Source organism: Micromys minutus (genome assembly GCF_963924665.1).
Source record: "Micromys minutus genome assembly, chromosome: 6".
Lineage (NCBI taxonomy): Eukaryota > Metazoa > Chordata > Mammalia > Rodentia > Muridae > Micromys > Micromys minutus.
The window spans coordinates 56,807,284-56,879,372 of NC_137975.1; positions in this window are offsets into that span (position 1 = coordinate 56,807,284).

Below are 72,089 nucleotides of genomic sequence, written 5' to 3' on the forward strand. Positions count from 1 at the left end.
TGACTTATCAACTGCATCAGAAACCAAGACAGAGACAGAATCAGGGACAGACACAAAGACAGACAGAAAGATAAAGACTAAGCAGGGGAGGGAGGAGGCATAAAGTGTGGGCCAGAAAGAGGAAGGGACCCATGGCAGGAGAAGGCTAAGCTGTCACAGTTTCTAGAAGGCAGACGCTAGAAGAGGGAGGGACACAGAAACTGTTTGCTTGGCTTTTGCAATGAAGCCGGAAGCAAATGACCAACAATGCAGGTTGGCTGGTGGCTTCTGAGTTTGGAGTTTCTGTTCATGGCATATGTTAAGTATTTTACTGAGTGCCATACATGTATTGGCTCATTTTCAGAGTCCCTGTCTCTGCGCTCTTAGAACTCATCCTGAGCTTCCTTTGCCCTACAATGGGTTAGAGTCAGATCTTTTGTTTCTTAATTATTTTTTTTTTTTTTGAGAGCTGCTTGACTGTTTGTTGTTAAGATTGATAGAATGTTAAGTTTTTTTCTTTACAACTACTAGAGCATATTTTAATTATATTCTAGTATTTTTAGTCTTGGTCATTAAAAAATTGCTTTCATCTAAAGGTATTTTACTATAAGACTCTAAAATGAAAATTCCACCTTAAAAAATTCCACCTTAATCAATTTAATTTCCTTCTCCTCTTTCATCTTTTGTTTTATGAGGTCAAATTTTCTCATATTTGAGCACAAATATAAGCCTCCTGAAATATGTTTTCCTTTTTAATAACATATGCACATGCACACTTATGTACTTACATGTGAAAACACATAATTTAAAGGATTTAGAAACAGAGCATTAATTTGGAAGTCGAGGTCCAGTTGTGGAAAGTAATGAGCAAGGAATTTCATGTATTAATCACCACATTTTGTTTGTCCGTTGAATCTTGGAGAAGGCATGTCTAATCTACACATCCACTAAATGATGACAAAGAACATTTTGAATGAAGTAGAGGATTTCTTCTCCCTCCCCCAGCTTCAGCTGTCATCATGGCCTTAGACTGTAAACCGAGTGTGACAGTATAAGCCTGTAATTCCAACTCTCCAGTAGTAGGGGCCAGAGAATCACAAGTTCAAGATCAACCCAGGCTACAGAGAGAGTGAGAGAGACCAACACTCAAGGAAAATAACATGTCAGGCTTTAGAAGACTGTTCATATGTCAACCATAATCTTTGCCATCCCTGGATTAAATGAATTATGTGATTGTGGCCACATTTTTTATTTTTTGGCTGAAATTAGTATTGGCTTTTTTTAAATTTTACATTTCAAATGTTATCCCCTTTCCCCCCATTCCCATCCCCACTTCTTTAGTGATACACCATTGTGGTTCACAAGCCCTGAATCTCACCTGCTCTTTTGTTTGGTTACAGCACCTCTTCTATTCTGTTCCTTCCAAAGAAAAGGAACGTGTGGATTACACTCTGGAGCCTGTGAGTGCAGTAGATACTGTTCATTCTATAGATATTTATTCAAAAGAAAGCCTGATATCAGGAATCGCTGAGCCACGGTTTGTCTGCATGTGAAAATCTCTGTGCATGTTGCCCTATTATGTCCTGAAGCTCGCTGTCACCAGTGGGAAGTATCACCAATCTTGTTTTTAACTAGTTTCATTTTTTAAATGCAAGATGATCTTCTTTCTTTAGTCTTCATTCTAAACCTTTCTAGAGAATCATTCTAGGAATAGAATAGCATGTATGTACTTACTCAGCATCTTTATGGAAGATGGGTCTTTTGCCAGCCACAAACCCAGGTTTTGTTTTGTTTTGTTTTTAATATACTTTATTTTCTTTTAATTTTTGTAATACTAGAAATGGAATCCAGTCCCTCATGTATGGTAGGCAGACACTATATCACTGAAGAACTATATCACTGGTTCTTAAACCATATGTTGATTTAGTTTCACATTTTTATCCATTGATTTTGAATGTAGGGAGGCAGAGCAACATGACATTCATGTGGAGGTCGGAGAACAACTTGGGGGAAGCTAGTTATCTCTTTTCACTACATGGGTCCAAGAAAAGAACTCAGCTCCTTGGACTTGGCACCTATAGCTTTCCCCCACTGAGCATCTTACCAGACCCTTCTTTGTTTCTGTTGGTTTTCCCCCATTACATTGGTTGGTTTCTCCATCAGTAGTAATTAGTATTACTGGGGCTCAGAATATGATTCCCAAGTGGGGTTCAGTGGCATCATGAGTACTTTGAACAGAAAAACAGTGGAAGCATCTCGGAAGAACTGTCTTCTTCTGTCCTGCATCTCACCCACTTTTGCTCCAAATGTGGTTCCTAGAAGCCATAGAGAAGTCTACAGAGATGCCATTATGGGGAAGAGCACTTCCTGCTCATGAAGAAGGCCAGGGTTCAGCTGTCAACTCCCACATCTGCCAACTCTCAACTGCCTGCAACTCCAGTTACAGGGAATTCCATCCCCTCTGTTGGCCTCCCTGAGACCCCTCAGGGGTATGGCGTATGTACCGACAAACAGGCACGCACACATACTTTGCCAACAACAACAACAATAACAATAATAATCAACCACATAAATTCTTTTTTTCCATGACAAAGCATAACCAGTTCCACCTCTGACAGAAGGCTCTGGACAGTGTGTAAGTACTGACTGATAGAATCTCTAGAAAAACAATGAGGGAGGGTAGAGGGTGGCTATCCTACGAGCAGTAGTAGCCAGGAAGGATAAAGGACACTTTAGAAACTGGACGAAAAAGAAAGAAGGCCCCAGCTTGGTCGGTAGGGCTCAGCGATCTGCTCTCGATGTGGAGTGATTGAGACTTCAGAGGGTCAGGACCATTGAAGGAACATCTGAGAATTTACACCTGACTCTCAGTGATAGAGAAAAAGAGTACCAAGCTAGCAGATGTGCAGCTAGAGAAACTGAAAGAAAAATAAAACAAGCATAAAATCAAAAACCAAACACTTAAACTAGAAACTTAAAAGTTGTAGCACCAGATCTCTCACTGGGTGCCAGGCAAAACCTCTCCTCTGAGCATCATACTAGGGCGCAGGAAGAAGCCATACTATAAAGACCACCGCTGAGTCACTGGTGAACAGTTCTAGAGACCCACTCTGGGCCCAGGTAATGTGTCACGGGACCGTTCTTTTTGAGCCTTGGCACACAGAGGACCTGTAGCTGCAGGTCCAGTCTGAGAAACATGTTCGTGTGAAACTCATTGGCTTTTAGGAGGGATGGGCAGAGACCTGTTATATAGCTACTGGGAGGTTGAGGAGGGAAGTCCAGGAGTAATAAAATGCAATTAGTAGTAAAATTTTGCTGCCTGCATATACCTCGATGTGTGGGTCAGACTATCAAACCTCAAGCTTGACTGCTGCCCCCAGTGGTCCATCGCATCCAGCTAGGCGCTACCTCCTAAAGCTTACACCCGTCCCAAACTATACCACTAGCTAAGGACCAAGGATTCATCCACATGAGCCTATGGGCTCATATGATGGCCATCCACTAGGGTCTAAGGCATGTCGGCAAAATCTCAACAACAAGCTTTTCCACACAGAGAGACTGACACGCACCTCTAGTTATACACCACGTTGCCAGTTTCAGATCCACTGGAGGTGACTGTGTAGAGACAGTGTGCACCTGTCCTTGGGTAAGTAGCTGTATTAGATGTAGACTGTTTGTAATATATAACTTAATTTTGTGGACCACTTTGCCTAGGACTATTCTCCTATCACCCCCTTTTTAGAAAGACTGTCCCAAATGATATGGCCCAAAGCTAGAAGTGCCTCTACATCACCTTCCTGGAGTGCCACAGTTGTTTAAAATAGTGTGACTACATCTCTGTGCTCCTTTCTCTTTTCACTTGGTCTACAGCAAGAGTCGACTTATCCACTTTCTAATACTTCATTATTCTTTCCTTCCTTTGTATTTAAGTTTGTACTCCCCCCCCTCCCCCGGTTGCTTTAAACCTAATTGTCTAAGTTAGGGTTTCTATTCCTGCACAAAAGATCATGACCAAGAAGCAAGTTGGGGAGGAAAGGGTTTATTCAGCTTACACTTCTACACTGCTGTTTATCAGCAAAGGAAGTCAGGACTGGAACTCCAGCAGATCGGGAAGCAGGAGCTGATGCAGAGACCATGGAGGGATGCTACTTACTGGCTTGCTTTGGTATCTCTATCTCTTCTCCCCCTTTATCTCCCCTTCTCCCTCCCCCCCTCCTCCCCTTTCTTCTCCCTTTCTTCATTCCTCCCTCCCTCTCTCTCCTTTTCTCTCTCCCTGCCCCCCCTCAGAAGTAATACACATCATCCTATTTTTGGGCATTTGATAATTCACAGGTTGTTGTTTTAAAGTAGTAGCTTTTTAAAAAATAATTTTTCTACCCTGTCGTATGTATTTTATAGAAGAATCATGAAGAAAGGCTAAATAAAAAATTTAACCCCAACCCCCAAAATAATGTAGACTTTGGTGGCTCTTTTTTTTTCTTTTTCTTTTTTTAATAGAAGTCTTAGTAAAAGAATTAAAATTTCCAGAACTCCAAGATTTTGTTTTTCTATGTTTTTCTATCTTAACATGGTTTTGACTAAACAGACCAGAATGCAATGTGATATACTGGCACAGTTGTTGTAAATTTTGGCCCACATTTTAACAAGATTTCTCACTCTAAGCCATCTCCTCACTGGAAAAAAATGACATAAATGGCTTTTCCGTATGCTCAAAACTTTCTTATCACTGTATCTCTTTACATACAGGAAATATCAACTGGCTGATTGTGGGGTCATATGGAGCCCTGAGATCTTAGAAAGGCTCTAAAGCTGTTAATTACCAGCCTACACTGAGCTCAACACCATCAGAATCTAGTTTTTTATTTGAACATGGGAGAAAAACAGAAAGCACAATGACAAATATTATATTTTTGACAAATTAATACTTGACAAACATCAACCAGTGGTTTTGGAATTCATACCCTTGAATGTGTAGAAAGTAAAATTCCAAAGGACTGCAGAGTTGGCAGTGACATAAAGTGTTTTGGGGACAAGTATGAGCACCCTAGTTTCCTCCATGAAGCTACGTTTCAAAAGCCAGGTATGGTAGTACATTTTGACATCTTATGCTGGTGAGGTAGAGGGGCAGAGGGGCAGAGGATGCCTAGGACTCTGTAAACAGTATAGCTGAATAAGTAAGCTCTCGGTTGAACGAGAGACCTGTCTCAAAAAAACAAGGTGAAAAGTAATTGAGGAAGACAGCTGATGTTGACCTTTGGGCATGCATACGCGGGCTCATAAACCATACATATACATCCCCCTAAACATAAGCATACTCCAAACCTACACACACACACACACACACACACACACACACACACACACACACACACACACACAAACAATAAAAGACCATAAAGTATAGAGGAGAACAAGGACTTAGAAAGTCTGTTGAGTGTTTTAGACCCTGAGCTTCTCTGTATGATAGGGAAAGTTCACAGATTTTCTGAATTCTTCCTGCCTGGCATCAGTTTTGACAGATACCACATGTGCTTCCATAACTGTTTTCATCCCTCTGATGAGCTTACCCACAAGTAAGGTAATAGTCCTTTCAAAAAACTAGCAAATTATTCCTTTCTAAATTTTCTGCCGGTATCCTCACATGCAGAGGTCATGTTTCTATCATATGTCTTGTAGTTATATCTAGGTTGATGAACCAATTTCTCCTAAAATTATATTTTATGAGTTTTCTTTTCCAAGTACTGAATAAATCTCATATACTTAAAAAATATCACTGAGCCATATGTAAGTTTTTGGGTGTAATACAGTAGGGCAGTTAGCCAGAAGAAAAGACAGGAAGATTTACCCAGCATATTAGGTAAATAAAGGGCACTGACTATGGTTTATTCTCCTAACTGCTGTGTGGGGTAAGAGCACATTGATTCTGGAACTTTTGCACTTCCAGTCTGAGTATATCCAGATTATATTCTTGAAGGGGTATTTTATATACATTAATTTAAAGCCTAAAACTTAGTTTAAATTCTACAGTTTGTGGAGTTCTGGTAAGTATATCTTTATTCATGAACAGAAGATTATTTCCATGGGTCCAACATCTCCCTCTTCCCATCTGATGTAACACCCAACCTAAGCCTTGGCTGCTGATCGCCTTTGAAATGATGTTAGCATTTGTGTCCTCTACAGCTTTTCCCTTTAGGAATGTCTTACTAACAGAGCCCTGTGGTGGGTAGGTTTTTAATCTGACTTCCTTCCGACAGCTGTTCATCACAATGGGTTTGAGATTTGTCCGATGTGAAAGTAATAAAGTTTACTCCTTCCCCTGGCTAATTGTGTTTTACTGTGTAGACGGGACTGTAATTGGTTTGTCTGTTACACGGGTGAATAATTATCCTGGCGTCATTTGGTAAGAGGGCTGTCTTGTCTCCACTGAATGGTACCACTTTACCAAAACCAATTGGTCATTTATGTGTAGCTCTGTTTGGGGACTATTTATTCATCTGCTGATGATCATTTGGGTCATTTTCTGTTTCAGGCTGTCATCAAAGCTGACACAAATACCTTCACATGGGTCTTTGTATGGGCACGGATTTCATTCATTTTGGATAAATACCTAGGGATAAGGTTGCTGGGTAACAGGATTAATTTCAGAAGAAACTGCCAAAACCTTTTCCAACATGGCTATAAAATGTGGGCTCTCAACAGCACAAGGGAATTTCTATTGTGTTACATCTTCCTCAGCATTTGAGCTATGGGGCTTTTTAGCATGAGCTATTCTAATAAGTACATGTCTATACGTCATTGTCATTTAAATCTCTATTATCTTGACAACCTGCTGATGAGCTCTCTCGCCATTCATATATCTTCTTTGGTGGAATGTTTATGTAAATTCTGTGCTCAGTTTTAAACCTAGATCATTACCTTTACTATTGCATTGACAACTTCTCTGTAGTAATACTCTAGATGCAAGCTTCTATTATATATTTTGCAAAAAACAAAAAATATTCTCCTAGGTTGCAGCTTATGTCCTTTGTAATAATAATAAAAAATCTCAAAGGGCAAGAGTTTATTTTATGAAATCCAATAGATCTATTATTTCTCTTCCAGATTTTTTTTCTACTTCCCAAGACAAGTTTATCAATGATTCAATATTTACTTCTCGGAGCTTTATAGTCCTGTGTTTTACACGAGTCAACTCATCTCAAGTTCATATTTATACATGTATGAGGTACATTTTAATATCTTTTCCCCTCTTTTTTCATTTCTCATGTGGGCAAGCAATCATTCTGACATCATTCCTTGAGAGGGCTAACATTTCTTCAGTGAGCACCAAAGTCCAAAGTCAACTGGCTATATGTACTGGCTGGTTTTGAGTCAACTTGACACAAGCTAAGTTATCACAGAGAAAGGAGCCTCCCTTGAGGAAATGACTCCATGAGATCCATCTGTAAGGTATTTTCTCAATTAGTAATCAAGGATGGGAGATTCCACCGTAGGTGGTGCCATCCCTGGGTTGATAGACCTGTGTTCTATAAGAAAGCAAGCTGAGCAAGCCAGGGGAAGAGAGCCAATAAGGAATATCCCTCCATGGCCTCACATTAGCTCCTGCTTTTTGACCTACTTGAGTTCTAGTCCTGACTTTCTTTGGTGATGAACAGCAATGTAGAAGTGTAAGATGAATAAACCATTTCTTTCCCGGCTCTCTTCTTGGTCATGATGTTTTGTGTAGGAATAGAAACCCTGACTAAGACATTATATGAGTGTTGCGCTGTTTTCTGACTCTGGATCTGTTGATCTGGTTTTTATTTCATCCACATGGCATTGCTTTAATGCTGTTATGCACTTTTTGTAGCCCTTGAAATTAAGAATTATGTAGGAGCTGGAGAGATGACTGCATTTAAGAATATTGCTGCTCTTACAGAGGACCTAAATTCAGGTCTCAACACCCAAACTGGATGGTTCACCACCTCCTCTAACTCAAACTTCAGGAAATTCCATCCTCTCTTTTTGCCTCTGTAGCTATTTCTTCTGTCATACACATGTTAAGACACACATAGGCATATACATAAATAATTTTTTTAAATATTTACAAAAAATTTTAAGAACAATTTTATTAATCAACTGGTGATATTGTGTCTATACTTAGATTCTCTTAGTTTAATACTGATAAACCTATTGTTCTACCATCATTAATTTACAAGTCATGTGTGTATGTGTGAATGCATGTGTATATTGTGCATGTGCTGTGTATGTACGGTGGGGTATGTATGTGTATGCATGTGTATGTGTTGTGTGAGGGGTATGTGTGTGTGTGTGTGTGTGTGTGTGTGTGTGTGTGTGTGTTAGTGTACGTATGTGAGCACGTAAAAGGTACATTAAGGGTGGTTTAACAATTCTTTAGGAGCATAGATGCACCTTAATTAACCAGCTGGAAGCTTCACCTGACTCTGGAGGAGTTGCTAATGACAATGGGCTCATGGAGGTTAATTTATTTTGCAGAGTTTCAAATCTTCTCTTTTGCAGTATCAGCAAAGTGTTTAATGAATATTCACTTCATGTAAAATAAAGAAAATTACTACCAACTTTACTTAAGGGTAAAATCCAATGTTATGCCACCAAAGCTTGTGAGATTTATTTATTCCTTTACAACCGTGTAACGAGTGAAAAAGTTTATAGTCAAAGGTTCTTTATACATAAGTGGTTGAAATAAAGCAACAATGTCCTAAAAATACATAAATTCGTCTATCATAAAATTAGCATATGAAAACACAGAAATATGTCAGGAATATGGAATGTGTTTAATTTTAGCCAAACTTTTTAAGATGGTGTGCGAGTGCGTGAGTATGTGTGAGTGTGTACGAGTGTGTGTGTGTAAGTACAGGCGTGTGTTTGTGTGAGTGTGTGCAGCTATACATACACAGTTATCCACATTCATTTGAAACCTAGAGGTTAATATCTCATATGATTCACCTACTTTGTGAAGACAAGGACTTTTACTGGGGTTTGGACCGTATCAAGTACCTTAGCCTGGGTGTCTAGCAAGCCCCATGGACCCTCCTGCCTTTCCAGAACTTACATTATAAGTGTTCATCAGGACACCCAGCTTGTTATGTGGATGGTGGGAACTGAACTTGGGTCCTTGCCCTTGTACATCAAGCACTTTGTTGCCTCAGCTATTTCCCATGGCCCCTAGGTTTAAAAGCAAATATACAAAAAAGCCAGTATAGACATTCCTATCTAAAGACCCTTTTGTACAACCAGCCAATAACTTTCTCAGATCTTTAAAAAAAATTTTTTTTCTCATAAAAACATGTATTTTGTCAAACTTGGAGGAAGATGCCTTTAGTCCCAGAAAGTGGTAGGCAGAGCCAGGAGGATCTCTGTGAGTTCAAGGCCAGGGCTCTGCTAAACATAAAAGCTCTATTTAAAAATCAACCTTTCCTCCCACCAAAAAACTAAAAAACACCTCGACTCTTTATCAAAATTATCAAGAACAAAATAAAATAATATGTATGTTTGAAAATCCCCTCACAAGCCATTATTTTGTATACTTTATTTAAGAAACAGACATGCTAATAAGTAATAGCAGTAAAACAACTAATGATATTTTCTTAAGAGTTAGCTCTGGATAGAATCTGAAATTTTGCCTATCGCTGAATTTCCCATTCTCTGTTTCAAATTGTGGTTATTGATCTCAAATATAGCCTGGTATTTTCTATAGCATGTGTTGTCTCCATTTTTTCTTTTTGAAAAGCAAGTGTGGTAATTGCTCCGCCTGGACAAGAACTTGAGGGCAATCTTTCACATAAAACATTCTTCTGTGGAAGGGGTGGAGCTAGTTCAGCTGGCAACTCAAATAGTCAAACAAATAGTTCTATTTGGGAAGATTATTACTATTTGATACTCAGTAGAATTTGTTGACTTTTCATCCGGTCAGACCTATATAGTCAAAAGTCAAGACATCATAATATCAACCATTTCTCTGCCTCCTTACGTCAGTCTTAAATTATGTCACCCACTTACTTTTAGTATGCATTTGAATACCTTCTAATGGTTCCATTATCTGTGTGATAAAGATGCTAAGTAATAGCTTAATATTTCAGAGAAAACTTTCAATCCTCTGCATGTAATAACTTGTCCATGACACTGCAAAAAAAAAAAAAATCTTTACCTTTAAAAACAAAACATTGTGAGATCCTGTTTCAAAAGAGAAGGCAGAGGGCAATAAAGAAAGATACTTTACATTAAACTCCAGCCTCCCCTGGCACACGCACCTCCCCACGTCATGTGTGTGTTCAAGACACATACACACATGTGTGTTCACCCTTGTTCATGCTCACTTTGCTCACTGACATGCACACACATATGTTGCCTACAGAGATTTTTTTAAATTTTAAAACCTTTCAATATCTCTATTCTTTCAAGAATTGAATTTTACCTTATTGCGGTCTCAATATTCTGAGACATTAGACTGCCAATAAAACAAGCCATGAGTTTATCAGCAGAATGAGCCTTCTAGCATGCCAGGAGTTGAAATTCCTTGCTACTTCTCCATCTTATTTATTTCTCTGTCAGGTCTGTGTTGCTAGCTCTGCTTTCTGAGCAAGCATCATCCATAACCTCAGTTCTAAAGCTATTCCAATTCTGTTTCCCTCTCCATTTATCCTCCAGCAAGTTCCCTGTACATTATTTGTGACTTCAGGCTGGTGAATTCCTCCTGTAGTGTATATCTTCCTGATAGATAGTTGTTCTTCTCTACCTTTTAGAGAAGTGTGTTTTCTTTTTATAAAGGATACATTTTAGGTTGTGTTATCCTATTAGTCTGTTTGTGAGTCCAACTTCTCAGTTAAAGGGATATGACCTTACCTAGCTACTAAAGGTAATTTACCAATTTCCCTTATTTCTATCTAGAATCGATGCATCTAAAGACTTAGACGTTCCCTCTGAGCCTTTCCTTTTCTTCTAGAGACTGCCTATATCACCTTCCCTAGGATCCGATGCTACCTGGGTACGTATACAATGAAGGTAATAGAGAACTTGATACTATGAAGCTCATGATGCCATCCTAGCTGACAATGGCTCAAAGGCATGAATCTTGTTATCTGGGCTCTGTTTTCTTGTGAAACACATAGATCAAGCAAAGCGATCTGTGTCCTGCTTTTTGCTTCAATAACTTCTGATTTTCTTGAGTTAGATTCTCCGTCCTTCTCTACTGAGCAAAACATGGAGGCGCGGCCAACAGTGGATGACTTAAATGGTTTTATACAGTTTTCCAGTGTGTTTGTTCATAATCTCTGCTTACCAGGCAGTGTCTCCTGGAACAAGCTGATGTGAAGCTTGCATCTAATTGGCATAGGAATTTGTCTTTTAAATAATATGAGTCTGAATGAATTTATCACTTTTGCCCTTATATAATAACATTTGGGTGGAAGATTATAGCCTTGTTCTTATTAAGGCTTTTGCACTGAATTTCCAGGATGTGAAAAAATATGTATCAGTGTGTGACTTATCCAGGCATGGTATTGCCTGCCTGTAGTCCAAACAACAGAGGTAGAGGCAGAAAAATTGTGAGTTCGTGGGTAGCTTGGTGAGGTAGCAAGTCCCTGTCTCAATAATTAAATTGTATAAGAAGTTAACAAATTATGGCACAAGATTTATAGAAAAAAAAACCTCTATTTGACATGCAACCAAATAGCTCCTCTACAAATGGGATGGCTTTACTTTTCTTGGAATACACATGAACTCCAGATCCCTGCTGGCTTCCTCTCCCTTGCCTCTTATTTTTCTCATTTTTTTGCATAAATTTTCCTTGATGCTCTTCCAAGTCTTCAACCTTCTGTCAGGTAAAGATTAAATCTGAGTATCCAAGTATACCCACACTTGTCCCCCTTGTATTTCTGCTTTTTATTTGTTGGGCTTTGTGCAATGCAGTTCATATGAGAGTGGGTTGAATGTGTGAGTAGCCCAAAAAAAGATGTTAGATGTCCAATACTGCTGTCGGCCTTATTCTTTTAATACAGTATCTATCACCGAACCCAAAGGCCACCAGTTTATTTAAACTGATTGGCCAATGAACGTTTATGATCCATCTATGTTCCACAGTGCTGGGGTTACAGGCACACAGATATGCTCAGCTTCTTTACATATGAGTGCACTATTGCTATCTTCAGACACACCAGAAGATAGCACCAGATCCCATTACAGATGGTTGTGAGCCACCATGTGGTTGCTGGGAATTGAACTCAGGACCTCTGGAAGAGCAGCCAGTGCTCTTAACCGCTAAGCCACCTCTCCAGCCCTGTGCTCAGCTTCTTATGTGGCTCCTGGGGACTTGAGTTCAGCTCCTCATGTTTTTCTACCAAGGGCTGTTCCATACTAACCCATTTCCCCAGCCTCTACCTGGCATTTTTAGGATTATCCTACTGTACAGTTGTTGACTATTATTTGAAGAAACAGTTCTCTAATGTGTGTGGTTGTAAGTTTGCAAAGTGGCCTTGGCCTTGCCTCTCCATAGGTTATACATGTTCCCTAGAACCATCAGTTTGAATGAATACTTACCCATAGAAATACTTACCCAAGAATACTTACAGTATCCTTGCCTGTAACTGTTGTTGCTTTAAATGGTACTAAGTTTATGACTGTAAAGAAATAATTCATGAAAAGTGGAATGATAAGTGTATTACCTTATTAAAAATCAATATTTATAACATGACATAAAACACCTGATTTATTATCAAATTGGCCTGACATAATAACCAGTTCCACTACTGATTAGATTAGTGATGTGAAATCTTGCTTTACTCTTTCTGACCTTAGGTGTAATTATCTGTAAGACATACATATTAATAGTTTGCAGGGTCAAGGATGATAAGTTATGAGAATAGTCATGTTTTTAATACTGAAAATCCCAGTTAGTGGTAACTTATGTTACCTTTAACATTAATTAAAGTTCTAATTTCAGAAGTTTGGGAATTATATGGTAACAACCAAGCAACAATGAAACTTATATATGTGCTATTCTCTAGAAAACATGAAAGACAAAGTGTTGTATAAATTAATTTTATTAGTTGTAGTAGAAACAAGGAAAATTCTATGACTTAGTTGGAGTGTTCTCATTCCTTGTGGCTTCTTCACCCATGTGACGGTGAAAGGAGAGATTTGATCTAGTTGAAACATGTAAGTACTTCATAGGAAATATTCCTTCTCAGTCTGGTTCTTAGAACCTGGCCCGTGGCTGGCATAGAACTGACATTGTGACCACAAGTAAAAAGCTACATGCATCAAGTCTCTCCTAGGTTTATACAAGTGATTCATTTCATTTTACAGTGAAAAAAAACGTATTTGTAATTCACCAACTGAATGCAGATCAGATTATCCCCATTTTGATGGTAGCATCCAGAGCTTCATAACAGGGGCCAGCCGGACATACATCTTCTCCTCTCCAGCAGGCCTTATCAGAGTAGTGACTTTGCCATGTGGGTGCTATAGATATCATAAAGTTCCTCCACAGCCTCTTTGATCTGAGCCTTGTTGGCCTTGACAACCCACAGTAAACACAGATGTGTTGTCTTCTGTCTTCTCGCTGGCTGACCCAGTGGCCAGGGGAAATTTGATGATGTTTAGGGTGGCTTCTCTTGGGTGTTCTTGAGAGGATATTTGGCTGCCTCCTGAGCCACAGGATCTTGGGCTGCCAGAGACGAGTTCCCTTCTTTGTACAGCACAACTTTTTTGGCTTTTAAGGCCTTTACTTGGAAGGGGCAGTGCACTAGATGGTTGAGCCATCTCTCCATCCCTTCAAATATTTGATGAGGCTGTTTCCACATTACTGCATAGGTCTCTGTGAGCTCTACTGTTTCCGGATGATACACGGTAAATGAGAAATGACTGGAATGTCTAATCAGGAAACAAGTAGAGACAAGATTTGAGCCTAGGTCCTCTAATAACTATCATTTTTCATCATCTTCCTTCTTGAATCATTTTTCTTACATTTATTTGCTTTGTTTGGATGAGTGTGCCTGATGTGGGGGGAGGGGCTATTGGGCCAAGGTGTGCAGGTGGAGATCAGAGGACAGCTTGTGGGAGTCTGATCTCTCCTTCTCCTGTGTTCTGGGGATAAAATCCAAACCATCTGGCTTGACAGTAAGCATCTTTACCCAATGAGCCATCAATGTTATTTTTTAATATACTCTGTAACAAATAGCATAGATTAATAATTCAGAGGGATTTATGAATGGAGACCTCCTTTAAATCCACTCGTTCCATGTTAATCGTAGAAACTTGTTTAAATCATTAGTGAGTTCATTATTAAACTCTTAATTGGAATCAATCCAATATCACAAATAAGAACAACATGAAGAAAGTGATTTGCAAACCGGCAGCCAGCCAGATGCCTGCGGGGTAGTTAGTACAGGCAGTCTGACTGGAAGTCATCATTGTCCAGAGCTAGGAAGGCTCCAATTCATGATCAAAGTGATATGGGCTCTTAAAAAAATTACATTTGAAGTTGAATTAAGTAGAACATTAACATATTAGGGCCAGCAGAGACTACACTTGAGAAATGTGTCTCTACGTCATGAGAAGCCAGGATCAAAGTAACAATTTGAAGATTAGAGTGCTGCTTTGGTTAAAAAAGAAAAAAATAGGATTTTATTGGAGTTATCGGGACAAGTGTCCACAGTGTGCATGTGGAAGGCAAGATGTATGAATATAAAAGAACTGAGGAAGAATCTGAGGGTGAGGCTGGTTACTAAAAATTGGACAGAGGATGGCAGCAGTTTCTGGTATCCTGGCACTAGAGACTGGGTGATGTACTCAAGGTAAGAGAGAGACCAAGGGGAAGGGGTGGAGGTGGGGGCAGGGGGGGTCAAGAGCACAGCTCTGCAAGCATGACTTAATCAGACTTATATAAAGAGGTATTTAACACTTTCTTTTTGATGTATGGGTTCAGTAAATACTGACATACAACTTATGTGCCCAAAAGTTAAAGAGAGAGAGACAGAGAGAAACTTAGCTTAAGAAGTACAGCTACAAGTCACTAAAATCTTAGATGCTTCACACCTGGGTCATGGATGAAAGAAATAAAAGCCTTCCATAAGCCTAGAAAGAAGCTGAAGAGAAGCAAGATGTGTGCAGACCGTCACCTGAGAACCCCTGAGATGATGGTTCAAAATTATGTATGGCTCTAGTGCCTCCATGAAGCTCCTGTGTTTGAACTCTTGCCTCCAGGTGTCGGAACTGTTTTGGGAAGTTTCGGTAACTTTGGGATGTAAAACCGAGCTGGGGAATGTAAGTCACTGGGGGCGGGTCTTAAAGGAGACACTTGATTCTGGTGCAGGTCTAAGCTCTCCTCTTCTTGGTCTTCCGTGGTTGGATCAGCCTCTAAAGGTACAGACCAAGCCTCTGCATCGACCATGCCCTCCCCTCTATGACGAACTCTATTCCCTGAAACAATGAGTCCAAATGAACATTTCTTCCTAAGTTGCTTCTATCCGAGATATTTAGTCGGAGTGATGAGATAATGAATATCCATCAGTATGAGCGAGGGGAGGGAAAAACCCAGCGGTAGCCATGAAGCCAAGTGAAGAGACCCAGAGTACATATTTGGCTTGATAGCCTGCTTTCTTAGCTTGCTTGGGGTTGTAAACCAATATGATAAACATTAGAAATGGTTGTAAAGCCAACACAGACCAACACAAAATTAAATAGAAAAAGAGGGAGACCCCGGCATGTTCCAAACTGAGGTCTGTAGGCCTTAGGAAATGGAAAACAACTTCATCAGGGTTACTGAACACAAGTTCCAGTCTATGAATATTCTCATGCTGTTGAAATTCTGAATTCATTCTACATGGAGCCATAGACAGGAAAGGAATAACACCATCCTTTTTTTTTTCTTTCATCTAAAGTAGGAAGAAAAGCTACAAAGGAAACAGGAGAACACTATGTCTGAGGACACTGCAGTCATATTAAAAAACAGAATGCCTTCACAAAAAGGGAAGCTCAACACTGTAGAGAAAATCATAGCTACTCCAAACCAATCTACCCATCATAAGGCGCAGCTCTCATCAAACCCAGCAGATTTCTTTTGAAAAGTTGAATAGCAAAAGGAAAGATGCAATAGAAAGAAAGAAAACACCACTGAGATATCAAAATATGACAACGCTAAAATATCAGGAAAATAAGTCAGATCCAGGACTCCATCCTTAGAAAAGAAGCTGCAAATTTTAAAGGTGGTGTTTTAGATCAAAAATGAAAGAAGGGTCCTCGGTGTTTTACATCAATAAAGAAATAAGGGCCCTGCTGATTTGTTTAGATGAAGAAAAATGAAATACAAATCAATCCTACTGGTTCCTATATTTCCCCAAAATGAATTCTAGCTGAAACACGGGTAACTTGAAAAAAAGAAACAAAACCATATGTTTATTATAAAGAACAGAGAATGCATTCTTACACTATTAAAAATTAGACAAAAAATGAGGCTAGGGCTGTAACTGTATAGGAAAGCAGGTACCAGACATTTTCAAAGCCCTGCGTTTGATCACAAAGAAAGAAGGGAAAAAAGGAAGGGACAAAAAATATATTAAAAATAAAAAAGAAACAAAACAAAAGTTAAAATATACAAATGTTAATATATTTGATTCTTTCAAATGAACACAGAGTAAAGCGATGTTTAGAAACCATAGAGCAATGTTGGTGACCCTGGGAACATTACCTTTATTCAGGTGTCTCAGATGTGACACTCCCACAAGGCTCTTCCCTAGAGAGTGGCAGGTGTATATCTGGGTCTTTAACGATAAGTGGCTGAATGAGCATTTTTTAAATGTGCTTTTTCCCATAGATGAGTCTTCCATGAGACCCTCCCTGCTGTAGTGGCGGGAACCATGAAGAAATTTCATCGGACAATTATCTGTAACTTATGAAATGTACGGCCTGACCTCGGGTAACTCTCCTCCTAGCCAACATGCAACCTGGGGACAGGAATAACACTTTACTTGGATTTTGTTTGTACTAGTTTTGTTTGTGTGCATTTGTGTGCACAATGTGTATGTGTGCACGTGGAGGGTACAGAGGTCATGCACACTAATCAGGCAAGATTCACTGGCCAGTAAGTTCCAAAGATTGTTTTGTCTCTGCCTCAACTTCTCTACTGTCCTAACATCACCAAAACATGGATATGTGTTATCAAACCCAGCTTTTATACAGGAGCTGGGAATCAAACTCAGGTCTTAGAAAGGAAGTGTGTCACACCATTGAACTGTTTCCTTAGACCTGTCTATACATATGTATTTCTACACCTCCACATGGTAGGTGCTTAGTTAGCGTCAGTAGAACAAGTGAACAAATGAACCAGTGAATGCCAGTGTATGGCAAGCTTATGCATGAGCAAGAAGTGGATACTGAAGCCAAAGCATGAGATACAAACCAAGGATAGTCACAATAATCACCCTTCCAAAATTGTCTCTAATTCACTATCCACAAACCTGCTTGGTTTTGTTTGAACTTTCTGTTGGTTTGAATAGGAACGTTCCTCATAGATTCAAGTTTGGATGCTTGACCCATAGTACTTTCACTATTAGGGGGTGTAGTCTTATTGGAGTGGCTGTGGTCTCATTGGAGGAAGTGTGTCACTCTCAAAGCCGGCTTTTAGGTCTTCTATGATCAAATGCATAGAAGCGTGGCACAGTCTCCTTCTGCTGCCTTCAGATCAAGATGTACAACTCATAGCTTCCTCTCCAGCACTATGTCTGCCTGCGTGCTACCATGCTCCTTGCCGTGATAACAATGGACTAAGTCTCTGAAACTGTAAGCCAGCTTCAATTAAATGTTTTCCTTTTTAAGAGCTGCCTTGGTCATGATTTCTTGTCACAGCTATAAAACCCTAACGAAGGCAGGGCTTTTGCTTGTTTTTCTTCAGTGGAATGGAATGGAAGAATGTTCTTTGCCAGGTTGGACTTTGGAGACTGACGACATTCCAAGCATTCAACATCTTCTGAAAGGTGAGAGACGAAAGAGTGACTCAAACGTGGTCATCCAGATGTCCCAAGGATCTGAAGAAGGTAACCTGAGCTAGGAAAGAAGTTCATCAACAAACAGACAGGTGTAGGCTGCAAACCTTAATGATTTTAGGGAGGATGTCATTACTCTAAGACAATTCAATTAGATGATCAATTAATTCGAAATAATCGGGTCAGAGCAATTTGACCATAACTAATGGTATTAAAATAAATGAAATAGATTTTAAAAATAAAGTGAATGACCAACTATAAATGCCCATCTCTGTATCTATTTGGCACAACGTGGTTTTTTTTCCAACATCTTTTGGGTGTGATGAGCTCAGAAGTAATGCTTTAAAACTCAGGGTATCCAAGCAAATGGCAAAAAATGGTGTTTATTGCCAGATGATAACAAATTAGAACACTGAAAACGACTTAGTCAAGAAACAATTAGGTCATGGGGTAAAAGAAGAAGCTTATAGTGAAAAAACTAAGCAGCAGGCCAAGCTGGGAGGTGGGTCAGTGGGCACAATCACTGCAGCAAGAATTGCATGCTTTTGCCTTTTTAAACACTTTCTGGCATTATAATTACATTTCTTCTATCCCTTTCATCCATTCAAGCCTTCCAGTATGACTGTGTTTGAACCCTCAGAAACACTGGGCACAGAGTTTACCTGTCATGTCCTCCTGCCTACAATGAGATGGGAGGTGGAGACAGGAGAATCCTTAGAAGTCCTAAGGTCAGCTAGCCTGGTGTATTGAGCAGAAAGACATCAATGATACCCTGCCTCAATCAAAGTGGGAGGTAAAGACCCACACCCAAGGTCATCCTCTCAGCTCTACATATTTAGACCGCTACATGTGTCGCCACGTTCAGGCCCATGAATACACACATACAGTACAAACCTAATCTGTCTTGAAAACCAATTATATGCTATTGGAATTTTAAAAATACAGTAGCAACTTATAAGCAAATGTTGTAAGCACTCATGATTAAGTCCTTGCCACAGACACCCCTGCCCAGTGAAACTTAGAGAACCCATTACGCTGTATTAGTGCACATTTGCAAGCTCTGTGTGTCTTTCTTCACCACATGAGCTGTTTTTCCAGGGATAAGTTCCCCGAATATTTACAGTTTTGCTCTTTGCTCCACTGCTGGGCAGGTGGGCAGGCCAAGCCACTCCTGCTGTTTGGCAGCACTTAGAAATCAGCAACTCGGTGTTGACAAATTCATTTCACCATCCCGTAAGCATTTTAAAATTGAGCCAAATCTGGAGCTGAGGAAGAGCATGGCAACATAATTCTGTACTGTCCACAAGGAGCTGACCTGGTTAACATTGAGTTTCTATGCCTTGTGAGTCCGGCTTCAAATGATCACACCTTCCTAGGAGGTGTTCCCTGCCTAGTAGTAAGACCTGCCAGGCAGCTATGGCTCTGCTTGGATAATTTTTCTAATCGTAACTAACTCAGCATTTCATTGTGTTAAACACTAAAGGATCACAAGCCCTAGGAATTATGACCACATATGAGGTTTCCTAGTCCACGACAGTGGGCCGAACACATATACCTGGCCTGAAGTGAAGACAAAGCAGGCGATAGACTGGTTGAGCTTCCAAACTGGGTGCCTTGGATGAAAAACGAGTGTCCAGGGACCCCACTGAAGACAGAAGAGCCATGTGTACTAATCTATGCCTTCGGAAAGTTCATCTTCAGTGGAAAGACAATGTTGTTAACACTGGATAAATGTAGCGTGTCGTTTTTGCTACGTGCTTTAAGCTCCAAGCAGATCACACTACTAGCCCTGCCCAGGTTCCTCGAATCTGCAGATGAAACACACACACACACACACACACACACACACACACATTTTCAATCTGCCTTATTGGCTTAATTGCTGGGTACTTCTAACATTCATGGCTAGTGTACCCTTTCCAATACTTTAGCTCCGTGCCCTAAATCTGCCCTCAGCTTTAGTTGCTACCCTAGGCCCAGTAAGAGAAGTGGAGAATGGCCATTCTAGCTCTCAGAAGGCTGGTGGCTTTTTCTCCCTCCGAAGCATGGCAAACACTCTTAGGCTCACTTTGTGGAGCCGGAAGTCTGACCTCTTTCCTTCTGCCCAGAAATTGGCCCCTGGCATCTTTATTCATCAATGGAGAACCAATTGGAGAACAGGACATTAGCATCAGAACCTCCCCCTGCAGACAAACACGTTTGCTGTGAATAGCATGTTGAGAAGTAGACTGGAAGACCTTGGTTACATCTCCTGTGCTTTTGAGAAACTAGCAAGGCTTCCCTCACATCCCACATGAAACATCATCAAATGCCTCCTCTCTTGGCCTTCTGGTATTACTAAAAATACCAAAAACAAACTAACAAAAAACTAACAAAAGCTGAGCATGTGCTTCATTCCTTGAATTCTAGCACAGGCAGGCCAAACCACTGTGAGTTCAAAGCCAGCCTGGTCTACCTAGTAATTTCTGGGTTACCCAGAACTATATTACAAAACCCTATCTCAAAAATATAAACATTTTTTAAAGAAAATTAAATAGACTTTCATTTTTAACAAACAGTATCCCCATCTTAACCGAACACAAAATCACCCAATAATTTTGTTTTCAGAATAGTAAATTTCTAGGTATTTTCATATACAGAAGGGCAAGATATTGCAGGTGGGGGTCAGCAAGTAACTATCAACAAATTTCTCCAGGCCTTAGTAAACAGTTTATTTGAAGCCTGTAATGAGAGAGCTGTCTGCATAATGAGACTCGGTTTTTTAGCTTAGCTTTGGTGTTGCCAAGGAAGAAAGTAGGCACAGACATCACAAGCAACCATCCACATTAGCTAGTCTGGTTCACAAAGCTTTAGTCCTATATATAGGTCCCCTGATAAGGCCTGATTGGAGGAGTTCAAGGTTCACTTCCAGTAATCAATGTCTAAAACTGCATAAATATTCAGTTACTATTGACCCAACTCCCCACATATGTAACAGAGCTCATACCATTTTCTCCTCCTTTGGATGACCTAGAACTTCCCAAGAGAGTTAAAAGAAAAGGTGATAAGCTTTACTATGTTAAGCTATACTATATATGAACCATCGTGTGGTCACTACCTCCCCTGTTTTTATATTATTTTTTTGCCATATGCAATGACATCCCCTTGGCTTCTCTCCTTTGGTTGTCTGGTTCCTCTGAAGTGGTACCTGGGTTATTCTTCTGGCACAATGCCACCATTACCACTTTATCTTATAATCCATGAATGTTCTCTGTAAAATATGAGTCCAGTATAAAGCTCTGCATTCTGGGACTGAAGACAGTTCCAGAATTGAAGAGGAAACTTGTAGTGGTTTTAAACCTGTGGGTCGCAACCCCTTTGGGGGTTGCATATCAAATGCCCTGTATATCAGATATATACCTTACAATTCATAACAGTAGCAAACATATGAAGTAGCAATGAAATAGGTTTATGGTTGGGAGTCACCACAACATTAACAACTATATAAAAATGGCCCCACCGCTAGGAAGCTTAAGAACCTTCCTATTGAAAGGCTGAGATTTTAATCTCTACAGGAAAACCTTTCAAAGTCAACATCACCTCATGTGCTCCATTCTTAGCTGGCCCCACCTCTAACTCTAGTCATTCCATTAAGACTGTTCCATAAAACTAGAACATAGAGCCACACAACACTGAAGCTAAAACTAACTCTCAAACTGTCTCAGCATTAATTGGCACATCTTTCTTTTCTTGACATTTTCCAGGGGTGCAGCAAACCTTCTCCCCTCTGTGAATAGTCTCACGACTGCCTGCTGCTCTCACATCTCACTACAAGCTCTGTTTAGGACTAATTTCCTCAATGCTGTGTTTCATACTACAGGACCAAACAATGGATTAGGCTCCACCTCCTTTTTCCTCAATTTGATGTTCATCGCCCCAGGAAAAAATTCTTAAGCAGTCCACACGACCACAGTTCTATCTGCTACATTTTTGATAATTGCTGTAGTTATATCCCCTGGCATTACATTGGAAACATACATGATTTGTATCTGTTGAATAGTAATAGTCAGATGTCTGGGGTTTTTATTGTTTTTGTTTGCTTGTTTGTTTGTTTCTTTGTTTGTTTTTATAAACCTCTTTGTTTTCTTCCCGGATATGGATTCAAATTGGAGAAATCACATTCAGGTGATCATGAACTCTTAGAGCATGAAAGTACATGGAAGGGGGTAGGAAAAATCAGATCAGCAAGGCATTGGCTGCTTAGAAAGACTTATTCCTTAGTCCTATATATGGGTATTGTTTCCAAGGTGATTAGCTTGAAAGAAAACTGTGACATGAAGTAATATTGCTATTCTGCTTGGTGACATTGTCACTGCAATGAGGGGTGGAACATACTTCTCAGTCCACTGACCACCTAAACAACTGGAAGGCTCAAAGGACATTCCACCCACAGTCTGCAGATAAATACAGTGGAAACCTAGGAATGAGAGAGAACTCAGGCAGAGGCAGGTTCATGAATGTGCAGCTTAGTCAGGGAGCAGAGCCGGGACATAGGTTTGGTTTGTTTTTCTGCCGTTGTCATCTTGAAGCTCGTCCTAGTTTCTCAAAAGCAAACTGTTCTCATACTGCACTAAGATCTGCAATTTGCCCAGCTGTTTGTAACTATAGATACACAGACAAACCTAGTGGCCGGTGTGAGGGCTCTGGGGACAACGTAGCAGGCAAACTGAGCCTCTCCCTTTCTGAATATCATGACCTCACTATATGCCCCTGACAATGGTCACCTAAGGACCACTGAGAAGATGGTGATAGTGAAGATAGTGAAGAACCACAGGACTCGAAAATTAGATGACTTTGAAAGCATTTGCCTCTGTTATTCAAGGGGTAGTATGACTGAGGGCCTACATCAGGCAAAGAATCTTTTATATAAATTCCAAAACATTATTTGAATTCTTCTAAATAAAAGAAGGGGAGCATTCTATGTTTTCACTCAGAATATACAACAGCTAAGCTATTGTGCTTGGCCCCAGATAAATACACATAAATACAGAAGAAATATCTCAGATGACTTTGGCAAATGAATGAATATTCATAGTTTCCTCAAGACCTAGCACAGTTGACTGTGAAGTGTTTAATGGATCAGTAAGCCTTTCTACAGGAATGGATAGACTCCTTTGGTAGAATTGTTAGTAGTTATATGAGGCAGACACTTGTGGGCAAACTCCCACATTAGCATACTTTTAGAAGGTTGCAGCTCAAACTTTGAGTCTGAGTATACTTAGAAATAGACATGTTCATCCTCTTTGCAATGCAAGTTAAATATGCCCAGTTTATGCCCACCCTTTTACCACTACTTGAACATGTACCCCATTACCTTGAATTCAAAATGTCCAGGAATATGTCTTCCATTATGACCTTAAGTTGAACATGCTCAGCAACAGACCTCAGTAACTAAGTATACATGGCCCAACCTCAGAGTTTTCCTATATAAATATTCATGAGCTCCCTGGACTTCTTTTGTTCAAAGACACTGTTTTGGAAGTAATGCCATGGTCTCTTCATGTGCTGTGAAATAATTAAATAATTAAATACTGAAATAATGATCATTAAATGTAGCCTTACTTCCTTGTCATGATGATTCTGACTTTACTCAAGCCAAAGTACAAACCCATTGGCTTTTAGGTTTTTTGTTTGTTTTGTTTTGTTGTTGTTTTCCCAGGAGTACCACACATCAAATTATCCAAGAGCATTGTTTTTGATTGCAAGATAAGCCAGATTCCAGAAGCTGGGGGGGGCGGGGCAGGGAGTCAAAACTTAAGGCCTGGGGGGAGTAAGAACAAACGCAACAGAGAAAAACTAAACTAGAAGAAAATGGGGGACTGGAGGTATGGTCAGCAGGTAAGAGGACGTGGCATTTCTGTAAGACTTGAGTTCAGTTCCCAATACCCACTTTGGGTAGCTCACAGCTGGCTGTCACTTCAGCTCCAGGGCATCCTATACCCTCCACAGGTCTCTCAGACACCCACATTCATACTCACATGCACACCTCACCCTACAACAGCATAATTAAAAATAATAAAATATTCTTTAAAAAAATAAAGACAACAAATAAAATCCGTTTACTCGCTAAAATCACGAAAGAGTGAAATCCAAATCTTACGTTTTGAGGTTACAACCAAACATTAGAATCTGATCCCCTTAGGTGATTTCTGTGGGATTGTCCAGCAATGTCCTCAGATTCCAGGATAGAAAGATGGGGGAAGGGCAGGGTGGGGGACATGACTGAGTAATGAAGCCTGTAAACTTCTGAGATAAGGGCTTTACTGACCTGAAACAAAAGCCTAGCAGCTTAAACAGAAGACCTCTTGGGCTTTTCCTTCTTCGGGTGGACAAGGTCAACAAGTTCAAAGTTGGGTCAGGACATGTTTGTACAACAGTTGTGGCCAATCAACTGTCCAGATCTTCAAACTGACAAACCCTAGATTAGGGGAGGAAGATCCTCCAAGGACTTAAAAGGCCCCAGCCCACCATTCAGCTCCCCCCTGATGTGTGAAGGGTATTTTTCTCTGCATGCTTGTTCTCTCTGTCTGTGTCTGTGTCTGTGTCTCTGTCTCTCTCTGTCTCTGTCTCTCTCTCTTTGTGTGTGTGTGTGTGTGTGTGTGTGTGTGTGTGGTTTCCTAACTCCTAATGAAAGCCTGTCTTTACTGGCAAAAGAAGAAATAAAATGAAGAGATGAAGGAGATACGGAAGAAAGAAAATGCCCCCATTAATATCGAAACACTACAAAGAGAGTTACTACTTGTGCCAAACTCATTAACATTCTGTAGGAAAACTTACAAAGCACTTTGCACGTGTTAATTTAGTAATTGCAGCAGTCTGGAAGAATGAACGATTCTGCATAATTTACAGGATGAAGGAGCCAGTGTGCTGGAGGACTTCGGGAGTTTGATCGCAATCACAGTTAGGAAAGGAAGTTGATGTCCTTCCCCGGTAAAATCTTAAGTACTTTCTCCTGCCTCACTATAGACATTTTCCAAGTCTGTCCCCAAAGCCTCAGGGGTGAATGGGGGAGGTGCTCTCCACACCAGGCTTGGGACATGAGAAGTGCACAGTCGTCCCTAAAGTCTAAAGTGCAAGGATTCTGGCCTCTCTGAGAGCAGTACCTTTATACAATTCCCTATTCCACACCCAGTGTCCTCTCATCCACTGTGGACCTCCAACCAAGGTCTTTGCAGATCCCCCTGCCTCCTTTGCTTCTGAAAAGGACCAAGAGTTGGGGACCATAGACACTCCCCTCCCATCAGCCCACCCTGAGGTTTGACTATGTTTCCATAGTAGCCCTCCTGTTCACGCCCCCATCCCCACCCCCAGCCTCAGGACCCCTCCTTTTGTTGAGACAGCCACAGCAGTGAGAGCACTCCCTCTCTGGCTCTGATCCACCTGACTCCAACAGCCTAACGCAACAAAGCACCAGCCTTCCCCCAATAGAAACACCCCAGCCAGCCCACCCCCACCCCGTGCATGGACCAGCCCAGTAAGTGGTTAAAAGGCTTAGCGCTTTCATTCCAGCCTAGATGTAATGAACTCCTCTGCATTTGGCAGCTTGCTCTCTGCAGCTCAGCCGAGCTCCTGACAGAGGTCTGTTTCATTTTGTTTCCTTGTTCCCAGCGTTTAATGAATGTCACAGTAGATGAAACAAATGCGTCTCGAATACCAAAGGGAGGATGCTGGTGAGCTGGCTTTCTTTCCTGTATCAGCTCCATTCCTGGTTTGGGATGGCAGTGTTTGCTGTAAGATGTTCTGAACATCGCGGAGGAACTGAGCGCAAGAATTCCCAGAGCAGATGCTGAAGGTCTCCTAACTAATTTGTTTGCGAGATAGCTGCCATTGGCAGGTGATGCTGCCTTCCTCCAGCCTCCGTGAACATGTGGGATGAAATTTAATAAGAGCATCATTTTTGTAACCTGAGTGAGTACCATTCACTGGCCTCTGTCACCGAGGAGGAGGAAGCTGGGCATCAGCATCGGAGCCGGAGCCGGGGCTTGTCATTGATGAATACGCATCTTAGCAGGGCTGCGATTTCTTTCCTGATGTGTTGTGTCTCACAGAAGAAGAATGAACCCAAGCTCAGTTTCTCCAGATGAAGTCCGACACACTTTTAAAGACATAGTCCTCAAGGATGATTTTTGGTTCTCATATGAATCAAGCTGCCCGTTTGGACTAGAAGTCCCAGGGTGGGGTGGTACTCAAGGCAGGACTTCCCTTCACTGAAGAGGAGAGGGTTTAATGGGGCGAGCAAGGGATCTGTAAGGGCAGGAACAGGAGGCGACAAGGGATGGGGGAGCTGCATTTGTTATGTAAAGTGTATAAAAACAAATTATGGATAATTATAAATAAACAAAAAAACTGCTTTCGCCAGCGGAAGAACGGTGAACACAGGATTGGCATGCGTATGGAAAAGCAGCAATGTATCATATCAGGATGCTCCCTCCCCCCCGTTCTCTCTCTTGTGCGGGCGCTGCAATATCTCTTACACTGTGTAATCGTTAATTAGGGGAGGGAGACTTTATTAATGCAGTTTTATAAATGAGTTGAATATGACCCCAAAGGAGGCGGTAATAATTTACACTACATCCTGTAGCTTAGAAATAGAGGCAGAAGTTAACCCATTAGGGTCCAAGGTTCACCATCGCTTCATGCACATTAGTCTTGCTAGTTCCAATGATGCAATATAATTGCCTTGTAAAGAACAAACTGTGCGGTTATTTAATGAGATAAAATGGAAGATCATGAGTTCGATTCTCAGCACCCACACAACAGGTCACAGCTGCTGTCACTCCAGTGGATCCGAAATCCTCACAAAGACATATATGCAGGCAAAACACTAACACACACAAAATAAAAATAAAATCATAAGAAATATAAAACTCCTCCATTAAAAAAGTAAGGTAGCAAGTTACTGAGGAAGCTGCCTGATTCTAAGTTCTGATCTCTATGTGTGCATACATGAAACACATGTACATGCACAAATATTAACATATATGAACACACACATGTGCCTGTATGAGAGGAAGGGAGAGGAAAGACAGAAATGAATTCATAATTCCCAATAAAGCTCTAGGACAGGGACTGGAAGGCAACCACAATTAGAAGTGACCTTCTTGCTGAGGACACATGTTCAGTTTACAGTAGCCATGTTGGGTGGCCGTGCACAAACCCCTGTACCTACACTCACAGGGGCATTTCCACACACACACACACACACACACACACACACACACACAATTAAAGGCAATAAAAGTGAGTACTTTTAAAAAATACCTCCAGGAAATGAAGAATCCACATGCTCATTTTAATCTTGACCTTATTTCGAAGTAAATCATGACTAGACATCATCATTACACAAAGTTTCAAATAGATTCATATTCTAGGATGTTAATCTTGTGAATAATGGAAAAATGTTTAAGCACAAAAGCTCTCAAATGGTTTTCTATACTTCTAAGAACAACAATGAAACTCATGGTTACCTTTCAGCTATCCATTTGTATACCCTTATGGCAGAGTATGAGCAAATGCCAAAAACACTCCCAAAGTATATGTGCTTTGTTTTGTGTTGTGTTTAAGACAGAATTCTCTGTACAGCTGGCTGCCCTAGACTTAGCATTGTAGAGCATGCAGGCCTCAAGCTCATAGATGTCTTCCTACAAGCTGGGCACCTACAGGCTCTACCTACAATCTGGCCTCCTCAAATTGGGACAGCGAACTGCTCACCCAGAAAATGGTTTAAGGTGTTTGGAGAGTGTGAGCTTTTGCACTTTAAACACGTCCCAGTGTTGTGCCCCTGGGACTAGTTTGTGGAGTACCTGGGGAGTTGAGTTGCCTTTACAAGATTCAAAAAAAAAATCACTTCAGGTCTGTGGAGTCTGAGAGCTGGCATCTAGAAACCTCCCCTGTCAGTTTTCTCCAGGGAAACCCAAAAGAGTAAGTTTTGATGCCCAGTCCTCTCCCACCCAGTTCGAGCCTTGCTCTTCCTAGGTGCCCTCTCTCCACTGCAGGTCTCAGCTCTGTGGTGCAGCCTGTGGGTTTTTCTCCTCCTAGGTAACCTTCTTTTGCTCCTGTTTTGAAATTAAATTCCATTTGTTCTGCTCATGTTGGCACAAAAATTGTCTCAAGTTAGTCTAATAAAACCATCGCTAAAACAATTTTCTTGAGTAGTATAATTATAGAGTTGGTAATTAGACTCCACTAAATGAACAGAGCAGTTAGATTACATTCAGACAAGCACCACATAACCCCATTCCATTTTAATCATTCCTTAAATGCAATCCTGTTTGTGGGGGAAGCCATTTTAGATGGTAATGGCAGGACCATCATACACACTTGCAATAGACTATGTCACCTCTAAAGAAAGGACAAATTGACAGATACCATGCTGTCTGTTATACTACCTATGGCGAGAGGAGCCAAGCATGTGGGAGAAGCTTCCTTTGAAGTATGTGATCTGGGTCCCTCATATGATATCTATCAGATGACAATCTCTGACTAAAGCTTTGCTTTGCTCTTTCACACCCTCTGTTCTTTGACTTAGCAACTTCTGTTCGAGCTTTTGCCTCTCTGTTGTTTGCTTCAGTATTTACTCCTGTACTTCATCTGAGAACTGCTAACATTCTCTGTGTCACCAAGGCAATTGTGAGTCTTTGGACGCAGGCACTACACACATCCTTCAGGAACAGAAGTGTCCTCCGCCATCCAGAGCATCCGCTATAAACCTACAGTCAACAAGGAGAGAGTGACTTTATGTCCAAGCACTGGCCAATTCCCTGTGGAAATTAAAAAGACCTTGACTCACCTCAATGGATGTAGCACTCCTAATGCCTGATGGTCAGTCATTGATTGTTTAACACTGTTAGTGGCTTTAGATGTATTTATTCTATTTAGTTTGTCCTATGATCTCTATTTCATACATGTAAAAATTACACTCGGGGAGCTAACATGTACTGACCATGTTCAACCAACAAAGAAATGGCAGAGCAGCAACTAGAACTCATGCTTTCCCAATTCCTGGGCCCTCACTAATGCTCAGCTGGTAAAGCTATTTGCAGACTCGGGTCTTAAGTCCATTCTTAATGCCGTAAATCAAGATGCCATAGCTCTCCTTCCTTCTGCTTCCTCACTACGAGTTAGCAAAGGTGCTCTGATAGGTCAGGCTATGAGAAATTATATGCTTGATCTAAGATCTGCACAACTCTTGTTGAAGCAACAGTTTTAACAAACCAAAGTTCCAGGTGAAGGGAACCCACATCTCAAGAGAGAGCTGTGTGTCATAAAGTCAGAGAGGCAACAGTTGCTGTTTCCAGTATCAAGCTAATTGCTGGGGGAAGGTATGTACTGAACACAGGACCGTGTGTGTGTGTGTGTGTGTGTGTGTGTGAGTGTGTGTGTGTGTAGTTGTATGTGTATATGTAAGCCAGCACACAACCTTACATATCAGTGTTATTTCTCAGGTAAACTCCACCGTTTTGGGAGAGGTTCTCTAACCACCTTGCACTTCAATGGTTCTTAACCTGTGGACTACAACCCTTTTGGGGTACAAATGACTTTTCCCAGGGGTCTCCTAAGACCATCGGAAAACACATATATTTGCATTATGACTTGTAACTAGCAAAGTTACAATTATAAAGTAGAAACACAAATAATTTGGGGTCAGCACAACATGAGGAACTGTATTCAAAGGCTGAAGGATTAGGAAGCTTGAGGACCACTGCTCTATCTCACTAAGCAGGCTAGGCTGACTAGTTACAGCCATTCCCATAAATCACTTGTCTCTGCCTAATCAGCAGAACAATTACAAATTTGCACCATCATACTAGGCATCAATAGGTGGGCTCTGGGGATAGAATTCCAATCTTCACGTTTGCAAGGCAGGAAGGTATTTTACTGACAGAGGTATTTCCCTGTTTCTATTTTTTTAATCTATAAAATGAAATGAATTGTATATATTCCCTAATACTTTAGGGAATTGTGTATGTGTGTGTACATGAAATACGACAAAGTGCATAAGAGCATCTGGTGCCCTGTAAAGCATTATCGAATGTACACTATGATCATCATGACCTAATCAGATCCAGAATAATCAATGAACTGAGATTCATTTCTGGAGGTTTTGATGTCTTATGTCATATCAAGGGAAAACAGAATTTTATTACATCAAGTATTATCTATGTTTATGCATCGGACTCATTAAAACATCGCAGTCCTACAAAGCGAGAGGCTCAAGCGAATGCTATGAGCCGTCTTTGACATTTGCTTTTTCATCCTGCTTTCAATTTGCAGGCTTTCACTTTCTTCTTCAGGAACAGGAATTGCTCTGTTCTTGGCTGATTGATTCTAGGAATTTGCTGAATACAGTTGAGCTATGACATATTTGCATTTTTTAAGTCTTGAAACATTCGTTCAGTTATTTAAATGAGTTTATTTTGAGGAAATGTACGACTTCTTGGACTAATGGCAAGTGGAGTTAATAAAATTCATACCTGCTGTGGGCCATGATGATCAGAGATCAAAGGGGAAATAAATCAAAGGCTAAATTCCACACTCTCTAATTGCTCACATTCCCCATTCATTTCAGTAGGGATACCTTCTGCTTGGGATTAGAACGAAGAAGCCGAGAACAAATGCTTCTCCCTTTAAGTTGTTTCCAGTCTTCTCTTTCAAAAGCGTGGGCCACTTGAATTGTGTCTGTCCTTCTCTATGGCCACACAGCCATCAGTGTCTTCTTGGCAAGACTGCCCATAAGTATTGTACATAACATTGGAGTGCTCATCTTCCTAGGGAGACATGTCTAGCTGCTTTTTGTTGTGTTTGCTAATGACTTGTTCACAACAATTAAATTCTTAGATGAACTTAAAGAAACTCATAAATGATCCCCCAAAAAAATGTCAGGCACAGTTCTACTCAGCCTTTTCACATAAAACTTTGGTAAAGGCTAACAAGATAAACCCTCTTGCCCACGACCTTCTCCCACACTTATGATATATCTGTGATTATTTTTAAACCAAGGCAAACTCAGGACCTGGAGAAATGGCAGGTTCAAGGGCTTGTCATGCAAAGCTGAATACCAGAGTTCAGCTGGAGCCCATAGTAGAAGGCAACTGACTTCACAAAGTTGTCCTCTGACTTGCACATATGTTTGCCTTTCCATCTGACACACACACACACACATACACACACACACACACACACACACACACACACACACACACACACACACACCACTACTACTAATAATACTATTGTTATAAAACCAACAGTAATAACAATAACAATTGAAGTCACACACCAATAATAATGAAAACAACAGTAATTTAAATAAATCACAGACACACAAATAATCATAACAATAAATCAACAATAAAACTAGTAATCATAGAAGTAAGTCAAACAGAAGCATAAACGTGATGAGATCTCTGGTGATACTATTAGACCTCATAGATTTGGCTTTGACTTATGGCTCATCATCTGGAAGCACAAGTCCACGTGAGGCTGGCCCACCGAGGAATCTACAGTGGATTAATGGATATTTAAACAAGCTAATGTGTATTTCAGATGCCTACGTCTTTGGGGCCCAGATATAATCCCTGTGTTTTTTGTCATTTCTATAAGAAATCAGCCCTATAGAGACAGAATTCTGATTATGTAAATAACACTGTCTCCACAACTAGGACAGAAACCTAGAGTTAAGAGCAATTAGAATATATCTGTGAAAATGTCAAGAAACATTTTTAAGTAATAAAATTAAAATGCTTACAAAACACATAAGTGAATATAAACAACTTATCAGAAGAAAACTGAAAAATATGATTGAATATAAAATTAAATGCTTAGGTTTAAGTTTTACCAAGTCATTTATATATATATATATATATATATATATATATATATGTATGTATATATATATTATTAAATTGTATTTATTATATAAATTGTAAGTACTACTAAACCATATATTTAATAGTTATTAAATTATATATTATTAAATAAATATATATTAAGTATATACATGTATGTGTATATATATATATATATATATATATATATATATATATATATATATATATATATATATATATATATATTTGCTTTGTCAAGGATATATGGGGGAAATAAAATGTCTTAGCCAATGTTTCATTAGGAAGCATTGCACATAAGTCCTTTTTCATGCTTAATCTCATTTTCTGAGTAGTCTTTTAGACCAGAAACTGAAACCCTCAAAAGACAAATGACCAAAGAAAATGAACACAGAACAGGTGCCACAGGAGCTCAAAGTGCTGTCATCATGGAGAAGGGAAAGCAGGCCCCTCCAGAGGGGGAGAGTTCAATATTTCTGAGAAAGATGACTTAGTGGGGAAAGTTCCAGAAACATAGGGACCAAACAGGAAATGGGAAGAAATTCTAAAGGAAATGTGAACTTGATTAAATAATGCGAAACCAGTGTCTTATAACATGATAATTGATAAACTATGATTTATTAAAATAAACTGTGTTTGAATTTTCCTGTTGTTGTTAAAAAAGGAAACAAATGAAACCATAGCTCATGCTTGTAATCACAACACTTGAGAGGCAGCAGCTGGGGCATCATGATCTCTATGTCCACATCAGCTATATTGAAGTTGAAACCTGGGGTACAGAAGAGAGGTGGGGAGAGAAGAAGGGGGTGGGGAAGGAGGAAAAGGAAAGGAGGGAAGGGAGGAAGAAGGAGTACATGGATAGAGGAAGTCTCAGAGATGAGGCATCCATTGACAGCCTCGTGATGTAGACAGAAGAAGGCTTGCCCACCAGAAACCTTTGCCTAGCTCATTGTACCAGGTTACTGGGCATCAGGGTAGAGAAGTCACAGAGGCAGGAGCTTCAAGCTCCTAGTCACATGTCCACAGTCACAATGACTGCAAGTACTCTGCTGCATGTCGCTCCTTTTCATTGAGTCTGAGACATAACCCAAGAAATGCTCCCATCCACAATTCAGACGGATCTTCTCAGGTCAGTGAGCATAAGATAATCCACCACAGGCATGCCCAAGGGCTCATCTTCCGGCTAATTCTAAGTCCTGTCAAGTTGACTATTACTACTAATCATCCCATGATCCCCTCTGTACTTTTTGTCAGAGAACTAATAGTGTAAATGGATGAGCTGACAGTAATCAATGGGGTGGGGGGGGGAGAGCTTGATGCCTATTATAGAGCATAGAGATTCAATGACTGTTAAAAGTGCCGAGTGGTTGGCAAGACTTGTTTTTATATCTTGGATGGTTGGAAGGATGTTAATCCTATTATGAGAAATCAAGAATTAGGAATACTCCTCCCCTTTGGACAGAGTAACATCCAGTTAGTTGAACAGAAAGATTTCAGAGATCCTGAACAGAGCATGGCTGAACATAAAGACATGAAGGATCTGCTGCAATTGTATTTAAAGCCAGGAGGGCAATTAGTTTCTGAATTATTAAAGTGTTCTGTATAATGATGACGACAAAATGGCACTGGACAGTTTTGGTCTCACATAGGGAACTGATAAAGTTCTCAGAGCAGGGGTGGGGTGGGGGCAACTTGTCTGATTTCTTTGTATTTGGATGCAAAGAGAGAACAGACTATGATTTAGTAGATTTAATCAACCTACTCTGCTAAATCAGATAATTAAACCTCCTCCACCAGGCTTCTATTCTCATTCACTTTGTACCTAAATTACTCAATTTGTATAGCTACATTGATTAAATATCCAACTCCTCCACTTTGTGTGGGATAGAACCATTTAAATCTGAAAGGTATTTTCCCAAAGAATTTAACTTGATTTAGAATTCTAGGAGCTTGTAAAATGAACCTTCATGAGCAGGGATTTATTTTATTAAGACCATTTTTGTAAAGCTTTAATTCTGTTCTGGGAATTCTTGGTCAATTTTTAAAAAGATGATTTTTATTTTTAAATTAGAGAAGCTAATAGCATCAAGAATCTCTTTCATTTACTAATATCTGAGGGAATTTCCATCAACTGACAATGGAAGGAATTCTTGTACTAAAGGTGAATTCTTTATTAAAAGCTAAGCATGATTTAAATCATAGAGTTCTGAACAGCAGACTATCATGCAATTTTTCAGTACTTTTAATAAGTGTAAAAACTGCATGCTAAGAATCCTGTTGCTTTTCTCAGCTACACACACACACACACACACACACACACACACACACACACACACACACACACATTTACTCATTATGTGCTTAAAGATAAACAAAGTGGCCCTATCACAGGAGAAGTGAGAACTTATACTCGAGGTTGACTACTCTTTGACCTGCACATGACATGCCATGGAGCATACCCACACTTACACCCACCACACACAAACATTTATTTCATCACATGCTTGTGTGTGTGCAAGCATGTGCACATTTATATCTACACACACACACACACACACACACACACACACACACACACACACATATTTTTAAGTCCACAATTTTCAAGTGAACTCCAAGAAACACTCTGAGGCTTTTCCCTTGTGCATTCTCCAAACCTTAGCTTCATCTAGGGACCACCCCGAGTTATTCACTAGCTCTACCTCTAAGAGAGAAATCCAAAATTTATAAAGAATCCAAGAAGTTAGATACTAAAAACCAAATAACCTAATTAAAAAATGAGGTACATAGCTGAACAGAACTCTCAACAAAGGAACCTCAAATGGCCGAGAAGCACTTAAAGATATGTTCAACCTTGTTAGTTATCAGGGAAATGCAAATCAAAACAACTCTGAGGTTCCATCATACACCCATCAGAATGGCTAAGGTCAAATACAGAGGTGATACTCTCAATCAACCATTAGACTGAGCACAGAGTCTCGAATGAAGGAATTAAAAAAGGACTGAAAGAGCTGAAAAGGTTTGCAATCCCAAAGGAAGAACAAAAATATCAACAAATCAGCACCCCTCCCAAGCTCTCAGGGACTAAAATACCTACCAAAGAGTACACATGGAGAGACCCATGGCTCCAGCCACATATGTAGCAGAGGAGAGCCTTATCTTGCATCAATGGGAGGAGAGGTCCTTGGTGCTGGGAAGGCTTGATGCCCCAGGATAGGGAATTCCAGGATGGGGAGGAAGGAGGGAGTACCTGGGGGAAGCGCCCTTATAGAAGCAGGGGGAGGGGGATGGGAAAGGGAGGTTCTGGAAGGGAAACTGAGATAAGGGATAATATTTGAAATGTAAGTAAAGAAAATATCCATTAAAAAATACTGATAGCATTTGCTGGTAAGGATGTGGAGCAAAAGGAACAGCCCTCCCTCCATGGCTGGTGGGAGTATGGACTTGTACAATTACTCCTGAAGTCAAATTGGAAATTTCTCAGAAATTGGGAGTAGTTCGACCTCATGACCCAGCTATAGCACTCCTTGGCATATACCTCAAAGATGCTCCACCATACCACAAGGATACTTGCTCAACTATGTTCATAGTACTTTCATTTATAATAGCAAAAAATTGGGAACAACTCAGATGCCTCTCAACTGTAAAATGAATAAAATAAAGTTTTTGTTTTTAAAGAAAGGATCTATAATTTATAAATCTATTTGCAAACCCTTCGACTAGATTTTTGCCCATTTGTTAATGTGTTGAGTCTCAATTATTATGTCTGGGAACCTATAGACTCATCTAGTACCTCATTCAATGCCCAAAGAATAAACCATCATTAAATATTAAGGGAGGTTGGGTAGAGAAGGCAGCACACTGTGGAGTGTGACTGACACTGTGGAGTGTCTGTGGTTCTGTGTTCTAAGTTAGCCTGATCACTTTAGTTAAACCTTGGCCTCTCAAAGGGTCTCCCCAGATGACCTCTTATGAGTTTCTCAGTCCATATGGATGTCCTGGACCTACCCTCTCTGTCTGTTTCATGCATTTCATCCTATTCAGTCGGCTCCATCTTCCTTTATTTCATAGCCCATGACACCTGAAATAAGGGAGCTGTCTGCCTCCCTTGTCCTATGTTGTATACTCATTTCCTCTCAAGTGGCTGAAAGAATTCGGTTTTGCACATCCCTCAGTGCTCATGGAGCTTAGAAGGGATTCTGAATGCTAAAGACATATTTAGTTTTAATAGATTACTGTTTTTGTTGTTGTTGTTTAATATTGCATGGATGCATCGGTACCGAGAAAGACCTATGTGCAAACGAATGACTTTGCCTTCAGAGACTGGAAGAGGGCATTGGATCCACTGAGCTGGAATTATAAGTAAGATGCTTGAAATGGATGCTGGTAACAAAACTCAGGTCTTCTTCCAGATTAGATCTTAACTACTAGGCCATCTCTCCCATCCCCTGAAGCACCTTAAGAGCAAGTATGCATAGCATGCTTCAAGTTTCCTCCACACGCCATTCTCTATTGGCTACTTTTCCTTCAAAGGGTTTTTCTCTGGGTGGCTCTCGTTCTGAACTAGATTGATGTTAGATTCTAAGGATGTGAAAAACGGACATCACACTTGCATGGGGAGCTTCTGGAACACAGCCATGGCATTTGGTACAAGAGAGTAGGATTAACGTTTTGAGTGTTCGGTTTAAATGAAAGTTGTCCCTATGAAAATTTGATTCTCTGTTGGATCTTGCAAGTTGTTGGTAGGAAATAGATTTCTAAGAGTGTATGTCATATGTATAATTTGAATTGGAAGAAAATAGTAGACTGTGCAGTATTTAGAGCAGTAACTGAGCTGGTGTCAGACAATACCTTTTCTGGGGTTCCCAGGCTATGTATGGACACATGTGTTCTGTATTCTGTTTTACACAATAGCAGACTCATACTAGTGGTGCTAAAATCAGAGGTGACAATTTTCACCTTTGTTGTTTTCTTTTTAATTAATTAATTAACTAATTAATTAATTAACATTCTGATCTCAGCTTCCTCTTCCTCTTATCCTCCCAGCCACCCCCTCCCATCTACCACTCCTTCTCTTCTCCTCATAAAAGGGAGGCCTCCCATGGACATCAGCCACCCTTGGCATATCAAGATGCAGTAAGTCTAGGCTCATCCTCTCCTATTGAGGCTACACAAGGCCTCCTTAGAGGAAAGGGTCTCAAAGGCAGGGAATAGAGACAGAGACAGCCCATGCTCCCACTGTTAGGAGTCCCACGTGAAGACCCATGTGTAGAGGGCCTACATCTGTCCTGTGCATGCTTTCTGGTGGGTGGTTCAACTCAATGAAACTCAGGCCCAGGTTAGTTGATTCTGTAGGTTTTTCCAGTTGTGTCCTTGACCTCTCTGGCTCCTACAATTCTTTCTCCTACTCAACAACAGGATTCCCCAAGCTCTGTTTAGTGTTTTAATGTGAATCTCTGCATCTGCTTCCATCAGTTGCTGTACGAAACATCCCTGATTACAGTTTTGTTAGGCTCCTGTCTGCAATTATAGCCAAATATCATTAATAGTATCAAGGACGGGCTCCCTCTTATGGCATGTTCTCAAGATAATCCAGTTAGTCCTTCCCTCAAATTCTGTTCCATCTTTTCCCCCTGTGCATCTTGTAGGCAGAACAAGGTTTTGTGGTTGGGTTCGTGTCCCAATCTTTCCATAGGTAGTCCTGTCTGGTTACAGGAGATGGCCAGTTCAGGATCTATATCCCCCATTGCTAGTCTTAGCTAGGATCACTCTCTTAGATTCCTAATGGTTTCTGTTGTCCCAGGTTTTAGTTAATCCCAGAGATGCCTATTCCCAAATTTAGTTGCTTCTCCCAGCACTCTTTCCCTCTACTCTCTCCCAACCTCATCCTTCCTGTTTCTATCCCATCTCCCTAATCTGTCCACTCCCTCCACCTACCACAGATGTCTAATCCAGTTCTCCTTCCAGTGACACTAAGGCCCTTGGGCCTTCCTGTTACTTAGATTTGGGTCTGTGTATTATAGTGTGATTATCCTGTACTTTATGACTAATATCTACTTATGAGTGAGTATATACTATATTTAGCTTTCTGGGTCAGAGTTATCTCATTCAGGATGATATTTACTAGGTCCATTCATTTGCCTGCAAATTTTATGACATCCTTGTTTTTAATAGCTGAGTTGTTTTCCATTGCATTCATGAACCACATTTTCTTTGTCTATTTTTTGATTGAGAGTCATCTAGGTTGTTTCCGGTTTCTTGCTATTAAAGATAAAGCTACTATGAACATAGTTGAGCAAGTGTGTTTGTGGTAGGGTGGAACATCTTTTGGCTATATATACCCAGAAGTAGTGTAGCTGAGTCTTGAAGTATATCTCTATTCCCAATTTTTGGAGAAACCATAAAATTGATTTCCAAAGTCTCTATACATCTTTGTCCTCCCACCAACATTCCCCTTGCCCCACATCCTCAATCAGCACTGTTTTGATTTGTATTTCCCTAATGACTAATGATGTTGAACATTTCTCAGCCATTATAAAGAGTCCTCTCTCAAGAATTCTCTGTTTAAATCTATGTGACACTTTTAAGTTGGATTATTTGGTTTGTTGATGTATAGTTTCTTGAGTTCTTTATGTTTTGGATATCAGTCCTCTAACAAATGTGGAGTTGGTGAAAATCTTTCTTCATTCTGTAGGCTGCAATCTTATTCTTTTGACAGTGTCCTTGGCCTTACAGAAGCTCTTCAGTTTCACAGAGTCCATTTATTAATTGTTAATCTTAGTACCTGAGTTGTTGGTGCTGTTCAGCCAGTTGTCTCCTGTGCCAATGAGTTCAAGGCTATTCCGAACTATTCTGTATAGAAGATAAGTTCTTTTATTGGATTTAGCATATCCTGTTTTATGTTAAAGTATTTGATTCATTTGAACTTGAGTTTTGTGCAGGATGATGTGTTAGTTCCTTACTTCCCATAAGGAAGTAGACTACTACACTGTTGTAGTCTACCACTGGGGCATTTTAAAAATACCAACTTTCTCTTCTGGTTTTTAGTTTAAAATTATTGTCAAGCATGGGAAACCTGCCCTAGAGATGTTGGTTACAACAATACAAGTGTCTTCCGAAACAGTATGTCATCATTTTTGGTTCCCTTCCAGAACTTGAAGGTAGAATTCTATGACTGAGGACACCACATGCTTAAGGGAAAGAACTGAAGGATTCAAGCGGGAACTGACCTGGAAGCCCCCTCCATGAGAATTTGCTTTCATAGTATCTCATAGTATCAGTATTCAAGCTATTGAATGAAAGGGACAATTAGTAGAGCTACCTAATCGTAAAGGCTATGAAGCACAACAAAACTGTACCAGCAAAATAATACAATAGAATCATTTTTATTTTGCTGGTAACCAGCAGTTGTCTAACTGCACTCACAGCCCACTCAATAGAACATAATTCATGTCTAGTACTGTAAGTCTAGCCACCTACTCATGGCTGAAAAATTCACCAACCTGCGATGACAGCCTACGACTGACTTTCCAAACCAATATAAATTCTAATTGTATTATGAATGCTTATCTTTATGCTCCCAGATAAGTGTAGCTCTCATCCTCTTCATAGAAACTTCTTTTTACAATGAGTCAAGACTATTGCCAAGAGAGCTACACAACTGGTCCAAGTGTAGAAGGTGGGTATCTCTATCTGAGATGTTACTAGACAGGATGAAGCAGGTGGAAGGCTGTAAATCCAAACGATTGGATAGGTGGAGGTTAAAGTTTTCAACTGAGATCAACTGGACTTTATTTTCTACTTTCAGGAGGTATTGGGGACTCAAGATGAATCTTTCAGCATAAAAAAAGAGAAGGACTTATGACTTTCTTTTTACCTTTTAATGGTATTTACTATCATGCCTCTCAACTCTGTGCTCTGTACATGAAAATAACATGTACTCAGTAAATTTCTTTGAATGTTAAAATTCTGAGGTGAACAATAGGAATTTTATTAAAGTTCTATGTACATATATTAATTTTTTCCTAAAAGCTCTGTTAGCTGTTCTCACAAACTCACTAATACCAAGCATCTAAATATTGTACTGGTAAATGTAAATTATCTTCTACTTGATTTCAACATCATAATCAATTGATATCTTATTATAATTTTGAGACACTAGTATTTATGCTATGAAATGTATATTCATGTGCTTTGCTGCACTTATTTTAAGGTTATTAGTTTTTTGCTTATTGACTTGAAAGACATTTGAGTATATTAAGAAAATTATTTTTTCAACACTATTTGTTGTAAATATTCCTTCCACTCTGATGACATGGTTTCAAATTTCTTTCATGAGGCCATTTTGCATACCAGACTCGGTGCTTTGAAGAATCATATATATTTCCCTTGGTCATTGCTACTATCTATTTTGTGTTTATAATACCCTTGTTCATATTTTAATATTCTGTTTCATTTCATCTGAAAATATTTTGTCTGTATTTTAATACATTTTAACATACCTAAAATTAATTCCAGAATATTTTACAAGAGGAATTCTAAGAAACCAATTTTTCAATAATTTTTATTGAGTACATTTGACACATCCATTAACTTTTTTTTAATTGAACAATTTTATTTGAAAAAACAAAGATAAATGTACATATTTTAATCATTTTTGCATAAAAGTATACAAATACATTTTTGTCAGTATTTGAATTTTTAAAGGTTTAATAGTGTGCATTAAAATCTTACTAGATACAATGAACATAAAGTCCATTTAAAACGAGATGTAACCTGGAAATAGTCAAAGTTTTCTTGGTAAAGATTAAGCATAATGGTTTTTCATTTTCTTTCTCTTTCTTTGGCCTTTGTTTTTTCTGGAACATTATATAGTCTGTGAGTTCTTTCTGGGATGTTCAGAGCTTTCTGGGGTTAGTATCCAATTATCAGTGACAGCATATTATGTCTGTTCTTTTGTGACTGGGTTATCTCACTCAGGATGATATTTTCTAGATATATTCATTTTCTTAAGAATTTCATAAAGTCATTGTTTCTGATAGCTGAGTAGTAAGTACTCCATTATGTATATATACCACAATTTTTGTATTCATTCATCGATTGAAGGACATCTGGCTTCTTTCCAGCTTGTGCTTATTATAAACAGGGCTGCTATGAACATTGTGGTGCATCTGTCTTTGTTGTATGTTGGAGCTTCTCTGGGATATATGTCCAGAAGTGGAATAACTGGGTCTTCAGGGAGAATTATGTCCAATTCTCTGAGGCAATGCCAGACTGATTTCCAGAGTTGTTGTACCAGTTTACAACCCCACCAACAGTGGAGAAGTGTTCCTCTTTCTCTGCATCCTCACCAGCATCTGCTGTCATCTGAATTTTTGATCTTAGCCATTCTGGTTGGTGTGAGGTAGAATCTCAGGGTTGTTTTGATTTGCATTTCCCTGATGGCTAATGATGTCTAGTACTTCCTTAGATGCTTCTCAGCCATTTGATATTCCTCAATTGAAAACTTTTTGTTTAGCTCTGTACCCCATTTTTAATAGGGTTTTTTGATTCTCTGGTGTTTAACTTCTTGAGTTCTTTGTATGCTTGGATATTAGGCCTCTATCAGATGTGGGGTTGGTAAAGATCTTTTGCCAATCTGTTGGCTACCGTGTTGTTTTCCTGACAGTGTCCTTAGCCTTATAGAAACTTTGCAATCTCATTAAGTCCCATTTGTTGATATTTGACCTTTTGATATTTGAGCACAAGCCATTGGTGTTCTGTTCAGGAAAATTTCTCCTGTGCCTATGTGTTCTAAGGTTTTCCCTACTTTCTCTTTTAACAGTTTCAGTGTACCTGGTTTAATGTGGAGATCTTTGACCCCTTGCACTTGAGCTTTGTACAAGGAGATGAGAAAGGGTCTATTTTCATTCTTCTGCATGCTGAGTGCCATTTGGACAAACACCATTTGTTGAAGAGGCTGTCCTTTTTCCATAGAGTGTTTACAGCTCCTGTGTCAAAAATCAAGTGACTATATATGTGAGAGCTCATTTCTGGATCTTCTATTCCATTCCATTGATCCACGTGCCTATCTCTGTACCAGTACCACGCAGTTTTCAGCACAATTGCCTTGTAATATAGCTTGAGGTCATGGATAATGATTCCTGCAGATGTTTTCTTGTTGTTGAGGATATATTTAGTTATTCTAGGTCTTTTTTTATTCCAGATGAAATTGCACATTGCTCTTTCCAACTCTATAAAGAACTGAGTTGGAATTTTGTTGGGGATTGCATTGAATCTGTAGATTGCTTTTGGTAAGATGGCCAATTTTATAATGTTGATCCTTCTAATCTATGAGCATGGGAGATCTTTCAATTTTCTGAGATCTTCCTCAATTTCCTTCTTTAGAGATTTAAAGTTCTTGTCATACAGGTCTTTCACTTGCTTAGTTAGAGTCACACCAAGGTATTTCATATTGTTTGTGACTATTTTGAAGGGTATCTTTCCCCTAATTTCTTTCTCCACAAGTTTGTCCTTTGAGTAGAAGGCTACTGATTTGTTGACTCATTAATTAGCTTAAGGTGGTTGACAAATTTTTGTTGAATCCCTGCCATGTATAAAGAAAGCAGTGTGCTAGGTTATATCCAATTACTAACAACAATAAACTGTCCTTTGTCTCATGAGTTTATGGTCCGATAGTAAAGATGAATATCAATTACATAAATACATATTAATGATCCCTAATTTGAATTGTGAAAACAAAGGAGAGGGTAGAGAAAAATGGAGAAGCAGCTAGTATTAGAGACAAGGGCCTTCCATTTAAATAATTGAAAAAATGTATTTAGCACATGAGGGCAAAGGACAACTTTTTGGAGTCAGTTGTCTCCTTCCATCTTCATATAAATTGTGGTATTTGAACTCAGGAACCCAGGATTTTACAGCAAGCCCCTTTACCCCTGAACCATCTTGCTTTTCATATGCTAATTTCCAACCCACCTTTAATTATGCTCCATCCATTATCATTAACCTATATTTGTTTAAACCAATAGCATGCTGCTCTGTGTCACCTGAGTAATTACACATTACACTTCGTTTTAATGTTTGAGCAAATTCTCCGTAACTATTCACAGGCATTTAAAGGTTTATTTTCTGGTATTTAATGATCCTTGATGCTAGGTAAGTCACAACAGCTGTGAGATTTCATTTTCACTTTGTAACAGCCCTATACATACAGAGTTGATTTTCTTTCCTGCCGTTCTCTGGGCTGTTAAATAGATTTGTTGTATTTAAGTTGTTTGTAGAGACGTGTAATTTTTTTTTTCCACCTAGAACCAATTCATTCACAGCCACTGACACTTTTTACTTCTTTCTTTTAAATAGTCTGCTTTTCCCGTTTTCCCGCATTATTGCATTAGGCCAGATTGCTAACACGCCGTTAGACAGGAGTGATAAAGAGCAGGTGTCCTTATTTCTCTTAACTGCCAGGGAAACATTTACAGTGGTACACTTCTAGCTCATAGTTTGGGTCTCCTCTTGTTTCCCTCCTTCCCAATGACATAACCCTCCTGGACTTGTAGGGAACCTTTTGGAACACAGGCGATAAGATTATTTATTTTAGCACATGAATTCAGATTATGCAGCAGAATCAAGATACACAGCATCCTTTAAGGTAGAGAAGAAGCTATTGATGCTTCCTTGGTGAAATACAACTTCTCCTTCTTTCCTTCACTGGCTTGCCCCTTGGGAACCCCACTTCAGTCTTATCCCCTCCTCCGTGTAAATGTGCGGTCAGAAAAGGAACCAGCTATGGATTCAGACGTAGTCCCCTCGCTGAGAGCCAGACTGGAAGAGAGCTCAGAAGAGAACAAGTTGTGGACTGAACGTATCGTCTATGAGTTACAACAGGGGAAGGAAGCAAAAGGGAGAAGTCAAGAAATACCTATTAAAAGTTCCAGAGACACGGAGGAAATCTGTGCTCACCTTCATTCCAGTTTTCTCTCCTTACTCATTAGCTAAATTCTGACACGCATTCCCACATTAAATCTTGTATAAGGTTCCCTTCACAGCCAAAGCAGGCTGGCATAAGTGGCAATTCCTATTCACAGTTGATGCCGATGAAAATAATCCCCAGGGTTTCAGTGCAATCCATCTTGAGTTAAAGTGCTTTGGACATTCAGGGCTTGGACTCATCTGTCTCCCGGGATGCTATTAATGGGCTATGCATATTAGGCGATTTTCCAAATCCTGCTCTTTTGCTCTGGAAAATAAATTAGAAGTTCAGTTGAGATACATCTGGAAGGCTTTAAGGACACTGGGAAAGATCCTCATCTGGATGGGATGGTGTGAGACTGACCCTGTATAAATTTGGAAGCCAGGGCTGCAGGATCTTTCCAGGCTAGTCCCAAGACTTGAATTTCATAACACTATGACTATCTAACCAACAATTCCCTGGGGCATAGATTTCAAATTGGACATTATATGGAAAAAACTCAATTAATTTTTTTTTTTTTTTTTTGATGTGGTAGAAAAGCCCTGGGCTGAGATTTTTAAAAATATGGCTTCTTGTTCCAACTCTACACCTAATTAGATGAATGACTTAGGAAGTCATTTAACCTTTCTGGGCCTCCGATTCATTATCTGAAAATGAGTATCAGCATGATGATGACTAATGTCTCTTTAAATTACTGCACCCCACCCCATAGTGGGTGGGAGAGATGAGTCAGCAGTCAAGAGCACTGGCTGCTCTTTCAGATGTCCTGAGTTCAATTCCCAGTAACTGCATAGTGACTCACAAACATCTGAAACTCCAGTTCCAGGATGTTTTCCTCTCCAGCTGCTACAAACAAATTGCAGTGAGCAGCAAAAATGACTAGCTAGGTAAAGTAACCTTTCCTCCCTAAGCTTTGTACATTTTCTATTTTGCATTTAGATTTTCATAAAGAATAAAAGGTCCATGTCTGGAAAGATGGGCCAGTAGTGAAGAGCTCAGATATTTCTTGCAGAGGATGTGAATTCAGTGAGGCACCCAGATTGGGAGGCTCACAACCTCCTGTAACTCCTACTCCAGGGGATCCAATGCCTTCCTCTGACCTTTGCCAGCACCTACATATACAAGTGTTGCAATTAGGGAAACTCCCCCTACACACAAGTGTTTATGAGCATGTACACACAACAGAGGGGGTGAGGTAGGGAGAGAGGGAAGAAAAGAGGGAGAGAGAAATTAGAAATAAATCTCTGAGAACCTCTCCTCCCAATCCCCACCACCTTCCCTCTTCCCTGAATCCACTCCTCCTCCATTTTCCTTCAGAAAGAGACAGGCCTCGCAGGGATATCAACCTAGCTGCAATAAGACTAGGTATCTCCCCTCGTATTAAGGCTGGATGAAGCAACCTAGTAGGAGGATAAGGGTTCCAAAAGCAGGCAAAGGGTCAGAGACAGCTCCTATCCTCAATGTTAGGAATCCCACAAGAACACCAAGCTACAAAACTGTAGCATATGCAGAGGTCCCAGATCAGACACATGCAGGCTCTCTGGGACAGTTGGGCTAGATAACAATCTATGAGTATAAAAAAATATTATTGGGAATCATTTCATTGGCTTTTTTCTTTCTTTTTGTGCCAGTCATATTTTTAATAAAAATTGTCTAGGCTTCCACACAGTTCATGGAATCTTCTTGTACTTCTGAAGCACATTGGCAGACCCAGACCCACCCCATCTCCTCTGTGATTGGTCTTCCTCAGAGAGACAAATAACTCTCAACAGATGACTGCACACATTTCTGTCACGTTTTTTGTCATCTTAAGTGTCTGGGCTGTCCAGCCTCTGGTTCCTGGCTCTCCCGGAAGTGTCAGGGGTGGGCTCCCTTTTGTGGCTTGGGTCTCAAGCTGTACCAGTCAATGGTTGGCCACTCCTTCCATTTCTGTGTCTCCTTTACCCTAGCACATCTTGCAGGCAGGAAAAATACAGGTTGGAAGCTTTGGTAGTTCGGTTGGTGTACGGGTCCCTCCACTGGAAGTTTTCCAGGTTACAAAAGATGGCTGTTTTAGACTCCATATCCGCCATGACAAAAAGCTCAGCTAGGGTTGCCCTTATAGATTCCTGGGAGTTGCCATTACACTATGTTTCTATCTTACCCTTGAAATGCCTCCCAGTTCCAGTTGAACTCTCTATCCTCCCCTTCAGCACTTGATACCTCCTGTTCCTGTCCCCGCATGCCCTGAGGCTACCCACAATACCTATTCTATCTCCCCTTCCTTGGGAGATGTATGCATTCCCCCTTGATCCCTCTTTGTTACTTAGCCACGCTGGTTCTTTGGATTATAGCATGATTGTTCTTTAGTTTGCAGCTAATATTCACTTATGAGCACATACCCTGTTTGTGCTTCTGGATCTGAGTCACCTCACTTAGGATGACTTTTTTCTAGTTCCATCCATTTCCCTGAAGATTTTATGATGCTATTTTTTTAACAGCTGAGTAATGCTTCATTGTATAAATGGACCACATTTTCCTTATTCATTCTTCTGTTGAGGGACATCTCATACTACCAACTTAACAGCACACCAGAAAGCTCAAAAACAAAAAGAAGCAAACACCCAAGAAGAGTAGACAACAGGGAATAATAAAACAGGGCTGAAATCAATAAAATAGAAACAATCAAACAATACAAAAAATATTAATGAAACAAAGAGATGGTTCCTTGAGAAAATCAACAATACAGATGAATCTTTATCCAAACTAACTAAAAGGCAGAGAGAGAAAATACAAATTAACCAAATCAGAAATCGGAAACGTGGACAAAACTGAGGAAACCCAAAGAATCATTAGGTCATGCTTCAATAACATGTATTCCACAAAATTGGAGAGTGTAAAGTGAATCTGAAGGGCCACTCAAGTCTACCATCTTTTGTGAGAATCCAACTCCTTTAAACATTCAGTTTCTTCACTGAGTTGCTTTGCACATGCTCAAATGCAGAGTATCTCACATGGTGCCATCCTATGGCTAGTTTGTGCAACCTTCTTAACATCTATGACTGTTCCTGTTGAGTTTGTTTCATCTCTTTATTAGAAAATACTATTTACCATGCTTGTTTATAATTACAACAATGGGAAGAAAGTTTCTTCATCTTGATTCTTGCAATATGTTTGTATTTTACAAGTAATTTTATCCAGTTATTGTTGTGGATTTAGTTTATTGCTTATGTTATGTTAATTGGGTTCCAAAAATTACATGTGAATTTGTACACCTGCATATAAGATGCTGAGGGCTCCTACCCTTATTTGGCTTTGTTTGATAAATAAAGTTGCCAGTTGCCAATAGCTGGGCAGAGAGACAGACAGGAAACTTTTAGGATTCCTGGGCAAGAAGCACAGGAAGAAAGGTTTACCATGCCAGGAAAGGAAAGCAGGCTTGAAAGCCGCAGAAAAAAAAAGTGTACCAATTATGTCAGAGCTGGGGAGGAGCATCTCCAGCCATCCCTTCTCACTGGGTCTAGGGTAGCAAAGATAAAAATAGATTTTAGTAAGTAATAACTTGGGAGTATGGGGAGGCATTAGGAATGAGGAAGTTTGACAGTGGCCCAGTCATTGAGCTGATTAAGGTGTATTAAATATAAGGTACCCCCCCTCTTTGCATGCACAAGAGCGCACGTGCTCCCGTGTGTGTGTGTGTGTGTGTGTGTGTGTGTGTGTGTGTGTGTGTGTGTGTGTGTGTGTATGTGTGTGTGTGTGTCTTTCATTTAAGAATCCACATTGGGGCAGTAGTGAGGAACTCATGCCCACCACTGGGGATATTAAAGTGGCTTAATCAACTACTGAAAAGAGTTATAACTATTAATGTATAGTAGCTAATTTGATAGAAACAAAGAAACAGAGGCCTTGGAGACAAATCAGCTACCCCAAGCACAAGGCTGATAAAATTCTCCACATAATGCTTCCAGGGCTCATTTAGTAAAGTGATAAATGTGTTGATTCTTAGCTTTCGTTTTGTATCTTTTTCTTGTCTGTTCAGGTCTTGGATCTGCTAAAATCTGCTTCACTGTAAACATGGTTAAGTATCTTCTCTGTACAATTTGAGTGGACCATTTTGGGGGACTTCTAAGAAGTTACCATTCAGATAATGTGTTCTCAGTGGAATGTAGATAGAAATTTAGCCCTGATAAGGTTCATTTTTCAAAGCACAGGTGAGGGCTTCTACACTCTAGAATCTGTGTAGAATGTATATGTGTCGGTGTTGTTGAGAACTGTTCCTCATGTGTCTGTGATGTGTTTGTACTTGTATGTATGTATATATAAATGTAATTTACCAACGGGTAAATTATGCATATGTAGACATACATATACATATTTATATGTTTATATATGCAATTTACCTATGAGCACGTGTGTGTTCCTGCATGCTGTATATCCATGTGCTGTATTATACATACATTTGTTTATACACTTCTGTACACTATGTCTATTTTTGTTTCAATGGCTATACAGTGTCTGAAATGAATGTTTTCTTTTTCTTGCATATGTATAATGTGAGTATGCACAGGTATGTTTTATATGTGTGTATGGGATATGTACATGTGCATGCATGTATGGGCCATGCATTTGCATATGTACATACACACATTAATTTCTACACATACTTCACACAACTGCACTTGGATCTAGGAGAAATGATAAAAACAGAATTATATGACTGAAATAAGTATAGTTCTTTGATAAGATCCCATCTCTGGTTGCTGAGTGGTGAGAAAAAGGGTTCTTCACTCACCGAGTGTTAAGTTCTTCTCGTGTTCCTGTCCTTCCTATTTTTGTATTATTATCCCTTTTATAACTGTGCCTCAGTTGGTCTGGATCTCTACATGAAAACTGTGTTTTATTTACATCATCTTTTATGAATGTGCTTTAGGGTAGTCAAAGCATGTGGACCCTGAACGGTGGTGAAATTGGTAATCTCAACTACTTAGAAAGCCGAAGCAGGATGATATAAAGGCAAGGCCTGTTTAGAGTACAGAATAAGGTTACAGTTGCCTGTGAAGCTTACTGAGATGCTGTTCAAAAAAAATGTGATTAAAGGACTGGGGATGTAACTCTGTGGCATTGGACTTGACAAGAAGGAAAAAAGGAAGAAAGGAAGGAAGAAAGGAAGGAAGGAAGGAAGGAAGGAAGGAAGAAAGAAAGAAAACAAAAGAAAGGAAGGAATGAAGGAAAAAAGAAAGAAAGAATATTAAGTGTTTAGTAACATTTTTACCTCAAAAAGTCTGAAATTACAGTCGTAACCCTTCCCATTTTCCAAGGATTAGTTTTTTTTTTCTAAAGAATGTTTCTTCCAAAAATAAAAGACACACATGAAGCTCATTTCTCTTCATGCATGATCTTTAAAATTAAGGTTCCAGAATTATTCTACTATATTAGGCTACTCTCAAGTCAGCCTATGCAGCCCCACACCCCATGACTCTGGTTCAAAGGAAGCTGCTGAGCTATTTTTTGTCAGAGCAGAACTTCAATCCTCCTGATGTCTGTGAGAATGATGGCCACTCCTTTTCAGGGGTGGGAGTCCTCAGAGAAATGGGTCTGCAGCAGCAGGAGATAAGAAACCAAGCTTAAAACTCTCCTTAAGTTCCAGTATTTGAAAAGATGACTCATGATCAGAAAAACATTAAAACAAAAGAAACCTGGCTGGGAAGACCACTCAGTGGGGAGAATAACTGCTTTGATGACCTAAGGATGTCGGTTCAGATCCTCAGGGCCCACATAAAGTGTCAGGTGTGCCAGGAACTGAAAGATGGGAGGCAGAGACAGGCACATGTCTACAAACCACAGACCAGCTTCCATAGTCTATGCAGAGAATTTCCAGGTCAATGAGAGAGACCCTGCCTCAAACAAAAGGTGGGACAGGCCTAAGAAGCAATACTTGAAGTTGTCCTCTGACCTCCACATATATATCATGAATACATGTGTCCACGCACAACACTCATGAACAAGCATACACATATATACATAAACATACTTTTTTAAATGAAAAAAAACTATGTCTTAAGTTCCCTTTTAAAGTCTCTATCCTTGTTTGTTAGAGGCAGCCAGTGGTATGGGTCTGTGAATTCCCTGTACACATTCCTCTCTAAAATGTTTTTGTTAAGTTTTCAAGGTCTTAATGCTCTGTTTGGATAATGTTGGTTCTTGTAATAGTACAGAGTTTAATCAAAGAGGCGGATTTGATCACTGTGGAAAGAAAGGCAAGAAAATCACTTACAGAGTGTGTGCATGCGTGTGTGAGTACATGCATATGTTTGTGTAGGTCAGCCTCAGGTCTTTCAACCTTGTTTGGGAGACTTTTGGTATTTGCCATTGTCCCTAGTCATTCACAAAGCTGCCTCTCATCTCACAGTAGGACCACTATGGTTACCAACTCACGTCCTCACACTTGTGTGGCAATCACTTTACCCAACAGAGCCACCTTTGGCATTATATTATATCCCTAGCCTTATAGTATTCCTTTTTACCCTAAGAAGTGACTTCACTGTTATTTCTCCCTCTTCACTTTCTTATTATCTATAATAGGAGTAGAATACCTAAGAATTCTGGGAAAGGAAATTGCTATGATTATTTAATTAACCCTTCTACTTCAGTATTTTTATTAGCAATGAGCACATGACAAAGGAGATGATGGCTGGAGAGGGCTATTCAGCAAAGCTATGGCCATACTATTCCCAGAATTGTCAGAGAATTATATAAGGACCCAAACACAAACCAATCTCCTTCATCTGACTTTCTTCCATATACAGTGATTCTATCCATCTGTGGCTTATGGTAGGTCCCAAAGTCCCAAGACACACCTGCTGTATGAGCATATCTCAGAATAAATTTCAGACTTGACAGATTTCAGAAGACTGAACAAAGAAAAATAAGAGCTCTAGATGCAGTCAGCATGAGGATCCCTGGATTTACAATTGTATCATAGTCAATAGCTAATCAATATAAACCTTCATCATACATTTAAGCCTGAACAAATACTTCTGAGTTTTAATATAGGATGAGAATTCAAAGACAAAAAAAGACTCCTGTACTGTCTCCAAATTAAGATAGTTTCCCAGGCATGGCTGTAATCCCAACACTGGCAAATCTGAGGCAGGAAGTTTGAGAGCTGAAAGTCACTCTTGGCTATGGAGTAAGACACTATATAAAAGGTCTATTTCGATGTGCATGAGTTCTTTGGTTGCTTGTGTGCCTGACACAATTTCCATACAGCCCTTAGGAAGATTGGAAAAGGGTGTTGGATCCTCTGGGTCTGGAATTGTAGATGGTTGTTAGCCATCAAGTCGGATCTAGGAGCTGAACATGGATCCTTTACAAGAACAGTCACTGCTTTTAACTGCTGAGTGTCTCCAGCCACACAGAGTTCTAGTTGCGTCTTCCATTTTGTACAAGTGAGGCTCCCAACTGAGTTCTGAACAATGCTTGCAAAATCAAAATGTGAACGAGCTTGTGATATTTCCTTTCTCTACACAGACTACTGTGGACCTTGGGAGGACATGATGGGTACTTTATAATGAAAGGGCTTTCAGATTCAAGTGTGAATCAAACCTGCACTCTGCTGGCTTAGTATACCTTTACAACCCATTAAAGAAGAGACTGGACAAATCAATGGCTTACTTAACCATTCAACCCCAAATAAATGCAACATGGGACTCTACATTTATCTACCACGCTAAATCCCCACTGTGAGACCACTATGCATACAAAGCAAAAAATAAATAAAAATAGCATTTAGTTTGCATTCTTTAATTTCATCCTGGAACCCAGCCCTTTAAATGGTATTGTCTACATTTAAGGTTGGTCTTTCCACCCCAGCTCACCTACCTTAGATAACGCTTCACAGACATGCTCAAAGATTTGTTTCTATGGTGATTCTACATCCTATCAGGTTGACAGTCAAGATGAACCATCACCCTACATACGAGGCATTCGTTCAATCACCCAGCCATTTATTCATGCACAAGTTTATGATATACTGTGCTAATAGCTGACAAGATTGACCTGGAGGTCCAGCTGAACCCAGAAGGATCACTGTCACCAAGCGCATCTACAACGTTTGTATCTACAATGTGCATATTTCTAAAGCATTGTAAGGTTTCAATGAAAGGATTTTGAGGTCTGCATAGACTACAACACAGCCTGCAACAGTAGAGTAAAATACCTTAGAAATTTCTAATTTGTGGTAAATTCTGAACCTCCCTCTCATTGGTGCAGTTTTGGTGGGATTTCCATTTTGACCAGCAGAATCACAGTTTTCATGATTATAAGAAAGGCGGGACATCTATATTCAGCACTGACGTGAGTCTTTCATATGTATGGGAAATATTTGATAGTTTATTTTTTTATCAGACTATATCTTTCTATTTTCTTTTAAAAATGGGAAACGGATTCAACATGTATTTTATTAATTCACCTTCCTTTTCACCAAGATAAGCTAACAATGATGCATCTACTAATTCTGCAGCCAAGAACAAGAATTTATTTAATTGTTTAAATTTTATTGTATCTGTTGAGACCACCTTTGTGTTTGAATATAAAATTAGTTTTGGATAAAATTTCTTGAAGAAGGCATATTCTTTTGTGTTTGGATGAAATACTATATAAATATCTGTTAGGACCATTTGATTTATAATGTCAGTTAGCCTTATGTTTAGTTTTGTCTGACTGACCTACTCATGACTGAGAGTAGGGTATTAAGTTCATCTACTATCAGTGAATGAGGCTCAATATGTAGTTTAAACTGAAGTATTTTTTCTTTTATGAACTTGGGTATCCTTTTTTTTGATGCATAGATGTTAAAAATTCCAATGTGCTCTTGAGGATTTTTGCTTTGATGAGCACATCGGGTACTTCCCAATTTTTTTCTGATTAGTTTTGGCTTGATGTCTATTTTTTCAGATATCCAAATGGCGACAACAGCTTGTTTCTTAAGTCCATTTACTTAGAATAACTTTTTCTATCCTTTTACCCTGAGGTAATATCTGCATTTGATGTTAAGATGTGTCTCTTGAGAGGAGCAGAAGGGTCCTGTTTTTAATTCCATTCTGTTAGTCTGTGTCAGCTTATTGGGGAATTGAGACTATTGGTAGACATTGATTGATAGATAGCAGTTTGTTGATTCCTGTTATTTTTGTTGTTGTTGTTGTGGTGGTGGTGGTGGTGGTATATGTAAGTGCCTGTGTCTATGAGAGAGAGGCAGGGGAGAGAGAGAGAATGTTTGAATGTTTCCCCTCTTTTGGTTTGCTTGTCTGAGATTATTCCCTGTGTTTTCTTGAATGTAGTTAACTTCTTAAGTTGGAATTTTTTCTTTTAGTGTTTCTGTAGGGCTGAACTCAGAAATGTTACTTAGATTTGATTATATTGTAGCATATCTTATTTTCTCCATCTATTGTGATTGAAAGTTTTTCTGAGTATAATATAGTGGGTTAACATTGATGGCCTCTTAGCATCTGCAACACATCTGCTCAGGACCTTCTGGATTTTATTTCCACTGAGAAGTTAGATGTTATTCTAATATGTCTCACATCATATGTTACTCAGCATTTTGTCTTTGCAGCTTTAATATTTTTTCTTTGGTCTGTACATTTAATATTTTGATTTTTATGTGCTTTGGGGACTTCTTCTTCTGGTCCAGTTTATGTGATGTTCTGTATGCTTCTCTTACCCTGAGAGGCCTCTTCTTCTTTAGTTAATTGTTATTCTATGATTTTGTTGGAAATAGTTTTTGTCCTTTTTACCTGGGTTTCTTCACCATTCTCTCTTCCTATTATTTATAGGTTTGGTCTTTTCTGAATGTCCCAGATTTCCTGGATGTTTGTGCAGAAAACATTTTTAGATTTCATGTTTTCTTTTACAGAGATATCATCTCTTTTATTGAGACTTCAGTGCCTGTGATTCTCTCTTTCATCTTTTCTATTATATTAGTGAACCTTACCTTGGAGGTTCCTGTTTGTGTTTCTAATTTTTTTATTTGCAGATTTTCTTCAATTTGGGTTTTTTTTTTTTATTGATTCTATTTCCTATCTTGGGTTTTGAATTATTTTATTCATTTTCTTCTACTGTTTGGTTCTATTTATATAGATTTCTGTAAAAAAATATTTTATCCTTTTTCTCTTTAAGAATCTCCACCACTTTTATAATGGCTACATTAACGTCTTTACCTTGTGCTTCAGCTATGTCACAATACTCAGGCCAACTGTGGTAGTGTTCCTAAGATCCAATGGAGCCATGTTTTCCTGGATGTTGTTAACTGTGTTTGTGCTCTGACATTTAGGCATCTGGATTGAAGAAGATTGTAACTCTAGGTAGTGAGTTGTCTTTGGTCATTGAATGTTTTGTTCCTTGGTTTCCATTGCTCTCTCTGGTTCTTAAGCCAGTGAATGACCTGATAGAAAATTCTTTTGAGACCATGATAGATGTAGACCGTGATCATTCCTGGTAAACTATGTTCTGTGTATTTGGAATGAGGGTTGAGAGTGAGGCGAGGTCATAACAGGTAGTCTTCTATAGAACTGGAGATGGGACCCATGGAGTAGAGAGATGTGTTGAAAAGGAGGGATAATTGAGATGTAAAGTTCACCTCCCTATTTCATCGGCCTACTTTCTTCTCTGTCAGTCTTGGCTTCCTAGAGAATTTCTGCTTGAGTTTTGGGTGGGGAAAGCAGTATGGGTAGGGAGGAAGATTGTACAGGAAGGTCTATGTGATCCACTAGAAATGTGGGAAGAGTAGCAGGGAACTGGTGGTGAAAAAAAGAGCTAAGGATAAAACTAAAGAATCTATGTGGGGGGAAAAGGAAGTGAAATTGTACAGCTAGTCTACCTACTTCCTTGGCTGGAGTCTATTTAATAATTTATGATGCTGCTACATGATACTAGTTGTAAGACAAATGACAAGATAAACAGCTATTTCTAACATATTCTGGAAAATTATAAGCATTTTATCCACTTTAAATTTTTGTTTATACTTACTAGACAATAATAATTCAGAAATTTTTTTTCCTAAGCAAATAATCTTTATTTTATATTTATAAAGGCCCAAAGGAATGTTGTATAATTTCTGAATAAGAAATGAACAAAGAAGCCAAACAATGCACGTTAAGTGTTCTTGAATGATATTCTCCTCCCTGACATAATTAGGTCAAACACACATATTCATCTAAAGCCTCTAAATTGTTATTCAAATAAAAAATTGTCTAAGTTCCTTAAGCCTACACTCATTTTATCATATTAATTTTCTATTTTTAGTGTTAAAATTATATTCATTTGATCCAAAGTTGGGACCCAAAACTTTCGAGAAAATATAACCCACAAACATTGAGGGACTGAGCCTTCAGTCCAGCCCCAAAGAGACCCTGGCAGAACAAAAAGCCAGTGAGACTGTGTGAGGAATCTGCCAGGAAATTAACATATGTCACCACATCACAGCCTGAACACAAAATGACATTTTTTTAGTGACCAGAAATGAAAATGTCCAAAGACAGACTAGAGTACATTGGGAAGCAATATCTAATCTTCCTTAGGAGAACATAAAATGGATTCTTCTGTTCACCTAGAGGTTTTTAAAGAGCTGAAATGGAACACCACGTAATTCTACATACTGAAAAAATAAAGGCACCCAGTAACTTTATAGCTTTATAACTTCAGAAAAACCACAAAGAACATGTAACCTGATTCTCTGTGTCTCAGAAATGACGCTTCAGAGTAGTATATTGACATCATAAGATCCCAACCCTTTACTCACTTCCCCCTTAAGTCTAACTTACACAGTGCATCAGGCATCCCTTGCTACATAAAAATAAATTTTAAAAAGATAAAATAATAACCACACAAAACCTAGCTGATAAAAAAAAATCAGTAGGGTTGCGCTACTGGATGAGAATATTTGTAAATGGTGCAGGAGCAGTGGGCTTTTCTGGTAATTTTATTTTCATTGTAAGTTGTTTATTGCAAGATAATTTACAAACATCTTGCTGTCTTTATAACTCAATCAACCAAATTTCTTCTGACAAAGGCGGCAGGCCATCCGTTAACATCAGCTTGCTGGTTTCCTTCTTTACCTCTTGTCTGAGGATGCAGCTTGAGTTTCATTAACCCAGAGCAGCAGCTCCAGAGATGATTCCAGCCAACTTCTTCGTGACGACATCCTGACGCATGCACTTGAACATTGAGACCAATCTGTCAATCACAGCAGAAGCGTCCTTTCGGCCGTTGTCTGCGGCCCTCATCCTGGCACTCTGCTCACTGGTGGAGGATGCTTTCAGAGGGTAGCAGAAGATGTTGGCCAGATTGGTTTCCTGGTAACTCTGCAGCACATCAGCATCAAAGTCATCATGGCACCCCTGTAACAGTATTGAAAGAGAAGGCGGGCCTCTACTTTGTCTTATGGGAGATAATAGATCTTAACTGATTAAAAAATATATAGCCTTTATCAAACTCGTAACAGCTCAAGAGCAATGATTGACAGATCTCCAAAAACAGGGGGCTTTCAGGCTGTCTTTGGATGATACCCCAAACTAGTCAGAGCAATCCGACAAAATATGCCCCTAATTTGTTTTCACTAATTTCGATGAGTATAACTTCTTTTCCAGCTACGGAACCCATTCTTCATCCATTTAGCCCACAAAGCTCTCCACCTGAGGACCTTTTGTCCTCACTGTCACCCTTCTCATACAAGCCAAGTGCCCTGTTCCAGCTCAGCCCAGACATATGTCGCACGCAGCCTCAATCTTGATAGATTTGGCACTTTCTGGATGTTTTTGGTGGTCTTCAGTCTCCTGCACATGCCTTTCAAAACTACTGTGCTTCAAATTCAGATCTGTAATTGCTGCACAGTATAGACCCACAGCCAGGTAACTCTCATTGGCCAAAACAAAACAAAATGTATAATCTCAAAGGTCAGGCAGGGTTCAGTTAGAACAATGCAAATGTTGAAGTTACTTGATCAGCTTGCACCAGAATCACCTGGGGAGCAATGATTTCTTCACTGCCATATGTGTCCCCTGAGCTGGAGAGATTGCAAGCTGGATTCAGCTGGGTCTGTGTTGAGACTACTTAACCATGGGCTGTGTGTGTAACTTGGACTTCCCCCTGGCACAGTGGCCTTGCACACTTGGACTTCTCACATAGTTTTCCGTAGCCCTTTGTCACTAACTTTTATTCTTTTTCTCTTAAAACTTGACTGAGTTTAGAGGCGCCTAAGGAATTTGAAAAAGCACACTTTTGGATGTCTATGAGGACATTTGTTTTCTAAGATGATTAAGTGGTAAGGATCCTGTCTTAAATAACAGCTGCATCCATTGATGGATTCAAAGATTTAAGAAACCACAGATTGTACTGCAGGCATACACCTATGGGGGAACGTCTGGCCCTGGCCCCTTCCTCTTGTTCTTCTCTGCCTTGTGACTACAACTTAGTCCTCCTGTGCTTCTCTTTCATGATGTCTCTATTTTTCTATGTATGATGAGGACAAAGGAGCCAGTGAACACAGATTAAAGACTCAGAAACCAGGAGTCCAAAAACATCTTCCCCTTTTCAAGCTGTTTTCCTTGTGTATTAATCACAAGTAAGAAAATCATGGCTATCCCCCCTTACCTATCCTAGGATGCCAGACAAAGCCACTTCTGCAATCTTTGTAGATTAGGAATGTATCATAAGGCTATCCTAGAGATGAGAGGGGGCAATTTGATTCTATCCTAAAGAGGAAGGCTATCAACAGCATTCAAAACATGATCACTGTTTCTCACTCATGGGCAAACTCTGGCCTTAATGGATAGAAAGGAGAATCCAGAATGATGTCATCATAGTTATGCTTTACTCTGAATTAATGTCCCCGCAGCACATTGTTTTAGAGTGAAGAATAGCTGTGTCACTGGGCAAGTGAGAGGTGTCAGGAGTAGGCATAAGAATAGATTGATAAAATCATACTCTCCTCTTCAAATTAATAAGAAAATATTTTCCAGAAAGTCCCATTCCAGTCTCAAAATACATACAAAATGGCAAGTTTTGTTTTATCCAGTGTGTACTTCAGCAAAAGCCAAAATAGATTCCTTTCTTAAGGGATTCTGTAAGAACTAATGAATGTTCTTACATTTCCAGGCATTTCAGGGTTGTTTTCCCCTAATGCTATTTTACAACTTCCTTTTTATTCTAGGTACTTGACATTGTTTTCCTCTTCTCTTGTGAAATAAGTTTTTTTAGATTTCTATTTCATGGAAATTCAACCAGAATTTGCAATTTTGTACCTAGGCAAAATAAGGTACAAAACACATTTATACCACATACCAAACCCCACTCCTCCCAGGCTGAGAGAGAACAAAGTTATGACTTAGAAAAACTAACTTCTAAGAGAAAACTGCCCACAGCCAGGCAGCTCAGATAGGCAGAAGCCACCCGAAGGTCTTCCTCGGGTCAGGCAGATGCCGCTACTATGAGCAAGTGTTGTGGCGGGGAGATGAGAAAGAGAAGCAGAATTGCATGTGCACTTGGAAGACATGCACAACTGGGGACATGAGGGGGTGAGAAACAGGCTGATGTGAGCAGCCTGTGCTACCACCTGAAGCCATGAGGAAGCTGCCCACTATGCCACCACTGAGGGCCATGTTTGAGTCTATGGCACTGTAGCAGCAAGGGTCTGTGTTGATGTCAGTAGCTCATATTACCACCAAAGGACATGCAGATGTCCCTGGTCGGAACTGCTGCCTAGAACCGCGATCATATCCAAAAGCTGTGCAGATCTGGCCCTGAACCTCATCCCAGCACCACACCCTTCTGGTGTGGGTGCAGGAGAGCTGGCAGACTGACCAATTCAGCTACCACCCTGGCCCAGATCCAGGGCTTTGAGCTGGCCCATGCCAACATCTATGAACTGCCGGAGCCTATGAAGGGGCCTGTCCTGCAGAACCAAGACTATTGTATCTCCATGACATAGGGCAACGCCTGGAAATCTGAGAGGATCCCCGGTGAGGATTTAGTACTGACAGTGTAGGAGAAGCCAGAGGCCTCGAATCACACCAATGACTGAGCGCAATGAACATTTGAAAGTAAAGCTGTTTGGGCAAGAGAGTACACTGTGTGACACAGGTACAGCACGGCTTCCACAGGGGGTGCTTTGTTGTTGTTATTGTTTGGGTTTTTGTTTGGGTGTTTGTTTTCTTTGTGGGGTAGGGTGCCAGGACAGAGGGTGGGAATGGAAGAAAGGAGAGAATTGGATGGGAGTAGAGGATGTGAAATTCACAAAGAATCAACCGAAAGTTTGAAGGAAAAAGAAAACTACCCTTTGAAATAGTTCCTTCCAAACTCCCTTACAAGAAGAATAGCAGTCGCTCCCACGATAGTTCCGGCATGGTAGGACCATATGGAACTAGGAATTATCTTAGCTGTTCCGTGCTGGCTCCTAAGTACTCTCTGACCCGGGCGGTCCGTGAGACATTTCAGCATGGCACTTCGCCACACTGTTCTTACAATTCCCCTGGCGGATGGTTACCACGACAGGCCCGCACATCCCAATTCTGTAGTGGGCCTGGTGCTTCCCACCACTGCAGCTTACCTTGAACTCAAGTCGCCACATGAAGGAAAACATCACACAATAACCTCTGATCTAATTGACAAGATATAGTTTTCCCCATCTAGACAGCACAGAATCCTGTACACACCCATCCCTTATAAAATACTCATAACAACCTGTATCTATGCAGAGATGCGCAGAGGAATGTTTACATCTGCCTTCGTGTTGCCCCCAGCTTCTTCCCCTTGCTCTTCCTCTCTTTCTAAAACTTTGTTCCCGCCCATCCTTCCTTCTTGTCCAATGACAGGCTTCCTTTTAATTTGTATCTGCCTTCCTGCATAAGGACGTTACCTTACAGAGTACTTTCCTGAATTCACTTCTGAAATAAAAACTGCGACTTGGTTTGGAAATATTTTGAGGTCATTTTAAAATAAAGGATACCTCTTCCAAGATGATGTCATAGTTTCAAGGAGAGAAACTATATGTGTGTGATCTGTTCCTTTGTGGTTCTCATTACTGTCAGCAGGATTAAATTAACATTTATAAGGAAGAAAGAGCAATTTGGAGAAAATATCAAAATATGATGAAACTTCTTTTGACTTGCAAATTAGATAGACTTCACTTTTAAAGTATTTAAAGCTTGAAGTCTGTATTAAAGCCAACATATATACATACTTGTATTTCTTTTTTATTTAATTTAAAAATGAGCTTTTACTGTACCTGAAAGACGGAAGTAATTATTGTGACAGAATCATAGAGATGGGAATATATACATATTATATGGAAATATATTTTCCGGAAGCAGGAAGACTTGTTATTGTTACTCGTGTGTTTTTAGTGGCTCTGAATATCTTTGTAGACTTGACTCTGAAAATTGTTTGAGGCCAGGAGGGGATAGCCACAGATGATCAGACTTCCCCTGAGCAGGTACGAGATCATCCCAAGGCTTCTAAGTGCCAAGCCAAGGTGCTCCAAGGAGTAAGGGAAACCCACACCAGGGCTTGCAGTCCCCACTGTCGCCTTCACCACTATCAGTTCATCCTTCCCCTGATGAAGACCACGACCTTTTTTTTACATTTAGCCCATAAGCCCTCCATCTTCCCTCCTTTGTACACTCAATCAAAGCTGATTTCAGAAATAAATATTTTGAATTCATACTTTTTATATTTACAAAAACCAATTGTGACAGGTACCAGTGCCCTGCTCTCTGTACCACTTGAGGTCACTATAGTGAGCAATGGTTTACAGTTGCAACTGCCCCTCTTCCACCACCATGGATAGAGGCCTTTTCTACACTGAGCAATAGTTGATACAGGGACTCATGGCTGTTGAAAAGTCTGCAAGTCAATAGCTGCCATGTTCTTAGCCCTAAATAGGACATCAGTATTACCCATCCTAAGTCGCTCACTGGGAAGGAACATGACAGCTAAAATGAGGCAAATGATGGACCCTAAAGGCTTTCTCTAGCCTTATACCCACCTGCCTCGGGTCAAGGATAGGCCAAGTTCCATTCTCCACTCACAGGGACATTCTTGAGTAGAAAATTCTCAGATTGTTCTGACTGATGCTTGCTAGCTGACAGATCTAAAGGTCAACATGTTTAACCAATACTATAAACTTTGAACTGTAAGCTTGCTGATGTAACCTGTGCCCCTAAAAAGTATAAAAACTTTTATGGCCATTTGGGGTAGCCTTCTAGTCACTGACCTCGAGGGGCTGATTGAGGGTCGACCCCAATGCACCAGAAAATAAACCTCTTGTTTTTGCACTGATCTGTATCTCAGTGTCTTGCCTGGGGGCGTCCTGAAGTAAGTACCACTGACCACTGGAGAATGCTTTAGTCCCTGGGAGCTCTGGGTGGTCCTGTTAGTTGACATTGTTGTTCTTCCTATGGGGTGTACAATCACCTTCAGCTCCTTCAGTTCTGCCCCTAACTCTTCCATTGGGGTCCCTGGGGTCAGTCCGATGATTGGCTATGAAAGCAAACATGGAGGAATCCATGGCTCCAGATACATATAGCAGAGGATTATTACCTGGCATCAATGCGAGGGGGGCCCCTTGTTTCTGTGGAGGCTCAATGCTCCAGTGTAAGGGGATGGTAGAACAGTGAGGCAGAAGTATATGGGTGGAGAAGCACCCTCATAGAAGCAAAGGGGGGGGGACAACATTTGAAATGTTAATAAATAAAATAACCATTTTTTTAAAAAAATGACTGGAGGATAGAGTGGAGTCTTACAAATGCTGTGTTCTAGATATGACAAGGCCAATATAATCATGAACACAGCAACTGTGGCTACCTGTGTACCCCCGGAAACATAGACACACAAGATGTGAAAGGAGGAAGAGAAATACCTGGGGGGAAAAGAGGGAGGTTAGAGGAGTAGAAGAGGAATTAGAGGTAAGGAGGTTGAATACTTTCACAATAGGTTATATGTACATGAAATCGTCAAAATTACATTTAAAAAGCAATTGTCCTATAAATGAGGTAAAGTATTCATGAGCAACACCCACAGCTGATTGTTACAATAGTCACAGTAACAGTTAAGACTTTGCACTGATAATTGCAAATGGATACAACATGCTATGCTTTGTATTTTTTCTTTTGTAGAAAAATTAGAATGTATACACAGAAAGAGAATACGCACATGCGCACACACACACACACACACACACACACACACACACACACACACACACACACACACGGAATGGGGGGAGATACATATATGAATGTGAGAACAAAAAGACACATTTGTCATTTAGCTAGGTGACTCCCATCTGCCTATTGGTCCATGTCCCATTTGGTTTTGAAAGGACCAAGGTAACTCCACCCTTTCTTCCTTTATTTTTCTTCTGCCCTACTTAGCTCCTAAACAATTTGTCCCAACCCCCTACATCCTTTCTGGGCCAATTAGGTCATTGTTCACACAGATACAGCTAATCCCCCTGAAGGACAAATTGCACCTACTGACCCCCCTTTCCTGTTTCTCTCTGTGTGGGGATTTTTGTTGTTGTTTTCCTTAAAATGCCTGTGCACCACCTGCTGAGAGTCTCCCTCTCCAGCTCCCCTGTCTGGCCTTGTCACAAATTGATTAGCCTTAGAAATCCGAAGTAAATAAATTGTTCCTGCTTGACTTGTACTGCATGGTCTTCATCATCTTCATGACCCCAGACTCAACAGTGTGTCTGGGCAGTGGTAATGGGAAAAATAACATCCTATTTTAAATGCTTTCATAATTCGCCTTACTTCCTTTGCAATTGTATTTTCCTCTTATATAAAACATCCTTACTTTTCCCATGGCTGTTTGGCACGTCCTTCTATTGAGGTAGCCTGATTTATTTAGCCAATGTCCCTCTTCCAAACGTTTAGATAGGTCTTGGTTCTCTCAGTGGTTGTTTCCTGTGACCTACAAATCTGTAACAGACATTCTCAAAGCCAATTTTCTTCAGACAATAATGGTGTGATAACTGAGCTTGCTGAGTTATGCTAAGTTTAAAGGCAGAGCAAACATCAAGAAACCACAGTTTAAAGGATGTTTCTATATTGCAAGAACCGAAGACCTTCTAAAAGGATGGGAGGTTTTCAATATCCGCCTTTGAATAAGAAGCATTTGTTTGCTTTGCTGGTACTGAGGCTACCTCCCCCAGCATAACCCGAAAACCACGTTGAGTACTGAAACCAATCTATTCCAACAACTCGTATGGCCAGGCTTGGCAGGAAGGATACATCTTTGGAAGAAGCTACAACTAGGAATAGAATGATCTCAGGAGGCTATGCAGAAGCTGAGTTTCCGTCTGCCTTCTTTGGCAACAAAATCAAATTCTAACTGCCACCATTAGTAACCTACACCTGATATGTCTTCCACATCCAGTCCTCTGTGAGCATCTGTCAGACTGTTCCTTTTTCACACACTTGAGGATGTTATGTCATCTGTGAGTATATACCCATATGTTTCATATTTAAAATGTAAATTTCATAATTGGGTCAAAAATTTTTCAATCTTTCTGAACCAAACAAAACACATTTATCTAATTAACATAATCACAAAATTATGCTCCATTTGCAGAAACATTCACAGATACAGTCAAATGAGTTTTGTTTCTTTTTCTTCTGTTGATGGTATCTTTCTAATGAAGAATGTTCGAGGAAGCAAACACAGATTTGGCAACACACATTAATTATTCCCCCAGAAACTGACTAAGTTCTAAAGATGCTCTGAGGATCTTGGGCTTCAGACACAGCACCTGCAGTACAACATTCTCTGGACCATGGCTACATCCTGTTTCTCTTGATACATACAATAATGGTTTCATCTTATGATTGGCAGTATTTCATTGTTGGCAAAACCCTGTATTATATAAGGGTCCTTCAACTGTCATTAACTTGGGAATATGCAAACTTGGACTTGACCAACTCTGGGAGTGCCCCCCACATACACCCAGCGTATGGGTTGTCAGTAAAACTGTGAGAGTTAGAGTTAAAAATGCATCAGTGCGTGTATCTCTGCCAAAATGAAAAAACTAGGTTAATTGTAGAATAATCTAACAGGCTGGAGAGAGAACTCAGATGGTGCAGTACCCACCATACGAACATGAGGAACTATATACGATCTCTAGAGCCCACATTTAAAAGCTAAGCATGGTGACACCAGCTTGGAATGCCAGCTCTGAGGAGACAGACACAGGCAGATCCTGGGTCTCGGTGGCAAGCCTGCTTTGTTGCTAAGATCCAGGGAAGTGAGAGATATGGCTGAGAAGACAATATGGACGGTGTTTTGAGGAACTAACTAGACATGAAGGAAATCTCTGGCCCCCACATATAGTCACATGTGTCTACACATTCGCACTCATGCACACACATATGTACCTGCAGATGTGTGCATTACCTTGTGTGTGAATATACATGCACACAGGAAGTAGGTTTTCAATTTGTGGATTGCTGCTCTTGTCCCAACCCATTTACCACTGTTTTTGGCAGTGTTCCTCACCATGACATGAAGTTTCTGGTTTTAGGAAATAGGAGCTACAGAGCATCCTCAAGCAAAAGCCAGGCAAAAATCTAAGTCGAGGAGCAGCGAGGCAGAGCTGGAGAGATGGCGTTGGAGAAATGACGCAAAGTTTAAGAGTTCTGGCTGTTCTTCCAGAGGTCCTGAGTTAAATTCCCACCGACCACATGGCAGCTCATAAGAGGCTGTAACTGTAGCTCCATGAAATCTGATGCCCTCTTCTGGTGTTCCGGCATACATGCAGACAAAGCAACCATGTGTGTGTGTGTGTGTGTGTGTGTGTGTGTGTGTGTACACATATATGTATATATCACAAACAAATCTTAGGTAGAAAGAAAGATGAAAAAAGGAAGAAAGATAAAAAAGGAAAGGAAGGAAAGAACAAAGCAGCCAAGAATACCTAAAACAGATTGGATTCACGTGTGTCTTAGAAGACTAGATTTAGAGACACTTCTAGACCTAATCCGGATGAGATAGGGTAGCTCTGGAGGGGAAGGGGCGCTGGTGGATGCAGAGAACTATGGAACTTGGGATCTACATGAACATTTCCATTTCCAAGTTCCCATCTTTGGGGACTGTGATAATTATGGTTGATTTTCCAACGTGATGTTACCTTGAATACCCACAGAAATTATCCTATAAGCATTTTCAGTGAGGGATTTTCTAGACAGCATCCATTAAGGTGAAAAGACTCATGTCAAATGTAGGTACCAATTTTCCAATGGTTGGAGTCTTAGGCTGAATAAATCAGGGTATAGAGACAATAATCCCTCCCTTTGCTTCCTGACTGCCTTGTGTCTTTCAAGATGAACAAGTACACTGAGCTGCACCAACATAATCCTGACCTTAGCGAAGTTGCTTTGTGCAAGTATTTTGTCACAGCGAAGAGAAAAATAACTAGTAAAGTGATAATGAGGCCCTTTTCCAGTAGGAGTTGTTTGTTTTCTAGATTAACTCATTAATCTGAGACTAAAACTAAAATCATTTAACTGCAAAACCATCCTTATTTTCTGCTTGATTTCCATTCTTATAGAACAGTTGGATTTGTTGGTTTTATAGCCCTCCTTGTGTGTGTGTGTGTGTGTGTGTGTGTGTGTGTGTGTGTGGTTTATGAGCACATATGTAGATGAGTACCTGTACTTGAGTCTCCAGTGGAGGATTTCGTCTCCTGCTCAATTACTATGCTTTTTAGCTGTAATTCTTGGAATTCTTTGACAAATTTATAGGAAGTGTTTTGATCATATTTATTCACTCCAAAACCTCCTATTCTCTCTGCCTTAAATCTTTGAGAAAGAATTTCTCACTGAATCTGGAGCTGCCAAACTGTCACCCAGAAAGCTAAGTGATCCTCCTGTCTCTGTCTACCCGGGTTACCTGTAACTTCTTACGTGGCCGAACTTGGTTTTTTATTAAGTAGGCACTGAGGTCTGAACACGGGTCCGCATGCTTAAACAGCAAGAGTTCCCACCCACTGAGCCCACTCTCAAGCTACACACACACACACACACACACACACACACACACACACACACACACATTTAATTCAACAGTCTGAGAACTAGATCCAAGTGCTAATGTGGCTCCAGGTTCAGAAAGTTCATGGTTAATCCAGACACTGACAGACCTTGCAGATGGCACCTGTAACTGCTTTATGGGGAACCGTTTTCACTACAGTCTGATCTTCTTAAAAGCTGGGTTGTCTGTGGCAGGGCTGGACCTAAGTGTGCAGCATGATAGGAAGAACAGGTTTTACACACACACACACACACACACACACACACACACACACACACACACACACACCAGTCTTTTGAACAGCCAACAGCACTGGGGAAGAGCTTGCCCAGGATACTGGCTCCGCCCCGGCTCCATGCTCCTTCTTTCCCGTTTTACCACTAAGAAGAAAGTCCAGTCATCCTTTACCAAATGTTTTCCATAGCCAGAGGATTCATTGATGGGACAGGATAGGTCCCTAGCAACGTAGACTTCTAACAGATGGCAGTAAACGGGCTTGAAAATATTTCAGAAACTGTCTAATTTCAATTCCCCAAATGTTCTCCCACTCGGGCCCCGCCCCTGCCCCCTTTATAACCGCTTCTTTCATTGTTTCCGATACCCCCATTGAGCTATAATTTATACTTCCTTCTGTTCCAAGACCAGATCCAAATTGTCCATGGAACAGGAGAGACTCCAGAAAGAAAACTTGCAATTCAAAATTCGTCCCTTTATCCTGTTGCCTGACTTTCACGTTAACCACAAAGGGAAGTGCAGGCTTTCTCTGTGCTCAGTTTTCCGGAAGACAAGATCTGCTGTCTGCCAGTAGACTGCTTATGTTCGCGGGGAGGACAGGGGATTTTGTTTTGTCTGGGATTAAAACCAAAAACAAACAAACAAAACTTACATAGTATTGAGGTCATACAGAACAGACATCCCAAACCTCTACAGGAGTCTTCCCCGGATAGTTTGTGGTGAACAGGATATTTTCAGACAATTAACTCCAATTCTCTCACTGTGCTATATAAGTGACCTTCAGTCTCATAACAAAAATATAATTTTAAGACATCTATAACATAAAAATATGTTTTATGTTTATTTTTTTTACTTTAAAAATATTTATTATTCATTTTATGTATGTGAGTACACTGTGTCTGTCTTCGAACACACCATCCGTGTCCTCATTACAGATGGTTGTGAGCAACCATGTGGTTGCTGGGAATTGAACTCAGGACCTCTAGAAGAACAGCATGTGTACTTAACCACTGAGCCACCTCTCTTTTAAAAATGCTTATTTATGGTTTGCCTTTACTTCATCCCTAAAGCCTAACACAAAGCTGACATTGGCAGACCTATACCTTGTTCTGTTTTATAGACATGGCAGCGGAGAGAGGAGAGAGGCCATCTGATTCTCCTGCTCCATACTGCCTACCTGGAGCTGACCCTTCAGGCAGAAACCTGTGAGTCTAACAAACATGTTCGTAAACAGCATCTGTTTTGTTCTGGGTTAAAAAAAAAAAAATCTACCAAAGCCAATTCAGCCATACGTAGTGTAAACAATCCCTCTTGGTGCCCTGTTTCCTGTTTTCTCCTGTGGTGACCATGGCTGTCAGAAGTTACAGCAGAGATGCTAAGAAACTATGAACTCTGATTCTTTCCACAAGACTCAGTCCTTGAAATGTATTTCCTAGTTTGAAAGGCTCCGGTCATTCTGAGACTTTGAGTATTCGTGGGAAAGACACCTCCTCAAAATGGTTGTTCCTACAGCTGCTGCAATGGTAGTCCTTCACCCGGAACAAGCTCCAGTCAAATGCTCTTTCCCTCAGCGTTCTTGATGTAACATGTTTTACCTTGAAGCAGAAGATCTAGTGGAAAGATAAATGAGAACACTGCTCTGTAGTTTCCAAGGCTGATGAGCGTCCATTTAGATGAAGGAAGCAAGGAGAGGGAACTGGAAAACAGGCCATGCTACAAACCCTCAACACCTGCAGCCGGTGACATTTTACCTCCAGGAATACTTTATGTCCGAAAGGTTCTCTGACCTCTTCAAACAGTGCCACCCACAGAGGAACCAGCATTCAAATACAGAACAGTTTATAAAGAACATCTTTCATTCAAATTGCTCTGTGTGTGTGTGTGTGTAAAATTGTGAAAAAATAAAGAAATAAAAAGAGTGGAGATATTGAAATCAAGTCATTCTTAGGGCAAAGAGAAACAAGGAAAAGCCACATGTTAAACTTTCTGTTACCCTCCCTTCCTCTTCTTTCCCCTCCCCGACCCTTTCTCTCCCTTACCTTCCTCTCCACTTCCCTTCCCTCTGGTATCCTCTTTTCTCTTATCTTTTTATTCCGAGATAACACACACTGACATGTCAACCATTTTTAAGAACGTCCATATTGCTGTCAGCCCATTACCATCATCCACTTCTACAACCCTTACATCTTCTCTTGCAGAAATTTTCAATGTACAAAACGGAAGTTGCTAATATGCCAAACAGTAACTCCTCATTCCTCTTCTCCAACTGCAAACAACCACCATTTTACTTAGAGCCTTTATGAATCTAATTATCCTATCTAGTTCATGTAGAACGAATCATGCCATGTCTGCCCTTTGGTAGTTAGCTTATTTCATATAGCCTAATATCCTAACCTTTATTGATGTTGCAGTGTGTGCTGGGATTTCCTTCTTAACATATATAGATTCTGTTGATTCCTACATCATTCTCTTCTATCTCCCCACTCCATCTCTGGACTCCTACCTACAACAGCCTATGCGAATCTATTTTGTCCATTGGGATGAAACTTTGGCACCTCAATGACATGAATCATGTTGAACTTGCTCTTCTCACTTGGCATCTGGCCCATTTTTTCCCATCAGTGGCTTCCCAACCTTCCAGGTACTCATCTGTGAACACTACTCCCTTATGCCCAGTGTCAGGCAGTAAGGTAATAAAAGACACACTCATTGCTTCAAGCCTCAGTCCAAAGCCAGAGACAAAAACAGATGACAGGGTTATGGGAAATCAGTATAGTCTTGGGTTTGCTCTCTCTGATTGCAAAAACAAGTACAATTTAAAAAAAAAAAAAAAAAACACAGAAAAACAAAGGAAACCAGAACAGATTGCCTGGCTCATCAGCAGAAACACATCTTGCTGGACCAGAAATGGCACAAAACCAGACTGAGCAAGGCTGAAGGTCCTGGCTGGGTTCTGGGCAGGAAGCAGGCCATAGAGGAACTGTATGCATCTGTGAATTAATGGGAATAAAATGAGCTCTGGATTAGAGCTAAGATCCTGCTTGCTGTAAGTGTACCCACAGCTCTCCCTAACGCTCTAACACCTGCTAAGTGAATCAGGTGCATTCGTGACACTGCTGATGCACATGGCAGTCACAGCACTGAAGCTACCAGTCCTCCCCCACCACTTGCTTGTTTAGGGGACAGAAGGATGGATGTAAGAATCTGAGGCATCTCTCTGGGAACCTAGGCTGAAATCTCTACTTCCATTAGAGAAGTGTAGGATGAAGGTTGTAGGAAGGTTGCATCAAACATCCAAACTCAAGGATGTCCATGTAGTGAAGTATCTGGAGCATGTTGGCTCTTCACTCACACTCAAACCATCCTTGGAATGTGACTTCACCCTACACCCTCACAGTCTCTTTATAGTTTGCCTTGCTTAAAGGTAAAGCCAATCGATGCCCAACAAAAGAACACAGAAAGATAAGTTCTAGGGAAGAATCACTCTACACAGTTAAGAGTCCTTGAGTAAGTGTGAAGCCTGGACAAAGCAGGTGAAGTAGACAAGCCCATGGCTGTCACTGAGAGCATCTCCTGTGCCCACTTGCCCATCCACATGGAAGCCATTCATCTTGCCCCCTCACAGCCCCAAACACTGTGTGTGTGTGTGTGTGTGTGTGTGTGTGTGTGTGTGTGTGTGTGTGTGTATGTGTGTAGATGAGCAAGTAGGATGAATGTATTATGTCTGGTTAGTGGACTTGTCTCTGCCAATTTAAGGAAATATTCACTGAGAATCAATAACCAAGGCTCAAAGAAGCAAGGCATTGTATTGATAGCAACATCTACATTCAAGACCATTTCACAGGCTGGCACCTTTTGCCTGGACTCTACACTGTTGTCTTCCTGGCCTAACTCTCAGTAGGAAGGCACAACAGAATCATCCCTTCAGTAGCACAAATCTTCATGAAAGCCAAATAAACCAATAAACAAGCAGTGGGAGAAAATGCTGGTATTAAATTTTCTTGACAGTCATAAACTCATTTTTGTAAGCTGGTTCTTTATATTGGAAACCTTGCAGTGAGCTAAATGCAGGTGTCCAAATGCCAATTAACCTGCTGCCTAGGTGTAGACTGTTTCTTGAGGCTAGACCCTGCCTTTCCAAAGCTTCTTGCAAAGAGGCAACTTTGAATCCTTCCAAAGAGTTTAATCCTCGCTTCCCAGAACTTCACTCTCATCCTAAAAACTAAATCTATCTCCCAAGTTTTAAAAACACCCAGTCTCAACACGAATCCCCTATGCATTTGACTCCTATCTACTTCCTTGGGAGAATCCTGGCTACATGCGAGCGTGTACGTGAGTGCGCGCACACACACAGAGAGATAGAGAGAGAGAGAGAAACAGACAGAGAGACATAAACAAACAGAAACAGACAAAGAGATAAACAGAGAAACAGAGACACAGAGAGTGAGACTGAGAAAGTATATTAGAGAAATCAGAGAGTGACAATTCAGAACACTGTGTGTAGTCTTAGCTTTGCCGCTTGCCTGCCAAAAAGTTTGGAGAGAAATCTCAAGGTCTTTCTGCTCTCAGTTTCTTTAGCTGTAAAATAGAGGATTTCTACAGAATGTCTAAAACCATCATGTCTTATACCATGCTTCATGCTACAGCAGGTCTTTCAGTCACTGGGAGAGATCAACCAGGTACTTGGAGCATTATGGGAAGCATGAATGACGTAAGAATGCTGGAGAGAGTGAAATTTCTCAGAACTGAGATCACATGCTAGTGGCCACAGAGTATCAAATGTATAAGCCTAGTGCAAGACTCTGGTGGAAGGTGACTTTATGCTATCAATGTAGGGATTTCTTTCTTTGTGCTAAAGACAAGGAAGAGGAGCATTATAGAGGGCGTAAATGAGAGAATGAATTGTTTTTAGGTAGAGCCTCATATAGAACAGGCTAGCTTCAAACACCTGTAGCTGAGGATGACTATGAATTCTAATTTCCTTGTTTCCGTGTGCTAAGAGCCAGCTCTACAGACATGCCTGTTTTATATGGAGCTAGGAATGGAACCAAGGTTTCATACATCTTAGGTAAGCTCTCTCCTAAATGAGTTCCATCCTCAGAGGAGAGTGTGGGCACTTTAATTTACTTAAAAGCAGACTTATTCCAGCTAGGGCAGGACAGTTACAGACACCACAACCCTGTTCTATATGATAGGGCCTGCTCCCTTTTGCTTCCCAAGTGATATCACTATGCTGGATTTTTTTTAAATTTTCATATTATGGAATGGGTAATTAATAACTATAATAACAATCACTTCCTGGTAACTTCTATTCCCATGCTGGTACAATAAGTATGTGACATTACTTGGAGAAGGTCAAGAGACTGTTTTCTTTTTAGCTGATCTTTGAAAAACACATTTTAAGAATGTGTGCTGGGTTGGTATGCATTGTGCATGTGTTTGTTTGGAGGCTCTGAGGAACTGATCCCAGGCTCTCGCACATGCTGAGAAAACATCTCTACCACTGAGATCCCTTTTCACTTTTCCTTTGGAGTCAGATTCTTTCTAGGTTGCCAGGCTAGATTCAAATTCATTCTGTAATCTAGACTGAGGTCCACTTTAGGATCCTCTTGTTCCTACTTCTCCCTCAGCTGGGGAAGCAAGACAGAGCCCACAGGCTAGTTTAGTGTGCCTTTATAGTTATAAACACAGACTTGCTCTCCCTCATATTACTTCCTTCTTCCCTTGCTCTCTTTTTTCTGTCCCCACTTTCTTCTTTTCTTCCCTTTTGTCTTCCCTCTTTCTCTTCCCTCTCCTTCATTTCCTTCCTCTTCCTCTTTCCCTCCCCCATCCTTCTTTCCCTTTATTTCCCTTTATTTTGCTTCCTCCTTTCTAAAAACCATGTCGGTCCCTGATAGTTTCCTGATGTTCTTGTCACAGTTACCCAGTCACTTGCTCCCTTGTCTGAACAGATTTCTTTTAGGAAGG